The sequence below is a fragment of the Anas acuta genome, chromosome 1, assembly GCF_963932015.1.
Source record: "Anas acuta chromosome 1, bAnaAcu1.1, whole genome shotgun sequence".
Classification (NCBI taxonomy): domain Eukaryota; kingdom Metazoa; phylum Chordata; class Aves; order Anseriformes; family Anatidae; genus Anas; species Anas acuta.
This window is the reverse complement of record NC_088979.1, coordinates 113,577,709-113,634,195: the sequence shown is the minus strand read 5'-3', so window position 1 is coordinate 113,634,195 and position 56,487 is coordinate 113,577,709. Positions and strand designations below refer to the sequence as shown.

At 39.3% G+C, this 56,487-nt stretch overlaps 2 protein-coding genes across 3 annotated transcripts; both read right to left on the bottom strand.

Moving 5' to 3' along the window:
- Window positions 1-750: 750 nt before the first annotated feature.
- CIP2A (cellular inhibitor of PP2A) lies at window positions 751-26,774 on the bottom strand. 2 transcript variants are annotated; one of them, XM_068693780.1, is made up of 21 exons: window positions 26,540-26,774; window positions 24,878-25,025; window positions 23,450-23,562; window positions 21,757-21,851; window positions 21,121-21,217; window positions 20,017-20,139; window positions 19,732-19,877; window positions 18,949-19,024; window positions 17,604-17,831; window positions 16,945-17,104; window positions 15,772-15,913; window positions 14,956-15,055; window positions 14,013-14,131; window positions 9,986-10,178; window positions 8,086-8,160; window positions 7,891-8,001; window positions 7,416-7,612; window positions 5,806-5,919; window positions 3,876-3,958; window positions 3,236-3,375; window positions 751-2,192 (listed from the first exon to the last, which is right to left on the bottom strand). In XM_068693780.1, the coding sequence occupies exons 1-21, from the start codon at window positions 26,639-26,641 to the stop codon at window positions 2,022-2,024; spliced, it is 2,733 nt and encodes a 910-aa protein (XP_068549881.1). In that variant the 5' UTR covers window positions 26,642-26,774; the 3' UTR covers window positions 751-2,021. The 2 variants fall into 2 exon arrangements, with proteins under 2 accessions (XP_068549881.1, XP_068549888.1); XM_068693787.1 differs by lacking the exon at window positions 26,540-26,774 and having other exon boundaries at window positions 24,826-24,951.
- Window positions 26,775-31,900: 5,126 nt separating this feature from the next.
- Window positions 31,901-52,361, bottom strand: SH2D1B (SH2 domain containing 1B). Its single transcript, XM_068693773.1, has 7 exons — window positions 52,138-52,361; window positions 51,965-52,015; window positions 51,697-51,835; window positions 41,272-41,496; window positions 35,865-35,928; window positions 33,032-33,200; window positions 31,901-32,451 (listed from the first exon to the last, which is right to left on the bottom strand). Exons 3-7 carry the CDS (start codon window positions 51,810-51,812, stop codon window positions 32,414-32,416), a joined length of 612 nt encoding a protein of 203 aa, XP_068549874.1. The 5' UTR covers window positions 51,813-51,835; window positions 51,965-52,015; window positions 52,138-52,361; the 3' UTR covers window positions 31,901-32,413.
- Between the last annotated feature and the right edge of the window lie 4,126 nt (window positions 52,362-56,487).

Genomic DNA, 56,487 nt, shown 5'->3' with positions numbered 1-56,487 from the left:
CTTCATTGCTGTTTAGAAAAAACACTGCCAAGAAGGAACACAGAACTGTTGTCAGAGGGGCTTGATGTGTCCATGCATTTGTTTGATGTGTATCCCAAAGGAGTTCAGCAACACTTGGCTTAGAACAACATCATACTGACATAGCACATTTTTCCAAGGGGTAAAAACAAGCCCAATCAATATTTATATACCATGCCTAGTACTGTGGATTTTATAATGTAAACTGCGAAGATTCATTTAGCATTTTCCAGGGCCATGAACCTTATTAAAATATAACCTTACTCCGGTGAGTAGCATGACATTTTTGCCTTTGCATTCATTCTGCCATCTGAAAACAAAGTCAAACCAGCATTTATCAGTTTAATTAGTAACATGCTTGACATTTCCTACTTGAATTTCTTCTCTGGCAGAAAGCGAGCAGAAAATGTTTACTTGCCCTCGCACCATGACCAAGAGACTTAAACAGAACTGAATCCATGTCTGCAAACTTATTCTGACACTCAAATTTATTAATTTATTAATTTATTAACTATAAATTTCTACTTCAGTGTAATGAGGCTTTATTTCCCAAATAAGTTTGCAAAACTAACAGAAACCCTCAACTCAGCAATTTTGCTGACACTTTCTGACCTTCTTAAGCAATAACTACATTTTATGCAAAAAGGCAGCCAAACTGCATGTATTCTGTACCTAGCTGGCAGTTATCCCTGTAATATCCCACACTTAACAAAATACAAAAGACACAGAAGATAGAGCAATTTGGTTTTTATTCCCCTAGTCTTCACAGAGACCAGAAAAACATCTGTAAATCTTACTTAGGCTTAATTCATAAAATATATATGTTATAGGAACAGGTTAAAAAAGATACAATTCATCTGATGTATAATTGCAACTGAATGTACAAGGCTATACATGAGTAGACATTTATTATACAACTGAAAACCTAAGGAAAGTCAGGTGTTTTAAGATCTAGCCATTACAAATTAGACAGAAATAAAATCAGTAATGCTACAGATAACCCAAAACTCTGGTAGTTGTACCAAAAAATATGTATATTAAGGAAGTAATTCTGCCAACTGCTAAAAGACATGTTATTCATGTCATATGTAAACTAATGAGAGGAAAGTGTTCTGCCACTCAAAAACTTCAGTTCTAGTCTTTTATATTAAAGGATACTTAACAATTACCTAAATATTTATACTATGAACAGTATATGAAATCCCATTGGTGTACAGCAAAAAATGGCAATGCTGACACGAGTTGCATATACAAGATAGGACTGTTAAAAAAGTGCAGATCTTTTTAAAGAATGAATAAAATGATGTGGGCTTAGGAAAGTATTATCTAGTATTTACAAAGTATTTGTAGGTCCATATATTTCATTATGAGTATGCTTTCCTTAATTGATGCTCCTTTTTGAAAAAACTCTTCTACTCACTCAGATTATCTCCTCAAAATTAGAAACACCTCCACATATTTACTACATGAAGTATTCACAATAATATGCTGATAAATACAGCTTGCAGTGTAGTATGTTCTAATTGATAAAATCCATTTTATTTCTGTGTTTGTGCCTTATACAGCAGGAAGCATCACTGCACAAAAAACAGATGGTATTCAGAAGAGTTAAAGTGAACAAGATTAAATGATAAAAGTGCTTAACATATGAAGCATACTTACCTGACTGCCAATAACAGAATAAACAGACAAAAAAATTTGAGTGACTCTCATTTTTCTATACATATTTTGGAAGCTTAGTCACCAACAAGAAGTTGCGTTCAGCTCCCAATACAGATAGACAGACGGATAGTAGTTCTGCCAAGACCACTAGAAGACCTTTTTGGTATACAGCAGTTCAGTGTTTTCAAACAACAGCCTTCACAATTATTTTTTTGTTCTCGATTGTTAAGCTACTTTAGTTTTAGATGATTTTAAGACAGATAGCATGCTAGCTTCATTTTTTTTTTATTTTACATATTTATTCATATGTATTTTATACTAAAACCTTAAAAGACAGAGCCCTATAAACTGAGGTTCACTGTTTCTGCACTTAGCTTGCCACCACTTAGACTGTGAATCATTGCAATCATAGTGGAATGTTTGTTCAGTTCTTCCTTCTGTAATTTTACAAGTGCTTCTTTTTCTTCCAAGCGTACTTCCAATTGAGATTTTTGAACTTCCAAAGAAGATGCCTGCAAAAAAAAAAGTTACTATTTCCTCCATTGTTAACTGAAAAAAACGCATACAGTATACAGCAAAAGCTAAGTGACCTAGTGGTGAATTTAAGTAAGCAACTAAGAAACACAGTTTTAAAATTATAAGCTCATTTTAGAAATTCTTTTCTCAGCTATACATTTGGCACACATGAAAAGTTACAGCTACTGTTGCAATTTAAACATTAAATACCAAGTGGAAGAACCCACCCCCACATTACCATTGTTCTTTTTAACCAAGAGAAGTGGAGAAGTGCTCCCGGTTAAACCATCCATGTTTCATTTCAATCCACACACTGGTAAATATTAATTAAGAACAAGAGAAATATTTGCTATATACAGAATATCATCGTCCTAGAGATTAGACTTTGCTTCCAGCACTTAACTGGGAGCCTTACCTATAGGCAAGGATATATCAGCTCTGCTGAGGTTTCTGGGATTTTAATTTATGTATTTAAAAAATATTACCCTGTTAACTTTGTGGTATAGCCAAACTGGTCTCTCTCTCATGTTTTGAGAGAAGACATTGTTTTTAGAGATGAAAAATATATACTTTATTAGAATTTCAAAGACCAAGAAAAACAGATGTATTTTGTTGTATGCATACATACACAGTATCTTAATACAGGGTACAAGAAACAGGAGGTGGGGGAGCAAAACAAGGAACTCCCCCCTGCATTTTACAGTAGCCCAAACTAGAAACTGAAAGGAGCATTCTATGTTCATTTATTTAATATTGCACCACAGTTTTTCTTCCAAGTATTACATACTCACCCACCTTGCCTTATACAGCCCTATTAAACCCTGACTGTGACTGTTCTCTTGAATTCGATTTCTTTTCTCAGCAATTCAAAACTCAAAAGGTACATAATTAAATCTGAGAGTTTGTTCTTCTCCACCACAGGGACTGGTCTACTTTATTTGGTCACTTTACCAGTCGAATATTGATTATCCAGCTTTATCAGTTATCTAGGTATCTAATACTCCAGTCTCCAGAGTGCAGACTGCAAATGATTCCTTACCTTGATACTCAGCTCTTTCCTTGCTTGTTCTGTTTTACCTAATTCCTTTCTAAGAACATCTACAGTTTCTTCCATGTTGTTTTTTTCTTTCTGTTGAGCTCTCAGTTTTTCTTCCAGAACTTTTATTTTCTGTTGCAAGCCTTAAAAAAAATCAACACGTTAAAAGAGGGGTTGTCAGAGAAAACATACAGTATTACCTAGGAAACAAGAATATACGTTTATTTTTAATATTCAACATTGCTGCTAATAAGTGAAATACTGAGTAACGCCACCTATTGCTAAGTTCTAGCAGCTGCTTTCCAGCGTTTGCTGAAGAATTGAACTGAACTCTTGCATTTTGCAGTTCCTACAGAAAATAGGTCTAGTGGACATGCTGTGAAGAGATCCTGTAAGAATATATGATGCTGTGCACAGATTCAGTGAAATTCATATAGTCTGGGAAATCACATTTTTGTATCCTTTCAAAGATATATAGGTATATACACACATTTGTTTAATTCAACAGTTAAACTGCATGTCCCCAGCTACATTTAAGATCTACAAGTTACTAAGAAAAATATAGCTGCTTAGCTACAGCACAGAACATCTATTTACACTGGTTAGTTCTTTAGGTTCAGTGATCTTTAGGTAAGTGACTTACTTGCAATTTTGCCATCTTTATCCTGTAGCTGTTGCTGTAATTCTTTCCTGTGATCTTCAGCTTCAACCAACTGTGCAGCAGTCCTAAAATTACAGACAAATTTTACTTATCAAAGTGATATATATTACCATTTCTTTGTTCTAAGAAGCTAGAATGATTTTTGTCTAACTTCTAACTGCTGTCAGGAGCTTCAAATCAAATCAACCAAATTACGAAGGGTGTTAGCACAAGTTTTCTCTCCTTTTTTTCCCCTCATGAAACCATTATTTCCCTCCTTTGATCAAAGACAGAGTGGAAGCTACTGAAAGCGTTCATTCCAAAAGCCTAGACACCAGAAATTGGTGATCTTGATTACAGCCACAAGGCGTCCAAGGTACCTTGAACAGATGGAACTGAAGATAATAGAACTGAAATTGTCTTTCAGACAGAGTCAGAATTCTCTGACATTAGTGATTGAGATGGGGCTTTTAGCCCTTAGTATGCTCCTGAATTGACAATGTCATTGCTAACACCCATTTCATGCAAGTGTTATCATCTATGCAAACACATCTATGCACAAAGTTTTTCTAATACCATTCTGAACGTCTCCAGACTGTCATGTAACACTCAGCAAAAACTGACTTTCATATGACTTCACAGTAATCCATATATAGGTTATCTGCAGTCCTCACTAGTTAAGACTGAGGGAACTACATGTTATCCTATTATATAGGCGCTCTCATCCATCCATTACAGCTGTAACCCAAGCACTTCCAACTCCACAAAGTCAATTTCCTTTCACCATTACTAACACACATCATCTCTCATTTGCCTCACCTACGTGACACCTATTGTCACTCTTGCTTACTTTATCCACTTACTATCTGACAATTTCTAAACTGCAGCCTCTGGCAATAAAGGGGGAAGAAGGATATTTCCATAGTCTGCTTTATTTGTGGTAGTTCAAGAATATCTATGCAGTAACCAGTAACTGATCACCACATTAGCCTTTAAAAAAGAGCAGCTTTCTCAGAATACACTCCCAATCACACTGAGCTGCATACTGCACCAGTAAGAGTTAGCGTCCACGTTTATTCAGAAGCAAATAAATCCATCTGTATGAAAAATTTTCCATTTGAATCAGAACTCAAGGCAGTAATCAGAGCAGTCCGAGTCACTGAGAAGGCAAGAGCCTGGAAGGATGAAGTGAACTTCGCAAGTCAAACCAAGAATGGCATTTTATTTCTAAAGTGAATTTAAGGCTTGCCTGTCAGCATATTTTAGAGATACCTTCTGCAAAATTAAGTATTAAATAAAACTTCTCCAATAGAAGCCCTATTCTTTAGTTACATGGGTGAAAGTTACATCAGACCTCTAATCTTAAACCATTAAAAATAGAAGAACTTATAATTTGTCCTCAAGAGAGAAGAAGTGAGTTTTATGGTCAAGGAATAAAGTTCCGCACCAGAGACAGAATACCAAATCAACGCTCTTTCTAATATAACTTCTAATTTTGTAGGTTCCCCCCACCACCCTTAAGGAAGCACTTAAAACCTCAAGTACTTCTGCTGATATAAAATTACAGAGAAATTCTGCGGGCTAAAAGGGAATACATGGAAACCTTGGGTGATAGTAGCATTCAACAATTCAGCAACCACCAAAAAGAACCCCTATCCCTCCAAAGAAAATCCACCCCCAAATTGGGTTGTTATCACGAGTGCTTTTAAATTACTACTATTGCTGTAGGGTTTCCCTCCTGCCCCCAACGAATATAGTAGAAAAAACTGAAGTCCCTGCTACAGATTTTCATACACATACAACACAACTCTGAAGGATCTTTTACTTCTAGTTCTACTTCTCAGATATTACTTAAAGCATAGACAATTACAAAATTGAATGCTAAAGCACTACTTAGCTTTACTGTCTACTTAAAGGACTGAATCAAACTTACCTGTCATTCTGCTGCTTGAGTGATTCATTTAGTATTTTCATTGCTTCAATTTCTTTATTTAGGGAATTGCATGTAATCTGTAGATCTTTATGTTGTCTTTCAGTTGTTTCATACCTACAAATAAATTAGAGGATTATGGTTGAAGAGGATAAATGCTTTTGAAGAGCTTTTACTTTAATCGTTTGTCAAAAAAACTTGACATCTGTACAATCATCCCACACAAGCTGGAAGACACGTATTTTAAAGGACCATACGTGAAAAAACAAGCTTCCCTAATTATTAACAAACCTCTCTCCAGCAGAAAACTCTTAGTGACTGACAAAACACCAGATATCTGTGTTTAGGTATCTGACATACATAAACTGTTATAAAGAAGGTTTTTGCAGTCATCTTTGAAGGGACCCTTTGAGACAGTTTATGACCTCCTGCTATACAGCGATACTGAAAAATGAAAATAATGGAGACAGTGCAAAGTGTAATTAATAACAGTTTGAAGCACATCTCACACTTGAAGCAAATTGCTCTGCTACTTTCCTACCAAAAAGAAAATTCTCACCCCCCTATGGTAGTTATCTCATTATTTTTAAGGAACAGCATTTAAAGTCTACAGATGGTTTAGAAAGTATGTTTTTACTTTATAAAAACAGTGCAACAATCAGTAAGTTATTTTATTCCTACTTTGGGGAATTTATAGCTGTTACATAACAGACTGAAGATGCTTTATTCTACACAGATTAGTCAAATGCACACTCAAAGGATATAGCTACATACAACTCAAGCAAAAAAGTAGGTACTTCTACACTGGCCACAGAAGATGTTTACTCAAGCAAAGTCATAATTGAGAAATCGTGTCCATTTTTCCTCCTTCAATTACTTCCCTTATTGGCAGCGATATACCTTCAAAATTTCTGATATAACTTCTGAGTCTGTTATTAAACAACCAACTTGCTCTCAATTTTATCAGCTTCTTTGCCTTGCTGACACCTAGTGACAAAACTGATGCATGTGAGTTTGTAACACCATGAGTATTTTAAGCCTTTATTCTTCCAAAGCACATTTGTTTTCTTCCATAACTAATTTCTATCCCTATGTACTTTTTGTCTCACATGTCCTATGTGGTTTTTGGTTTTATTTCAGCCTTAAGAGCCTAAAGGAATACTGCTTGTAAATGACTTGGAACACACAAGGTACTGCCTTTCTCTCTACATTGCTTTAACCTCATTTCAGTTATTTGCTACACAAGTGATCAAAGATGCAAGCTCAAAATAGACAGTATGTAAGATCAAAGAAGCTGAGAGTATGGTGTAACACCGTCACAAATTAAGCATTGTCAGTTTGTTTTAGAGGACAATGCCCAATATTTCCCACCATTTCCTGAGCTGGGGCCTTCAACAGCTACGTTTTCTCTTCTCACTCTGTTTAGCATATTAACTTCTTGAATGACATACTGTAACCTGATCTGCGGGCATACAAAGAGAAAAGTACTTTTTACTTAAAACCATGAAGTATCATGTAATGTTGCCCTTCTAACATGCTTAGCTAACCCAGAACAGGGTTTTGTCACATCAATTGACTATGAAGTATTTGCTTAGAAATCCTAAGCATCTTACCTCTGAAGAAGATCAACAGAAGATTTTTTCAGTATTTCATGTTCCTCAGCAACTGTTTGCAGTTTCCTGTTGTGTTGAAAAAGCTGCTCAATATCAGTCTGTGCCTTTTCAGATTCTATCTGTTGAGCTTTCAGCAAAGCATTAAGTTCTTCATTTTTTCGTTCTGCATCCTTCAACATTGCAGCAAGAGTTCTTGCCTTTGAGGAGAAAACCCCACCAAAAAAAATGCAATTACAAGCAATTCTGTTTTATAAGTCATGTTTTAGTAGGAATATTAAAAGACATTACAGAAACTGGTCCAAAGAAACATCCTGTTTTCTTCTGGATTATTATCATGAAAATTAATACTGTCCTCATTTGTAAGCATAGGTTAACTAAGCAAGATAAAGTTTCCGCATGTGCAAATACAGTTAAAGCTGCCCAGACAATTATTACTCCACCCCACCCCAAAGTCCCAGAGACTCCTGTTACTCACCTCGGACTCAGCCTGGGCCCTCTGGCATCGGTACTGGGCCATCAGCCGATCAGCCTGAGCCAGAGCCTGAGCTTTTGCTTCCAAAAGGTCTTGCAGCCTAGATTCTTTAGACTGTGCAAAGGAAGAACATTCATGTATTAACATTCCCTGAATCTACAGACAGCATTTTACCCCTACACATTAGGTTGTACTCACAGCTAACGATGCCAGCTTCTGTTCATAGACATCCATTAGTTCAGATATCCTCATATCAGTGATTGGCTCCTTCATCTGTGGAAATGTTTTGCAATTACTGCTACTGTAAATTTGTATTTACTTCAACAGATAACGTGTCTAAAAGAGCTTGGTAGTTTTGTGAGCTTTCTCTCCTTTTTCTGTTTACTAAGCACATATGGCCCTACAGATCTTAATTGTTCATTAAACTATGTTTGAGTCAAGTAAGAATGTTACTTGATGATTTTAGGATACATTTCTTAGGCAGTTCTGCTACTATACTGCCAATTTTGAACAGGTGTTCATATATGCTGATGCATGACTAAGTGCAAGTTCCTTCTGCTGTTCGTGCAAAAAACAATTACTAAAAAGATATCAACTCTGCACCATTTTGAACCATTACCTACATTTTTTTTGGCATATTAACAACCCCCACATAGCTAGCACCAGTTCCCAGCTTGCTTTCCTGTCCTTAAAACAGGAAACCAGTAGTTCCTTTTCCTGCTTGCAAAGCTGTAGTAGTATCTAGAAGGACACAAACTCTAAGAAAAGCTTCTGTAAGCTCCATTTGCTTTCTCTGTACAGCAGTACTATTAAAAGTGTTCAAAATGTTTCCGCACACAGTTGAGCTTCACACAACATATGGAACACACAGAGATGAACTACCAGGTGTTTTAGGCGATTGTGTATACAGATTTTTAACTAATGCACTTTTAAAGGAAAATTCTACTTACTAGAAGGTCTAACAAAAGATTCACTGAATATTAGTAATGTTTTCCCTCCCTCAAAAATCCAAAGAGCTGCACCAACTGTCACATTACTGGAAGCTGCTACACTAGTGCTGTTAGCCACTGCTGCTGCTCTGACTTACATTACTAGATACTCAGCAGCACACTCACAGGCTGTCACATGCAGTCCTGAAGAGGATGATCAACAGGAATATCCAGTGGCAGAGTAAGAATGAAACCAATGAAGTGTCACTTGACTTTTTTCATATAATATTATTCCAGCAGCTGATTGGTGGCTTGCTGAATTTTATTCTTTTCAGTTGTGACAGAGAGGAGGGTTGCAAAGCTAAGGCTGGAGGCAATGCCACTAATACAGCTGGTGAGCCATTATCAGGCACATTCTGTTCATTTTTTTGCTGTTTGCATACTGTTCTTTTGAGTCAAAGGAAAACATAGGCAACAATCCTTCACTCAGTCTAAAGTAGCTACAGAACAACTACTACCTTGCATTGAACAGAAAAGAGAAAAAGGAAATATGTTCAGTATATACCCAAAGATGTGCACCATACATGGTGCCTGTTTGAGTGTCTCCTTTACAATGCACGCTGCTGCACAGAAGTAAAAAGCTTCCTTCTGAAGTAATAATGCTGCCTTTCCAAGGAGGCCACAAAAATTCAACTTGAAATACTCAAGATACAGCTACAGGCAAGAAAATGTAAATGCTTGTGTGCCTGTTTAGACATACAAGACACGCACCATGTTCTTATAAAGCAACATAATCATCTTTATTTCATCACAGGTTACTTCTTATAAAGGGGTAAAGAAACTCCGGGTAAGGCAGCTCCTTGTACGTCTCAGCAAGTCTAGTAATTCACAACTATATCTGAGTTCTGTCCACCTCTGACAGAGGGAAGAGCATGGGAAACCGTACCAGAAGAATGGATTTAAACAAGCAGCCCAGCTTCTCATACTGCTCAAAGCATCATCATTGAATTTCACTCAGGAACTCAGTAAAAGGAGCAGATTTTTACAAGGTAGGAAAGTAAATTGAGCTCAGCTGATACAAGCACTGTAACCTGACACTTGGAGGTTAAGGTTTTCCTTAGTAATTGAAAAAGTCAATTATTTAGGAAAAGTACGCAAATTTTACTAACCTCTAGTCCCGAATGAAGTTTCTGAATTAATTCCTGAATATTTGAAGTCGTGGATTCATCATCACCTTTAGAACAAGACAAAGAACTTCTCGGTGTAACGCTGGTCATGGGTGACTGCATTTGGATTCTTTTTGATGCGTGCTCTGTTTCTTGCTGTCTGTAAGCATTATTTGCAGCAATACTTTCACCGAGTCTGTATAAACATAAATGATATTAATGAAACAAGCTGCTACAAGTACTGCTGCAAGGACTGAAGAAGAAAACAATTTCACAGCCTAATTAACTTTTTTCATTGAAAAGACAGACTACTGGAACAGTTACATTTGCATTATCACCCAACATTAAGATGTGGTTCCAGATATGTGCCCACACAGTCTAGAGATACTGAAAGTAGAAGGAAAAACTTAAAAGCCTATTAAGGTTAACTGTTAGAAACAAGTGCAGTACCTCACCAGAAAATGCATGTTGTTCAGCTCTCTTGAGCAAAACAGATCATCTGTGTCTTATTAGCCCAAGAAACAAGTTGAATAATGACATGCAAAACAGCATTACTGTGCCACTGTTTGTCAGTAGGAAGATCGAGAAGGTATTTAGTAAGAATGATTTTGTTTTTATCAGGAATGAAAATAAGATTGAATCATCAAAAGGCAAGAGTGTTAACAGTAAATTTTAGTTTTTCTCCTCTGTGATGGTATTTCACAATATTATATTGAATACAGCACATTTCACTTTTTAAGCTTTAACCATAATTTATGTATGCAGAGAGAAGTATAATAGATTCATATTCAGTTGTACAAGGAAGAGAAGACAAAAGCTTAGACTTACGTAATTACAGTACATACATCCCAGTGTCTGCATGTTACTTGTGGCTGGTATTTGCAAGGCAATTACTCAGGAGATGTTCCAAATCAGAGCTTATTTTTAAGCCACCAGTCAATTTTTTTTTCCTTTCAATAAATTCCTTAATTACTAAGTTAACCCAAAGACTTCACTGAAGTGCTGTCTCAATTGCTTAAGTGAACAGAGCCAATTTCTAACTTGCATTCAGAGGCATGTTATTAGCCTATTCCTTTGTGCAGTGCCAGGCATATTGAATTGTACAGATCATTTGTTCCTCCACCCAGACAATTTGTTACTGTCCATTAAAAAAGTTTATATACACTAAATCATACAGTCATATAATAGTTGAGGTTGAAAGGGATTGCAAAGATCTAGTTCAACCCTCTTGTTCTAAGCTGGTTGCCCAGAACCTCATGTAGTAGTTGTGAATATCTTAAAGGTTGGAGACTGCACAACCATTTCCAGTGTTTGATTGCCCTTACTGCCTTAAGAGAGTTTATTTTGTATATTTAAACTTTTTGTTTGAATTTGTGCCCCTTACCTCATGTTCTGCTAACAGCTATCACCAAAATGACTCTGGCTCAGTCTTCTTTGTTCCCTACCATCATTTCTACACATCAATGCGATCCCTCTGTATCTTCTCAAAACTAAATGATCCCAGCTCTCTCAGCTTTGCTATTATGTCACATGCTCCAGCCCCTCTAACATTTTAATGACCCTTCACTAGACTCCCCTTTGATAGGTTTCTCTCTCACATTGGGAAGCCAAGACCTGAACACACCACTCCAGATGTGGTTTGACCAGGAGGGAAGGATCATTTCCCTTAAAACTCCTAGCAATTCTCTTCCTAACGCACTCTAGGATGCTATTGGTCATCTTGGCCATCCTTGAAGACAGAAGTCACATTTGCTTTCTTCTAGTCCTCAGGGACCTCTCCCAGTCACCAAGACCTTTCAAGGATGATACAGGGTGGCCTCACATTGATATCAGCCAATTCCCTAAGTACTCTTGGTTGTATCCTGTCAGGTCTCTCAGACTTGTATATGTCCATTTTGTTTACATGTTCCAAAACATGATCTAGACTTGCTCCAGACTTGCCCAGTGATCTCAGAGACCTGGAATTCCCAAATGCTGCAAAGCATACCACTGAAGACCAAGCTGAATAAGTCATTGAGTTCAACAGCCTGTAGCACCTCCTGTCCTCCTTCTACACTGTTCTTGGTGTCTGCAAGGCTGATTCTCACTCCTCGCTCTCCCAGCTGCTGTTATGCAGCAGCTTTTTTAACCTTCTTCCTTTTTCTTCTCTTAAATCTGCTCTCACAGAAGCACAAACAACATTGCTTATTGGCTCGGCTCTGGGCAGTGACAGGTCCCTTTGGAGACATCTGAAACTGGCCCTTATCTAGCATGGGGCAGCTGCCGGCCTCTTCTCACAGGCCACCCCTGCAGCCTGCTGCTACCAAAACCTTGCCATGTAAATCCAATACAGTGCCCTACTGCGTTACATCTGCAGCAGACACCGGGGTGCTTGGACACCATGAGGACCACAGATCAGAGCCCTGTAACTGTAAGCAGACAGCAGACCCCCTGTTTCTTCTTCTGCTTCCTAGGACTGCATACAGGCACTTCACAGGAGCACCTTGTATTGCTGATTTCCCAGAAAAAGTACGAGGGCTTTTCCCCCCTTGGTATCTTGCTGCAGACAATCCCTTACATGCACATTAAGGTGACCCTGCTTTAGCACTGCTGTTTTTATGGCTGTAAGGTGCCTCCTGTTCACATATACCCACACCCTTTGCCTTCCAACCCAGTATACCACTTCTTCACTTGATCGGCTGTGGTCATCCCTTCCACTATTGTTTTTAATTTAAAGCTTTCCTCATCATGTTCGCTAGTCCTTGATCCTTAATCAAGGAAACCACGCCTGTTTGACAGGGGTTACACAAACAATTATTGACCAACAAGATCTGTCTGCTCCTCCTCAACCCCTTCCACTCTCACCCACAGGAAGAAGCAGAACACCCCAGTGTTCCCCATACCCTTGTCCATCACCACAGGAGCCATGTAACCATGCTTGATAATACTCAAATCTCCCCGCCATAACATTTTTGCCCTTGTGGAAGGCTAGCAGGTGGTAATAGCCTGAGGGCTAGAGAATCCTCTGTATTTTTTCCCCCAAAACTTCCCAAATCTGATCTCCCGGAAAGTAGCAAGCCTCCCTAACTGGTAAGTCAGGTTGCCGCATTTTTAAGCTGTGAGGCCTTGAAGGAGGATCTGGTCTCTCTCTTTTTCATCATTTCCGATGCTAAGTCCGCTAACTTTCTCCTTACGGCTCCTTCACTTGGCACCACAGCTCCTCAGCAACTGCACACCTTCTGCAGGTTAGAAGACCACCTCCTGCTGCCCCATCTTAGGGAGAGGTCCAGGACACTCCCTGCAGCCTGAGCCCATCAGAGCTGCGTACCTGTTCTGAAATTTTATTAGAGTTGCTGCCTCAGCTTTCAAAATTTATTTTGTATCTGTTTTGATGGCATTACAGACCTTCTTCTACTTAGAAAATTACAACCCCTCACCCAGATTGCCCTTCTGAAGGCTATATCTAATTAGATATAGGGATTTTATTGATAAATAGTACTATCATAATCATAAAAACAGCATTTATTTTTTCAGGATGAACAGTTTTAAGCTGTTATCACCATATTTTTATTTAAAAAATGGAGCAACTTCCTGTACATGCCACCTCCGCCATTTTTTTTTCCTCAGAAAAAAAGCAAAACACACAATGACGCAAGTTACCGTGATTAGGCTATTTGATCATCCTTCTTCCTCAAATAAAAAGCAATTCAGACACCGTTCCAAGTTAAACTTCCGTCAGAGCACTCTGACAGAACATCGGCTGCAGTCCAAGTATAAAACTCTAAGCACAGACTTCAGAAAAGTGAACCCTGAGGGATGGAAGTCACTATTAGGCTCTCTAGAATCTAACATTAATTAACTGTCAGCATTTCAACTATTTCCTCTGTCCTCTAAAACCACTTCTGTCTCTTAAGTGCAGATTGAGAGGAAATGACAATTTTTCTAAAGTTACTAGCTCAGATGAACTGAAAGTAATATGTCAAGAAACACAAGCATCACTAAGGCCATAAAAATTTCAAATCCTACCAGACTACCACAAAAATAAACTTACACAATGGCAGGAAAATCGGGTAAGGGTGCAGCCTCAAACAGTATTCTAAGTCCCATTTGGACTTGTTCTCTGTAGTCTGATGTTAAAGCAAACGTAAGAGGTGCAATCAGGCGTTGATCCTAAAAAAGAAACTACTTGAGTCAGAATATATGAGTAAAAAAAAAAAAAACACAAACATAATACCAATGCCCTCGAGCACAGAAAATTTGTATCCAAAGCTGCCTTTTTAAGTTCTGCCCTTCTAAATTTCTGAACCCCAAAGTTAATGAAACAGAATGAATTTGAAAAACAGTTCACACTTGCATGTATTTAAAATTTTGTTTTTCCAATTAGAATTGACATAACAGGTAAAGTAATTACTTAATTCCTTCAAGTTTTTAAGTGCTTGATTTCCATCATAAAGGATCATAAGTGTTAAGTTTTATTAGGATTTCCTGATAGCTGTGGGACTACGATTGCTACCTATTAAGTTACACAATTCCCATTCTTCAAAGAAAACCCTCCAAAACAGTATGAAGTGGTTGACTGCCTGGTTTATTTTCCATCTGCAAGTAAGCAGCTAATGTACTATCCAGCCAGACTGTTTTGTCTATGTACAGTTACATCACAGATGTATTCATTTAATAGTAAATAACCTTGCAAACTACGTGATTACATAGTTGTGATAACTTTTTGGTTTGCTACTTCCAAACTGTAATCCTAATAGTCTTAAAAGGATAATCCTTACCATGTATGATTGAAATAAGAAGTATGAAAGCAAACTGCTCTTATGTAAGAAGAACTAACAGTGAAACAACATTTAAGAACTGTACCCAGGGGACTATTCCCTATCAGTTTTACCACCTCAGAGACAAGCATGCAAAAGCATTTAGAACTGAAACTGCTGCAGTGCTATTAGACTTTTCTTCACACATACACTTTATAAGATATTTTAAATTCATACCTGCAGAATTTTGTAGAAGCTCACTTCCATACTAGCTACTTCTTTCTTCAGTGTGCTCATAAGATCAAGTGTTTTCAAAATAGTATCAGCAGCAAGTTTGCTTTTCAACATACAAATGCAAAAGCAAAGTGGAAAAAAGACAGGGAGATCTGTCAAACCAGTACTGATAAATTCAATCAATTTACAGAGTGAATAAATACATTCATAAAGATGTTAAACATCTAGCAAGGCATCAATGCCAACACTACAAAAAATCACTCAAGAAATCACTCAAGAAATCAGTTCCATGGACATGCTGTTGATTTTTTCCAGCGTACCAAGGACAGCAGTGAAACTCAAAAAGCACTTTCAACTTGAAAGTGAAATGGGTTTAATCACTGGCCAATTTTATCGGGCATATAACTCAGTTATATTGATATTCAAGTCAGTGACACTGAGTTGAAGGAATGTACATACTTTTTTAGTACCATCATTGGCTCCCCTGTTTCCCTAGTATTGATGGGTGATATCACTTCTGGTAAGCTTCACCTCAGATGAGCCTAAATTAATGGATGCTTAAAATCATTGTCCCACATCAATGGAACTCTGGCTTACACACAAAACAGCACCAGAACGTTTAAGCCAGGTTTTATATATTGAGATGACCAATGTTACATTCTATTGCCACAGAAATATTAAATCTTATTTAAAAACAGTACTGACTTACTTTCATTTAAATGGCAATTTCAACTACAGTCTATTTTCTGTTGTAACAATATTAAAACTCACACAGGTCTAGCTAAAGTAGATTGCAGGAAAAAAAAATTGTGTGCTTACCACATTTTAGAGTCCACTACCTTTGCCCCAAAACCAGCATCAATTCCGCCGTAGGTAAATTGGTGTTCAATCAGAGACACACATTGGCTGGCAGTCAGTACCTTTGAGGCATGCATTTTCAGTATGTCATCTCTACAGAGCAGTAGATTGAGTTAAGTTTTATTCTTAACATACCTATGCTTAGGTGTTTGCACCATCAGGAAATATTTTTAATAAGACAGTACATCCAAGCATGACATACTCCAAAAATAATTTTTAAGACCAACTATATAAACCACTTAAGTCACACTTAACAGACAATCCAAAAAAACTTCTGCTGTTCAACTAAAAATCAAACATACTTGGAAACAGACAGCTACAGGAAACCACAATAAAATAAGGCAACTTAAAGGAAGAAGATGAACAAAGGGGATTGCACAACCAGTGCCTAACACAAGAACTAGTTAGCTAGGGGAGAACTAGCCAAAAAAACTTCAGACTTCAGCTGAGATGCTGGACTACATCCTGCTGTCACATTCTCCTTACTTCAGGACACCAAGTTCAAAAAGGCAACAAGACAAAAACCAGAAGCAGAAGAATGCAAGCTTCAAGTACTTTAGAGCTGTAGACTTGAAGATGACATGATAGATTTGCCTTCTCACCAAATCTGTCCCAAATCCTGTCAGAGACAAGATGTTACACTAGGTGACTAAAAAAGCTGTTCTGAAATTCTAGGAAACCCCTTAAAAAAAAGTTTAAATGATATCATTCTGCATTATTTTTACTCTTATTTCACAAGTCTAAGTTTTTACCACATTTGGCTGGGCACTGCATTAGATTTAGCTAGGCCACAATACTCCAATGATTAAGAAGATGGCCACCCACCTTCTTCCTTACAGTTTCACCAGAAACACTAATCATTTTTGATCTGTAAGGTGCTTCTGTACTGCTGAACAGCCACAACATTTTATTCTGAATCCCTCTACTACAAAATAATCTCGTAACAATTAGAAAGCTACTTAAGATCTTTCAAACTGACAATATTAAGTAAAATTAGTGCAGTTATCGCCATTAAATGCTATCAGTGTGACCCAAAATGGACATTTCTTCTAATACCTTGGAACAGATCATAGTGAAAAAGTCCATAGTGGAAAAGTCATAAATTAACTGCCAATAGGCACATAAAAAGGATATCTATGAGGACATTAATAGCCTTGACCATTCTTTCACACTTTTTCTTCACTAACAGCTCATCCACAATCTGTTCTGGCATCTGAAGATGATCAAGAAGAACAGGCAGCAAAAGATCCACAAAGTGTTCAGCTGAGGCACTGTTCCCACTATTAATAGCATCCTGTAATAAATTTTATGTCAATGTTTAGAACTACAGAGAAAGGAAGACAAGTCTACTCTACTTCTTCCTCCACCAGCTTATAATCAAGCGTTCCTAGGCTCTTGCTATTTTAGGTTTAAGACTGTTGATCAGTATCACACTGGAGAAGGAAGTTTAACAAATAACAGTGAAAGAGTAGAAACTCTCACTTGTAGAAGTCCTTGAAAACAACTCTTGTATAGCTTTGTATCTATCTGCCATCTGGCCATATGGCAGGTAGATATGGATAGATAGATATGGAACTGCCATATCTTCCATTTTACTTTCAGAACAGATATATTTTTGAAATACACGTCTTTAAAAGAAAAGCTGAGTGTTAAAGTATGAAGTTTTAGAACAAAAAAAATCAGGTATATTTTTACATGCTACTTTTCAAGTAAAATGTTATTAGATGTTTAAAAATCAAAACAAAAATATAGCTGCTATGAAGCACTTCAAACTCAGTTATCAGCTCTGGTACCTCAAAAATCTCTTTGAATAGCTGCAACGCTAGAACTGAACAGTCTTCAGAACTTTCCAATGGTTGGTTTGACAAGTGTACCAATGCAACAGATGGTTCAAAAGTCTTTGAGCGAGTCACAAATCTGGTATTTCCAGAGACTGGCAAGCCAGATGGTTCCAGTATTGCCTGCCGCAGGGTATGACGCAGTTCAACCACAGAACAGAAGGCGAGCAGCAGCTCTAAGATCTGTATGAAGTGAATGAAAGAGTTCAAACACTTTTAAACCAATTACTCATACAGCAATTGCAATTCCCATAGCACAAATCTGAAGAGATATTTAGGTTCTAATCAACTATTCTCGGCATTTTAAAGTGTTATGAATGATATTTTTCCTTCCATAAAGTCAAGTGAGCAGCAGCAATACAGTCCACTAGACCAAAGAAAACCATTGAGTGGTGAAGGCTTGCAACAGTTGATATTCAGTGTACTGCTTTCCTTTCTTAAACAAGAAAAGAAAAAAAGACAACTGCTGTCTAGTGATCTACCAGCAGTAGAAATGCTTTGGTATGCACTAAATTAAAAAAAAACTATGGAAGGGAAAAATATTCTGAGATATTAATGAATGCCCATGTACAAACTCAGACGAAAATGAAAACGCCCCAAAAGGCACTATGTCCACACATTTCTAAGTAATAACCAATAAACAATGAAAGTCACATACATGGAAACATGAGCATTTATTTACTATGATGTGAAATGCACTCTTAGCAAAAGTTTTAAGATTTATTTCACAGATATACTTTGCCCAAGCATTTTCATGACATATCGTATTTTAGTCTTTAGCACCAGATAGCCAATGTGTCATTTATTTAAGGTGGTAGTGAGACACAGCTGAATGGAATAGTGAACCCAAGTAATTTGTTCAATTACTGTGCAAGAACATACTCCCTAATTTGAAACTAGTGTCATGGTTCCCTGACCATCAGTTCTAGATCTGAGTAGTATTAATTCAAGTCTTGGTATGTGAAGTGGGGCACACACTGCATTTCTGGTGCTGTGACCCACATTTCTTATTAGCCAAAGTATGAAAGGTATTTATATTTGCTTTTTGCTTTTTCATCTGTTGCCTGAAAACAGGCACACAAAACCTGACAAACAAAACCCAACAAAAACAACACACCAAGCAAATACAACCTGAGAGGCTTTTGAATGACTTAAACTGATAAACACTAAGTCACTAAAGAGTCTTGAAATCAATTTATTTAATCAATCCTCATACACAAGGAACCTATTTATGGCTACAGAAATGGAATCAGGTTATGAGTTGTACCCTCTTAGCCTTAAGATAAGAGAGCATAAATACCTTCGATGATGAGTTGGGATCCTTTCCGTGAAGGAGTTCTAATACTTGACCAAGGCACGAGGTGAAGTGTTCATACCTATAGCATACATGAGGGGGAAGAGGGTGCAGAAAAAAAGCATTTGAAATTTGAACTTTGAGATTTATACCAAGAAATGAAACGTGATCTATTTCCTTTTTACCCACAAACATTTCAAGTACAGTGATAGCTTTGATGGTGTAATTTTGCTAAAACAGAAGCTCGACTTCAAAAATATTCCAAGAATTAAAAAAAAAATATTTAAAATACACCAAGACTTTCTAGCTATTCTTATTGCTGAAGATTCAGATGGGATTTCAGAACTAAATTCTACTAGCTGAATTTGCAGAAGCAATAGACAAGCACTCTGCACATTTAATCTGTAGTGCACTACAGTAAAATTATTCTAACTTCGTCAATACTATTCTACCTCAAATTAATGTAGACCTGCAAAAAGGCACAATAGCTGTTCATGAAATTGTCCAACCACTGACACTGTTGAGACAAAGAATTACTGAAAAGAAGCATTAAGTAGTTCTTAAGCAACAAGGAAAGGACGTGTTTTGATTTACACTTCTGTGTGAAGCAGGTAACACAAGAATCCTTTAGTTTCAGGCAGCATAGTTATAATCAACTAGTAACACACAAGAAGCATCTACAGATTTTTTCCCAGTGTGTGGTTCAGAAAACAAATGGTATATAGCAAAAGAATTGAACAAAAGCTTATAAAAAATATCTTAAGTACTTTTTATAAAGTCAAACCATACCTAGTAAGATAATCTGCAACTTTGGGGTTTTTCAGAAGATCCATGAGTAGATCAACAGAGTATTTTCTTGTTAGAGTGCCATCTCCATTTACAACAATATTGAATATTAACTGAAAAGTCTGATGGATATTCCGAGCATGAAAGAGCTAAAAGAAAAAGGAAAACTATGTTCGAGAACATACTTAACTTGCTCAGGTCTCTTGCACATTAAAGTTAGATGGAATTAGAACTTGATTTTCCCAGTGTGGCCAATAGATTTATCAGCAACTTCAAAGTATCACTTACTTTTTCTCCTACTTCTTCATTTAAAGTAAGGCTTGATAATATTGAAAGAGCAAACACAACCACAGTCAAACTACTGTGGGCCAGGAAACTTATCAAGGTACGATAAAAACTCTTCACATTATTCTACAACAAAAAAGAAACAGGTATTATAAGTTTCGTTTTGTTCTGTAAGAGCACCATACTTACAGCTTGCTCATATTTTAAAATAAGAAACAAATCATTAATGATACAAAAATGTTAGAATGACAGACTTCCTCCAGGAAATCTATTTTAGCATTCTTCTACTGCACAACTACTGGAGTTGACATCAATGACTAAATTTTCTGTTGAATTTGCATAGGGTAGAACAATAAAAGGAGAGCAAGGATTTCCATCGCTATTTTAAAGACAGATAGACAGATAAGAAAGTCATTTTGCTAAGACTTCAAAGAAGAAAAAAAAACACACTGAAAATTGAACCTATCTCCTCTTTGATCAATTTGAAAATAGTTCATCCTTCCACCCCCCCTTCCTTTCAAGGTAAGCAGTACAACATTTACTATCACATAAATGAAATTTTATGTCTCTATCAAGAAATAAGTTACATTTGTACAGATTGATAAAGAGACATGGACTGGAACGGTTTGGATACTGATGTGCATTGGAAGATTCAAAGGCCCTGACCTGACATCACTGTATTTTATTTTTTTTTTTTTAAGGATTTATCTTTTGAAAATTAAGTCTTTTTTGGCAAACTGCAGTAAGTTTTGCCTGAAATCCAACTACAGTCTTTATATTTTAACATTTAGTTTTTCTACCAAAGATATATAAATTCAATTAGAATACGTTCAAATTTTAAATTCTCTTTGCAGAGAACAGTTGCAATAACTGAATGTGTAATGCAAGCCTGTGCAACAGCAAAGAAAACCCAGCTTCCAGTTGTACTGATTGTTTCTGAAATTGGAGAAAACAACCACCAACACTGGACACAACACTGAACAAAAAGGTCACGATTATTTCTTATGCATGGAAAAACATGCATAATAAATAGAAAGGTAATTCCTCATAGTCAAATAACTCTTGTCCTCAAGCCAGAGAGCCATGCCACAAAACCAAAACACTTACCAAAGATTTTATCTGAGTTTGAATAGATAAGTTGTGACGACAGAGATTCGCCAGAAGTCCTAAACATGGTATCGTTAACTCATCTTCAGTGGATTGACTGGAAAGAGAAGTCCAGAAGTTTAATCAAAGATGTTTTCATTAAAGCATCCTGAATGTAGTTACTTTTTTGAGTAAGATACCATTCGTGCAAGCAAAGCAAAACTAAGATCTGCAGGCAGCTTTTAACTGAGCTAAACAGCAATAACAGGAATTGGAGATGAACATTATCAAAGGTCCTTTATTTCAGGTGTTTTTAATAGTCATTAGACCTGCACAAAATTCATATTTTTCTAAAGCAAGTCTGCTTATAGGAGCAGGCACGAATATTTCCCATGGCTTCTGTGTTTGTTAGCTTCCCCTTCCTGGGGATGGGCTAAGAGGCCAATTAGCATTCAGCCACCCACAACACCACATTTGCCAAACTTTAAAAACATGTTTTTTAAGTAAAAATCTCTGGTAACTTCACAGCAAAAACATCACAGCTTACTCTGAAGACCAGAAAGTTAGTACAATACTTCACATCATCTTCAGAAAGTTTACATGTAGAAACCTAGCTAGGGACTTCTCATGAGGAAAGACAAGTGAGTACACACTTACACGTGGTGCATTAGAAATGAAATCAATTCATCGAGGTTGGCACCAGCGCAAAAGACTGGAACATTGTAGGTTAGCCTCTGAAGCAGCTGAATACTCTGAGGAAATAAAAAGCTATTCACATATGTCTTCCTTATAGCATCTCACTGAAGAACATTACAAGTACAAAAGGCTTTTCCTACAGCTGAAACTTAAAGAAGAAATAACCAAACGCTACAAATGAATTCATTTTCCAACTGTAATGTTAACATAATAGTTATACAAGCTGCTGCAAGTACTTGGAATAAAATATCCTACCACACTGACTACTGTGTACTTATTAAAAGCCCAGACAGGTTAGTAAAGTTTTATTTTAACAGAGGAGTTCACTTTTTAGCCCACCAATTCTCCCCTTTTTCCTCATCAGCCATTCTGTCACTGAGAAAGGGGTTCTGTAACAAAAGTTTCACCAAAATCTAAAAGCACTCTGTAACCTCTTGCAGAAAGCATGTTTACAGTAAAACATACCTGCTGTAAAAACCACCAACAGACCTAGTGATACTACTTTGTCATACAACATTCTTCTGGCATATAACTGAGTTAACGTGACATGAATACACTTGGATGTGACAAGAATAACAGCATGGCTACGGAAAGCAGATGAAATGAAATCTCACCCTGTAGAACACCTAACATAAGAGCTTAAAAATATAACTGTATCTATTTGATGATTACAAAACCTTTTCCATTGACTGATAAGTCACCTGGATCCCCAAGTCATCTTGTACTCCCTAGTATTTTGAGAAATATGCAAAACGTTAGAAAAGTGTTTGTACTTGCCACTTGATTAATTTCCAACAGATCAAGGGCAACATAACTGCTAGTAAATTCGTTTTTCTGTTTTCCTTCTTCTGAAAAGAAAATTGTAATTGTGACCACAAATAGCCAGCAAGTGTACACTGAAAGCTCAAAACCACATATGAGAAATCCTGCACATATTTTTATTTATTTATTTTTTTTTAAAAGCCCAACATTACTGTTCAGTGCACAGAACGGACAGGTGTAAGCTGGTGTAGTCAGGCAGAGATGTCAAGTGTTCACTAAAAATAACTAAAGCAATAATGTCACGATGTCTGCACTTAGCTCCTAAAAATGCGATTCCATTAGTACAGCCCCTTACATTCACTAGTAAATAGCAATGATCAGAGGAAAGGAGGCATACATGCCCTGGAAACCTTCAGTGAGAATCAGCAACCACAGCTTTCCCTTCACTCATTCCCATTTACCTGTCAAAGTACTGATTAGACAAAACAAGATCTAGGTTTTTGTTAGGAACATTAGAATAAATTAACAAGTTTACCTCAGCTGAAAAATAAGCTTCCATTCCCTCATACAGTGATTTCATGCAGTAGAAATTTCCAGTTTCAAAAAGGGTGTTTTTTTATTTTTATTTTTTGTAAATTAGAGAAGGTGAGAAGCACAAGCAATCTTAAAGAGAACATGCAGAAATTTATGTAGTGCTAAAATCTCGCCATATTAGACTCACACAGCAAATAAAGTAGGAAAAGCTTATACCAACTTATATGAGGGAAAGCTTATATCAACTTTCCCTCAACACATACTGTAGATGTATGTAACAATTCTTAAAAAGCTCCATCTGAAATAATGTATACTTCACAAAAGTAACTAATCATTATTAAGCATTAGATCCTGTTACCTGTAGTAATACTGGATCGTTAAGATTAGTAGAGCTTCGATGAACCACTCCTGCCAGGACACTGGTCAGATTGTAGGTATCCTGAAGAGCTTCTCTAGTGTCATTGTCTAAAGCTAGAATTCAGGTATTATTAACAAAAACACCCTATGTAACAGCAAAAGCAATCATTGTATTAGCAACTTATCTAAGCATAAGCCCTAGTCTTTGACTATTTTTTCCAAGCAGATTTCACAAAAAAAAAAAAACAACCAAAAAAAAACAACACCAAATCACAGCTCCTACACACTTTACTCTCTACCTAAGCTCTGAGCTTACAGTGAATTGAAATGCTATTTTACTTTAGGATGTTTCAACACTGAAGAAACTGCCTACCTCCAAAGTGTAAGCTCCATCTGAGATTTTATATCCTGCAGTTAAAAAGTTTACAGCTTAGAATCAATGACCTTAGTTTCTTGCTTCATGCAAGGGTGGCAAGTAGACTAAAACTGATACCTTGATAAGGTTATCTAGCAACAGTAGTACAAAAATCCAATTCTGCTTAGGCAGTCCTGGAAAAAACATCGTGAGCAAGGATGACGGGTAAAGCAACAGATCAGCTGGAGGAGGACTGACTCTTAAAATTTTCCAGACTGCACAGGTTGGGAAAAATAATTATGACCCCCAGCAACAATTTTTACAATATTTTACATTTTACAATAACCATTAAAAAAAATAAAAAATAAAGACGAGTAAGGGGTCATCCTAAAGGTCTCAGAACACCAAGAACCACCCACACTTAAGGGAAAAACTCTAAGCAGAGAGCAAAGGGATAATTTTTCCCTCTATATGTAACCTACATATGTAGGTTATGGTGAACACACAGCTCCCTAGACAGTTAAGTCCCACTTTTTGTGGGAAAAGGGAAAAAAATCCATCCCAACAAACAGGAGGCTCCAGAACCTGTTTTCTAATCCGGAAACAGGAAGTACCTGGGCTCAGGATATTGTAGAATCCACACTGCTGCCTAGCAAGCACTCCGATAGGAGAACAAAACTGAGACAAGGACAATCATTGTTATAACATTTTTTTCCCTCCTTTCACATCCCCATGGCAGGTTTCTTAACTTAGGAAATATTTTCAAGCTCTCAAATCAATGCCCCTAAAAGAAAATAATTTCTCACATAGCCCAGTGGGGAAAAAAAAAAAATCTGACAAGCACGATTATTGTCATTTCACACTAGTGACTTGAACTCTGTTTCTAACAGTGATTTAAAATCTTATTTGGCCTTGTATATACAATTGGGTGGCTCAGCCAAGCACTCCATCGTGATGAAAAATACTTAGAACATAAGGTGTGAAAAATTAAGTTCAACACATGTGCCACAATCAGCACCCACCTTGTCTCTCCTTTCTCAGACACAAAATTAGAAATTCAAATGTAAACTTTACCTAGCTGTGATAGCAAAGTAACCAAAGCCAAGGTTAGAGAAGGGTCTATATTAGCATCCTCAAGGAGTTCTACTAGGCAATTAAGACATTCACTTGGTAGAATCTGGTTTGAAACAAATAATCGTGTAAGCTTCAGTCCTGAGATAACCTGGAGATAAAAATAGAAAAACAACCTCAATTACTTAACTGCTGCAAAACATTTAATAAAGAAGACAAAGCACAGTGTTACATTAACTACATTTTGCCATGTTTGACAAACTGAGAATGTATCCGCCACTCTAATAAGAACATCCATATTTGAATTTGCTGCACACACACAAAAAAAAAACCTGCGGAAAAAAAAAAAAGCTTTTTTTTTTTTTTATTCCTCTGTACATACCTCCTTTACGCTTTGAAAATACCAAGTTCATATTGCCATCAGTTTTGGGACTTGTTTTGTTTGATTGCCTTTTGACAGCATTCATTGTAATAACACATTCTGGTTAAAATGCAGAAGAATGCTTATTACTTCTGTGCATATTGAAAAGAATTAATGCCAGGTTGTTCCTCATACAGATTTTGGCATAAATAAAAGACAGGATTTATTTACTTTTAAAGAACAATCATACATACTGCTCATTACAAACGTTTATTGATTAGCCTTCAGCTCAACCCAATAACCTACTTTCTGAAGAAGTGGACAAAAATACAAAGGTATTACTCTGCTTGAAGGTAAAAGGTAACAGTGCTATTTTGTGAATACTCTATGCTTAAGATGAAAAAGAAAACTTGCTTTCAGGAAAGCCGATATAATAGTATGTTGTAAATGATATATTTGCACATCAGTATGGGTAGACATGAGTTATATGTGGATAATGCAGCAATGCAGCATTGATTTTGCACATCCCCTGTGCGCCTCTCTACAGTGGATATGGAGAAGGAAGTTAAGCTGAGTACCAGTTTTTATGTTTATGTTTTAGTATTAGCAATAAAACCAATGTATTTGGAAAAGATACTTCGCAGTGTAAGCAATTAAGCCAGGGTGTCTTTCTCATCTCACCAAACAAGCCCTTGACAAGGCTGTACACAGGTCAGGGAAATAAGCAAGACTACCCCTTAAGGGCAAACACCTCTGTTCACAAGTTGCATGAAAAAGGCAGAGGTCAGACACAAGAGCAGTCTATCATTTAGACTGTATTCTTAAGTCACAAAATGATTTTTGTTGGGAAGAATTTAGGGGATCTGGAAAAACATCCCTTATATGCTTAGCATACGTACATATAAGCATACAGCATGCAACTGTAGGAATATACACACAGAAAAAGCATACGATTGTATAAAAAAAAAGAAAAAGGCAAAGTAAGAGCAGAGGAACAGAACTAAATACTGAAACGTTTCTTTTCCCTGGGAACTGGGAACCGGGCCCCGGGCGGGTTTCCCCTTCCCCTTCCCCTTCGGACACCTGGTGCCGCTGCGGGGCCGGGCCTGCCGAGCCCACGGTGGCCGCAGAGCCCAAGGCGATCGCGGCGGAGCGGGGCCAGCCGCAGCCGGGCACTGTGGCGGTGCGAGAGGAGCCGCCCGGCTCCCCGATCCCAAAGGAACCCCAGTGCCTCCCCCTCAGCCCGAGCTGCGCCGCTCCTCCGCCTCTCCCCCCGCGGCCTGCAGCCCCGGCGCCATCCTCACCTCCAGGCTGCGCTGGACGAGCGCCGCGTTGCACGGCGCCTTAGCAGCCTTATACTGCGTGGCTGCCAGCAGCAGCGACTTCATGCAGCCCGAGACATCCATGGCACCCCCCGGCTTCCCCCTCAGGGCAGGGAACGACACAGCCCGTTCGTATTTCCCGCCGCCGCCGCCATTTTGACGGCAGCGCCCACTGAGCGGGAGCGCCCGCCTCCCCCGCGGGGCAGGGCGGGAGGCGCCGCCGCCGCCGCTATTTTGGTGCTGGGGGTGGTAGCGCTGAGGGAAAAGGGGGAGGCTGCTGCAGAGGGGCGAAACTTCTGATCGTGCCTTTTGGAAGCATTCACACGGATTTCTTTCCTGTGTACTAGGAGTGCTGATCGTTGGGGGATGTGCATATTAACCACTTCGCCTCATGCTGTTAACAGAATAATTTATTCTTACAAAATACAGCTGTGTATTGTACACTGTTTTCAGTTTCCTCGGGGCCTTTGCTCCAAACTTTAAGCAGTTGATCTGTCACAGGGTCAGTGCTTCAGCTGCCTGGCACAGAGCCTTATGCATTGGAGGGAAGTTGTGGCTGTATGGGTGTGGATGTACCACTGGATATAGGTGCAGTGTCCAGAGCCTCAGCCACTGTAGCACTCTAATACAGAGCCGGAAGCACTGTGTGGTAGCAGTCTAGCATGTGAAACAGCACTTGCCAGCTAAAAAGTACTACAGACCACTGTTATTCATGGTCAGCTCTTCAGCCATCAGGAGTCACACCGTCAGGGTCATGGTGGGGAAGAAGACCAGCCTGGCTGAACAGAGAATTGTGGCTTGAGCTTAGGAAAAAAAGAGGGTTTATAATCTTTGGAAAAGTGGACAGGCCACTAGGGAGGACTATAAGGATGTTGCGAGGCTGTGCAGGGACAAGATTAGAAAGGCCAAAGCTCATCTGGAGCTCAATCTGGCTACTGCTGTTAAAGATAACAAAAAACGTTTTTATAAATACATCAACACAAAAAGGAGGACTAAGGAGAATCTCCATCCTTTACTGGATGCAGGGGGAAACTTAGTTACAAGAGATGAGGAAAAGGCGGAGGTGCTCAATGCCTTCTTTGCCTCAGTCTTTACCGGCAATACTGGTTGCTCTCTGGATACCCAGTACCCTGAGCTGGTGGAAGGGGATGGGGAGCAGGATGTGGCCCTCACCATCCACGAAGAACTGGTTGGTGACCTGCTACGGCACTTGGATGTGCACAAGTCGATGGGGCCGGATGGGATCCACCCGAAGATACTGAGAGAACTGGCAGAGGTGCTGGCCAAGCCCCTATCCATCATTTATCAGCAGTCCTGGCTATCGGGGGAGGTCCCAGTTGACTGGCGGCTAGCAAATGTGATGCCCATCTACAAGAAGGGCTGGAGGGCAGACCCGGGAAACTACAGACCTGTCAGTTTGACCTCAGTACCAGGGAAGCTCATGGAGCAGATCCTCTTGAGAGTCATCACGCAGCACTTGCAGGGCAAGCAGGCGATCAGGCCCAGTCAGCATGGGTTTATGAAAGGCTTGACGAACCTGATCGCCTATGACACAGTGATGCGCTGGGTGGATGAGGGAAAGGCTGTGGATGTGGTCTACCTTGACTTCAGCAAGGCTTTTGACACCGTCTCCCACAGCATTCTCCTCAAGAAACTGGCTGCTCTTGGCTTGGACTGGCGCACGCTTCGTTGGGTTAGAAACTGGCTGGATGGCCGGGCCCAAAGAGTCGTGGTGAATGGAGTCAAGTTCAGTTGGAGGCCAGTCACTAGTGGCGTCCCCCAGGGCTCGGTGCTGGGGCCGGTACTCTTTTAACATCTTCATCAATGATCTGGACGAGGGCATTGAGTGCACCCTCAGTAAGTTTGCAGATGACACCAAGTTAGGTGCGTGTGTCGATCTGCTCGAGGGTAGGAAGGCTCTGCGGGAGGATCTGGATAGGCTGCACCGATGGGCTGAGGTCAACTGCATGAAGTTCAACAAGGCCAAGTGCCGGGTCCTGCACCTGGGGCGCAACAACCCCAAGCAGAGCTACAGGCTGGGAGATGAGTGGTTGGAGAGCTGCCAGGCAGAGAAGGACCTGGGAGTGATGGTGGACAGTCGGCTGAATATGAGCCAGCAGTGTGCTCAGGTGGCCAAGAAGGCCAACGGCATCCTGGCTTGTATCAGAAACAGTGTGACCAGCAGGGCTAGGGAGGTGATCGTCCCCCTGTACTCGGCTCTGGTGAGGCCGCACCTCGAGTACCGTGTTCAGTTTTGGGCCCCTCGCTGCAAGGACATGGAGGTGCTTGAGCGGGTCCAGAGAAGGGCGACGAAGCTGGTGAGGGGCCTGGAGAACAAGTCCTACGAGGAGCGGCTGAGTGAGCTGGGCTTGTTCAGCCTGGAGAAGAGGAGGCTCAGGAGCGACCTTATCGCTCTCTACAGATACCTTAAAGGAGGCTGTAGTGAGGTGAGGGTTGGCCTGTTCTCCCACGTGCCTGGTGACAGGACGAGGGGGAATGGGCTTAAGTTGCACCAGGGGAGTTTTAGGCTGGATGTTAGGAAGAGCTTCTTTACTGAAAGGGTTGTCAGACATAGGAACAGGCTGCCCAGGGAAGTGGTGGAGTCACCATCCCTGGAAGTCTTTAAAAGTCATTTAGAGGTAGAGCTTAGGGATATGGTTTAGTGGGGACTGTTAGTGTTAGGTTAGAGGTTGGACTCGATGATCTTGAGGTCTCTTCCAACCTAGAAAATTCTGTGATTCTGTGATGAGGCACAGTCCTAGATGTGGTGTCACTTGGCCTTTTCCTAAGGCTGATCATAAATCCAACTAATACAACCCATGGAGGACTCCTGAGAGTCTCATTACAGAAAAACTGGAGTGTTTATACAGTTGAAGATTAAGGTGCGCTAATTTGGATATCAGCATGGCAGCTGCTCAGTCTTGTTATACATGAAGTAACAATTCAATGTGAATTTAGTAATATTTATAAAAGAATATTTATAAAAGGTATAAGAGGTAAGTAAACAGCGCTGGGTGTGCAGGGAGCCTACATTCCACCACCACGCGCACACGAACATCATTCTAAATATACAGAACATGGCTTTTACATACTAAACCCAAGTATGCCTATACAATCAGAAAAGGTAACAAACAATCCTTTAAGTTCTATGACTTACTAAACAGGAGTACACCTATACATATGTACAATCAGAAAAGGTAACAATCCTCCAAGTTCCATGACTTAACAGTCTCCATTTTCCACTCCTTTTCTTGATTACATACAAGTCTCCATTTTCCATTCCCTTTGAACAATATGTCTCGCTTTAAGTTGTCAAGCAACTCGGTCTTCAGGCCTTAGTATCCTGTCCTTCCCAGATTGAAGAAAAACATAGCTATCTCCTTTTCAAGGCCAAAAGACCTGGGTCAAAAGGCACGTTCCGGTCAACAAGGGGCGTAACAGCAAAAGCCTTTGATGGCTGTAGCAGCAGATGGGCCCATGGCGATGACATAGCAGTCGGATCAGTAAAGGAGCCCACAGCTCCCTCACTATCTGGCAAGCCACATGTTTGTGATTGTGGCACCACAGGGCTCTTTAAGACCTCAGAGACTGCTCGCCAGGTGCCGAGCAATCCCACTGCAACCTTGTCGTTTTTAGTTGCAGAGTCCCACACCTTGACCTCAGTTTGGTCCCATATTTCAGGTTCATAAACTGTCCAATTGTTAATAAGGAGAATAAGCTGTAAGGTTACCAGGACAGTCTGTTTCTAAGGACGTATGATTCCCCATAATGTGCAGCTGCTTACCAGCGAGGGGCAGTTGTGTGCACGGCTCCGCTTCTCTCAGCTCGAGCTTCTCTCCAGCTCCGGTGCGCGTTTCCAGCGACTTTCAGTACGAGCTTCTCTGAGTGGTTTGCTGAGTCTGGCTGAACCTGTCTTCATGAGGCAATCAATGTGCCTGTTCATGTCCTGGTCTCCGTTCTGCTAGCCTGGTCCTTTTCATTCCTTATTTCTGCTTCTTTATCGATGACATAACTTCATTGTGTTGCCTTTTTTTTTTTTTTTTTTTTAAATCTTGAGGGCAGGCTCCCCTCTTATACCCTTCTCTCCACAGCAGTTCTTTTCAAAACAACTTTTCATTGGTCAAACAACGTTGAATGTAACAACAACAGCAAACACCCAGAAACATCCATGCCTTAATGGCTAGAGAACAAGAAACCAGAGACTGCATGGAGTCTCCTGAATCACCCTTCTTTGTTCCCTTTACATTCCCGATGGCCTCATCGTAAAGAGTCTGATGTTATCATCAACCACGGGCCTTGCCGACCCCCATGGCCACATTCCCAAATCTCCCCCTTCTTTATTAATACCAACCATTTTTTCGACACGAATTACTACTCCATATATAACAGTCTGATACATGTGATAACCAAGTACTGGGCAAGTTGTTGAATTCTCCAGTGTAGAGAAGACCCACCAGTGTACGTGCTTCGAGAGAGGGAAGGATTTCCCCATCCCGCTAGTACTTTTTTTTTTTTTTAAATGAACAACCGCTTTATTTTCAGTTCCTTTTTGGGGACACATATTAGCACTTTTCATACGAGAATTAGTTTATCTTCTTAGTTTTTGTTTCCTTTATGCAACAAATAACCCCTTTATCCTGGCATCAAAAAACCATTAGTAAGGTCACAATGAAGTCCAAAGCACTGAAAGGTCTAAAAGTCTTTCAACAAACAGTGGTGGAAAAGATGTATAATAAGAAACAAGTCTACTAAAACAAATGCATAAATCATTTGTGAAAGATCTTAAACATACAGAAAATATAAACGTCTTCCGCAAGATTACTGACCGAGGGGGAGGTGGTGCTAGCAAGAGGAAGAATCAGAACATACACTCCAGCTGTGACTTTATCTGGTTGTTACAGGCCGCCTTCAGAACAAACACATACATTAAATATTTAAAATGAGGGGTTAAAAAATAAAGCAAGTCCTTACATTAAAAAATAATAAAACCCATACTCATAAAAGTAATGGCAGCTGTAAATGAAATGTAAGCATTCTCATGTATGCAGTACCTATTGGGAAAAAAAACAACAAAGAATATGTGCATAACTGCACAGATGTTGAACTTGCACTCCTCTAATTATAAACCAGAACCACTCATTAATATGAAAAATATTTCAAATCATTTCCATGTTACTGATTAATTGTGTATGGCATGAATTTACAACAGTCTTCTTGGATTAATTTAAATTTTTCCAAACTGCAGAATAATACTAGTATTCTTTAACACAGCTAAACTACTACCCACATATCCAACAATGAGGTAACATAAATCACAAACAAAAAAACAGTTTTTAAGCATCATATGATACAAGTAGAATTTTTAGCATGTATCATTTTTATCAACATATATAATTTTTGCCATAAACTAGGGCTTCAAGCACATTCATGTATTGTCTTCACATTGCTGGCTTTCTAACAGATGATTAATTTCAGCAGTTGATACCTTGGAGAGTTTGCTAAAAAAAAAAAACAAACCACAAACAAAAAAACACAAAATGTACAAACACACATGACCCCCTTTCCCCTCATATATATATATATATATATATATATATATATATATATATATATATATATATAGGTGTGCATGCATCAAAAAAATAATTCTCTTAATAATGCACAAAAATACACAGTATTTTATACGGGATCTACTGAGGCAGAATACAGCTGCTCTGACAGTCTCCAAAGGGCACTAATTCCATAGGTGTAGATCCACTGCTGTGAATGTCCAAACATTAGCTCTCCCCAGCTGTCCTGTTTTGCTGTGGTGCTGCCAAGAAAGGTGGCTTTCCAAATCATCAGATCACAGATCATTCAGGGTAAGACATCAACATAGTCACTTTCATCAATTTCTGTAAAGAAGTCAATAAAAATGTTAAAAAAAAACAAACAAACAAAATTTGTGGTTGCAAATTACTCTTTTGAAATTCCCCTCTAAGCAGGAAGGCATGTTGCCATGTTGATAGACAGATATTATTAATTCAGTTTGATTTCTGAGTATTCTGTCTGCTATTGCAGGGCCAACTTTTTGAGCTTAGTGTCTTATGGACTGGGTCATCCAGTCCCTAAATCCATGAATTGCCTTTTCTGAATCAGCAAGCTCTGTTATTAAACAGTTGTATCCAGAAGACCTCCTCTTCCTGAGAAAATCAAGTGCAGTGAATAACTGATAGCCAATAAATCAGTAAATCAGGTCAATAGCACAGGTATTGATCTGAGTGGAACTCTCTGGTACCAAGGCTGTGATCCTTGGCACAAGGCTATGTATTTCTTATTTTCAACGTGCTAACTAAATATAAGTTGTGTTTTAACACCTTTCACAAGAAGCCACAAATTAGATGGCTTTTTTTTTTCCCCTCCAATGTCTCCAACATCAGACCTGTCAATGCAGTTATCTTAATAAAAAGACAGAGACTGAACTAAATTTCTCACCATCATAAATATCATCCTTTCCTAACTTGAGCCTCTGGCTTCTTTGTAGGGGCTTTGTTTTCTTGACTGGGTAGCGAAGATTTGTCACTAGTCCTTGATTTGGTTTCTCATAGTTGTATATTAAATCCTTTAATGTTCTGAATACCTTTTCTGGAATACCTTCACAAGTCTGCAAGGAAAGGAAAATAAAGTTAGTTAGCAAGCCTATTTCACATCAGGTACCTTAAGCAAGAGGAACTGTGCCTAGCTTATCGTTCACCAAGGGACTGTTTTGTAAAGCTGTTTGGTGACAGAATATTGTTATATCACAGAGGTACCTGTGTGGTGGTGTGGTGATGGTGCTGAGCACAACCTCCCTCACCATCCCTGCTTGAGTGCACTTCAGCTTAGGGGAAGCTGTTCAGTGCTGTCTGTCTGGGTTCAGATCACAGGCTTACCATCCTAGTACAAAGAAATTTTACCTCCTTCAGTTCAATAGTGACTGCTTCTAACCAAACCCTTCACAAGTCTGCATGCCTGGCTACATCTCTCTCAGTTCCTCCCTGCTGGAATCCCTGACCGGAGGTAAAGGACCAGCCAGCTACTGAGAACAAAATTCACATAGTTTCACGTTCATATTTAGCTGTTTAAACAAAACATTCAAAGGGATATCAGTCAACAACAGTCCATGTGCTACTGATTTTCACTTTTTTCATGAAACAGATGTTTTCTTACATTACAAAAGAACAGATCCAGTTGCTGTCTTCCCAGTCAAATGTTTCACTCCCTGAATCTACCCTCCAAGACTTGCAAAGGCAGCTAACATGTCTGGGGACCCATACGAATGTTTCAGGCACCAGCTTTTGCTTTTAGGCATGAGTTTATTATTTGTCTCAGATTTGTCCAAGTTTACAACCAGCATCAGAGACTCCTGAGGCCTAACATGGATGACACTCTAAATGTAGGAGAACAGGATTCTCACAACTGCCTTTAAACACATGGACTGGATTGCTTCCACAGCACAACCCCTAAGTAATCTGTACAGAGACTTCTGCAACACTGGCAGTTCAAGGATAGTAATGTCAGGGAGTAAGCACGTTAATTATCAAAGTGAGGATCCCACTCCCTCTACTAGTCATTGAAAGAGAATGGGGCTTTGGATTCACTTCATCACTATCTGGCAGATACCTTTTTTTTTTTTTTCCTCTCCATCCCCTATCTTTTCTTCAGTTCACTGTGGACTGGATGCCTCCGCCTCTGTGTACTGGTTTTGGCTGGGATGGAGTTATCTTTCTTCATAGCAGCCTGTATAGTGTGTTGTGATTTTGTATGTTGATAACACATTAGAGTTTTGTCTGTTGCTAAGAGCAGTGCTTGCAGAGCATTGATGCTATCTCTTTTTACTACTCTGCTCCCACATCAAATAGGCTGGGGGTGTACAAGAAGCTGGGAGGGGACACGGCCAGAAGAGCTCACCTGAATTGACCAGAGGGGTATCCTGACATTATGCCGACATTACGCTCAGCATTAAAAGCTTCAGGAAAGCGGGGGTGCTTGTGGTTACAGGATTTGTCTTCCCAAATAATCATTATGTCTGCTGAGACCCTGCTTTTCAGGAAGCAGCTAACTATCTGGCTACTGATGGGAAGTAGTGACTAAATTCCTTCGTTGCTTTGCTTGCACACATGACTTCACTTCGCCTAATAAATTGTCTTTTGTCTTCATCAAAGTTTTCTCACTTCTGCTTTTCTCTTCCCTACCACCAACTTGTGCTGCTGTGGCTATGCTTAGCTGTTGGTCAGGGTCAACCTACTACACTCCAGAAAGGCCATGGCTGGACCTGGCCTTCCCCATCACCATCAACATATTATTTCAATATATTATTTTAGTAATCCAAAACAGTCTGACTTAAAAAGTAGAAGAACAGAAGTCTTATTTCATATTTGTGACAAAACCCTGTAAGGAAAATTGGGTTTGAAAAAACATAGTGTTTATTATCTGCTGATAGGCAAAACCTAGAAGAGTAGCTGTAATCTATCTCTCTCTATATTATATATATGTTATATATATAAATTTGTCAACAAACCATTCAATTCCACATGGGAAATTGTATTTTTCATACTCAGCCCAAATCACTGGTAAGCAAGAGTGACCAGCATACGACAGCTTGGTGTGTCCTTCATGAAGTGAGTTCTGTTGCTTCATTCCAATTAAATGCTACCTAAATGCTGTCAGTCCTGTTGTCTATCCTATTACAAGCAAAAGGTTGAGCCATCTTTTTAAGTGTCCTCTCTACTTGCCTATAAATTGAATCTTCCTTAGTGTAGGGTTCTGATTCACAGAATCCCAGAATCATCTCCAGAATCACACAGAATTATAGGTCGGGTGGTGGTTTCACACTGATGGGCAGGTATTTTAAGATCAAAAAGATCATTCCGTTATTCAGAACCCTACAAGATTCTGGGTGCCATGGCAGAGCTTTCAAACAGAAAAAGCTAATTAGGAACAGGAGTAAGTAATGAAAATGAGATTTTTCCTCAGTACTATGAAAAAGAACTAGTCAAATCAGGCAGTAGCTGGTCAACAAAAAACAGATTCACTTAGGTTATTAGGGATTTCTGTGAAGATAATAACTACTTGTAAGCTCATACGTAATAAGTGTAACATTAAAAAGTCAAGAATTGAATAGCATAGAAAAGAAACTTGGAAATATATTCACAGAATCATAGAATATCTGAGTTGGAAGGGACCCACAGGATTGAGTCCAACTCCTGGGTCCCATGCATTTTAATTATTTTTTTTCAGGAAAATTGTCTTTAGTGCAATCTGTACTGATGAAATGAGGGTTACTTACCTGTATTTTATAATACCCCTGCTTTTCCCTGAAGATGCGGTAAGTGTAGATGAGTTCTTCAAAGCTGTGAAAAACATTGTACACATTATGCTTTTCATCAACTGTCAGACTACGGCAAATTGCTTAGACTGCCACAGCTGAACTTGACACTAAGGTTTTGGTTTTGTTGGCTTCTTTTTAAAGTAAACTGCAATGCCATGAAAGACTAAACCCAAAGAGAATGTTTGATGCTAAATACCATCGATTGCATATATATGCACTCACTTTTCCATTTCATTCATATATGACAGCCTTCAAAATACTTCAGATTCTCCAAGTCCTGTTTATTCATCTATTAGAGAAAATTAATCATGCATGTTGTTTTCGTATGCCTCAGAAACCCAAATATTACTTTCTCCCACCTTGTCATTTCAGATTCAACCATCTGTACGTGACAATGCAGAGCTGTTTGATTTTTGGAACAAATGTATCGCTCTCTTTTTTTGCCCTGTGGAGTTACGCCAGGTATGGTAAACATACCTAAGAGTGCTGTGTCCAATCTGCACTCGTTGCACTTTCCCTAGGATAGACTTTGACCAAGCATGGCCAGTTAGCTCATAGACCTCTACATCAGCTAGCTGCCCGAGCTCTCCTCCAGCTTCTGTGCTGTGTTTTGTACCACTACAGCTCCGTTAGAATGGATCTGGTAAGTCAAAGCAACGAAAACACTTAAGGTTTACACACCCAGACAGAGCTGGATGTCACTGCTACTTGTTCTTGGGCAGTAAAACACAAAATAGAGCCTAGAACTCCATGCTGAGGTGCCATGCATTTAAAATAAATCTTTGCTTCTGTAGGATGCCTGATTCGGTACTCACCATTAGCAGAATTGCTTCACTGCACTAGAAACCATTTTGTGCAAATGTCAACATGGGAATAAAATGGAGGCAAAGAGCAGACACATGCATCACTGGTAATTGCAGTATCTCTATTAGCAGTGAGGAGAAGGGGGAGCTGTGGCCTTGCTGACTCTCAGACTCCAACGATGTTGGTCTTAGAGTCAGACCGGAAATTTCACCTCAGAAAGACGGTGGTAACACGTACCCCTGCTTCAAAAATGGAGCTACAGCAAAGACACAAATAGCTACAGAGAAAAGTGAGGTGCCTTTCTTTCCCTGAAGTCATATACCAGGGGAAAACAGGCTACGTTCAAACTAGTTAGCAACACCATAGGAGAAACCATCACCTTTCAAAAGGCTGATCAGCACCATAAAACACAGCTGAGAGAACTACCAGGTAATGACACAAAACGGCAATGGAAAACACACACATTGGCCTAAAACAACACTAGAAGGCTGTCTTGGGAAATGTATCCTATTAAACTGATGGAAGTTGGGAAGTATGGGAGAGGACAAAGAGAAGGAAAACCACATTAATCAAAGTAAGGGTAAAAGAATGATTCTGTAGAGAACTTGCAGTTCACCTTTCACACAAGATCTACTGGTATTCCTCTGAAGAAAGCGGATATAGAAGTCTCCATGGCATACACAGAAGTGTGAAGTTGTAGAATACGTTTCATGTGAACTGCTTTCCCTGTGAGAGCCCTCAAGTAACTGTAGCAGCATAAATTCATACTCTCAATTTCCCCACAGTGACCCCTTGAGCTGTTCATACTTCCATGTATACCAGATGTGATCGTGTACCAGGCTACTTCAACTTCAAATGTGTTTGATTTGACCAGATGTGTACAATACTGGATATTTAACAGGGAGCACATAAAAAAGAGCACACACGATATTTGCGTCTCAACACTGAGCTGAGTCTCTGACCCACAATATTGAAAGCAGACAGAATGGAGGAAGGAACGGAAACCCCATTTTTAACACACATCGAGACTGGAAATATTTGCCAGTAGCAGGTGATATTAGAGTCACAAGAGGTTGTACAGTGAGACTGACCGAGACTAAGTTAGAAAAGCCAGACAATGGGGAGTCCAGAGTTCAAAAAGTGAGAGAAGGTTTTAAATTTTGAAATATGTTTGGCCCAACTAAGGGTTTCAAAGAACTCATGAACTAAACCTGACGCGTGCCTTTACATGAGAATAGTTTGATACCATAGGCTTCCCATGCTCTCGTCTATCCTCTTCTCCCCATGTGATACCTCCCTAAACTTCACTTTGCAGTTGTATCACAAGTCAAATGTTGAATTCTTGGAGAAATGTTAGTAGGAAATGGCCTCCAGTCACCAACATGCAGAAAATGCCTGCACAAGTTCTACTTCTAGAAAATTATTTGTCCTTTGGATTTCCCATGGTTTTGCTTACTATTTTTTTAATAAAAACACTTTTAAAAAAACAATAAACATAGTTTGAACACTCAGGGTACTCATGGCTTTGGGCATCTTTTATCAACTGAAACAAAAGCTTTATCAAATACAGCAATGGAAGCTGTTCAGAAGATGAACTGCAGATCATGATCAAAAAAGGCAGTAAAGCTGCAGAGAGATGTAAACCACAACACAGCAGCAACAACAAAAAACAATATCTGAAGACAAGTTCTCTTAATTGGCACGTATGTTCAGTGGAAGGATTTCAGCTATAGCTAAATCTATTAATCTGTCCTGAAACAGAGAATCTTAAGGCAAGAACCTAGTTCAGGGGACTTGCATGTAAATGGCTGGTTACTCTGAAGAAGTTACTATGGATGGTTACACAGTAACTGAAGAAGTTACTATGGACTGGGACCAGTAGAAAACTTCCAGTTAGAATAGATTTACTTTGATTCAAAGCATTGCATCCCAGGGCTACATCTTATTTATTTATTTATTTATTTATTTTCCCCTTCTTGAGACACCTGTGGAAATTCATGGGTATCTGTCTGGCTTATGAGTTTTTTTTTTTATAATGTTAGCATTCATTCTTTAAACATAATTTGCAAGTAAAAGTAAGGCATAAAGGTGAAGAATAATAACCTAAACTGATTTTTCTGAAACTCATTCTTTACCTGTCAAACATTGGAAGGTTAGTGCCTGTATTTTACTTTGGCTGTGGTAGTTATGGCAAAATAAACATGAAATTGCCATTACAATGAAAACTTCTTATTCCAAATCAACTACTAAATGCATTTCAACAGCTGCATATTATATTTCAAATTAACAAATGGCTGCTGTGGGCCCGAGGAAGATCCAGAGGCAGAAGAACAGGATGAGAAGAGTTTGTTTTGGTAGGCTGACATGTTGAACCATGAGAACAGCAGCAGGTGCAATAGGTCTGGACTAAGGGACCCGTGAAAGCTTGGGATGAGGACAGCCATACACCATGGAGGAAGAGCTGTGTGTTGTGCCTGATTGGAGATGAGATGTTTTTCAGCTGCTGCCACCATTCTGACTCTCAGGTCCTCCGTGGGCATGTCATCTCCCCTCAGTCAGTGGGGAAGACCAAAAGTTTTGGTTGTTCTGTGTAGCATGTGAACTGCTATCTATGCCCATTGAGCAGCTAAGTTGAGAACAACCAAATTATTTATTTATTTTTGACACAGGTGAGCATCAGTTTGTTCATCAAACCTGCTAGGTGCTAAGCAGTGCTTTACGATGTAATTCTAACCCAAAGGTTGTCTTGAAACAGCACTGAAAGTTTTAGTGTTGATGCCTCGAATTTCAGAACAAATGCATTCCCCTCGAACAGTTTCTCCCTAGTCAGTCACTGACAGTCTCTCAGTTTCTAAGTCAATCCTCTACCACCCTCCTGATTTGATACCTGTAGACAATCCTTTCATCTCTACGAGCCCAGTATCTGTTATACCATTGCTGCCACTCCTGCAGTTTAACTATTGTTTTTGTTAATACACAAACTTAATTCAAATACACTGCCTTCTTTCAGCATTAAAAATCCAGAGGCTAGCTGAAAGCCACATGCTTTTGTATATGCTTGCCCAGAACACTGTAGATAGACAAATTCACATCTGCAGACCATCACAAAGTGGATCTGCTTTGCTGTTAGCAAAATAAAAAAAGAACCCCCTCCTCCTCCATCCCCCCCCCCCCCCCAAAAAAAAAAAAGGAGGAAAATAACGAGAAAAAAGAGAGGGAACACAACTGTGCTAGTGCAGCACTGCACTTAACCTTCATGTCAGCTTGCATCTGCCCATGATGTACTCAGTAGGTGTGCACTCTTATTTCAGTAGTTCAAACTCATTACATACACAAGTATATCACCGCTTTCTTATCTACCTCTACTGTGTAAGAAGCCATCTTCCAAAAAAGCCATCCTCCCAAGTCAGGGACTAATATCGTCATTCCTTAACTGTGCTAGGACCTCCATTTGTCTCTTCTGACAGGGTATACATATCCTTTCCCTCGTATGCTCCCTCTGCTCCCATTGTCTCCTTCCACATCACACTGCAGGCAGGTTCCTGCAGTTCCCTCCCCAAGTACTCTGCTCCTCACTTGCCATTTCACTTCTTACTCCACTTCTCTGTCATTTCCCAATCCTTCGTTCTTTTACCCAACAACGCAATACTCCGTTTCCCCCACCTTTTTCTCCCTTCTTCTTTGATTTGTTTCAAAAGCAACAAGGTTTTATTTATTGACAAAAAATATGTCCTGACATTTCTGAATTAATTAATTGTGTTGATTTTTTTTCCCCCCACATCACACTCAAATACATCCCCAAAGAGAGCGTAAATTCTTTTAGGTTCAAACAGAAAAGACTCAGAGTTATTAACTTCTAAATTGTGAGTGCATTAGGAACAAATCAATTATATATGAGAAAATGTAAAATGGGCTTCATGAACGGGAAATAAAAGTACCATTCCCTACAGGAAAAGAAAATAATAAGATTTTAATTGTGGTGAGTTAGGGACTAGTGGTAGTAATTTTCTATGTTTGTCTTGTTCATGGGTTTGCCATATGAATTTGAACAAGACATTACAGCTTTCAGTCTCAGCTTGTATTGTTACATCAGATACTGTGTAAGAAACACAAGGCTAAGGTTTCACCAAATAGTCAGAAAGCATGTGAGGAAGGACATGCTTTATATCATACTATGAGACAATTTTCCGAGTCTCGATAGTGCTAAAATGCTTTTTACTCATCATTACAGAGGCAGTAACTTTGAATGACTTTCTTCTCACCATATTTTGGCAGGCTGAGATATTTCCTCTGGGCTTCCTCTATTGTCTGTAGAGAGAGACCAGCATCAGCAGAGGACAATTAATCACTCCTGTGTTGTATGAATTGTCTTTTGCTAATGCCACCCTCTCACCACTCACTACAAAGGAAGCTCAAGTCAACCAGCAATACTTGAGTACATCTACACCAATCCTTTGAATTTGTTAACATTAGGGAAAGAACCAGTAACATTAGAGAATATGAACTCTTGGTTTTGAATCTACTTGAAAACTCTTAAGAAATTTAGTATCAAAGTACTTACAAAACACACAGACACAAGGCTCCTTCCACGCTTTCACTTTCTCGTATTAAATAGCTGCCATTCTTTCCATTCTTGCACAGCAGTTCTTCACAGGCTTTCCTTGTTATCTTTCCATGAAAAAATGGGAACTCCATGGACAAACAGGAATGGGCTTCCTTGTCCTTCAGGCCAATTCCAGGACCAGTCAGAAGACTGGCATTAAAAGAAGACTTACTCCAAATGCAGCTGTTGAGAAACAATTGAAACTGGAAGTTTGAAGTACATAGATGAGTTCATCTGTGTTGCTGCCACCAGTCTGTCTGTAATGCAGTTGAGTATTAGTTACCAACCTAATGCTTGTGACAGCAGGCAGGAAATGGGAAACAGTTTGTCTACACTGGTCACACAGCCCACATCAGAAGATTAGATTGTTCTGTCATGACAAAGAGTTGACATTTGAGTCGTGTATCATGCTCTAAGCAATACAATAGCTAACTACAGTACAATAGCTAAGACACCTTAGCATAGTTATAAAGTCAACATTTACCTTTAAAGTTGCTCAAAGCCTTTCCAGACTCACCTTATAACACAATTGTTGGTTGTTGTTATTTTTATGGTTTAATCAAATTTTCAAGTTTAATTGAAAGATGATCAGCAATATTTGAGATATTAGATTTTTCGAAACAGGCCCTGCCCCCTTCTTAATTTTAAAGTGTAATAACTTTGAAAGGTATAATACCTTTATCAAGAAGTTCCACTGTGCCTATGACATGAATTAGAAAACATGTCAGGAAGGAGATGGGGTCAGACAGTGTCTTTAGGCACCCCAGGAAGCTGCTGTCAGATCCACCAGGACAGGATACAGCCACGTGTAGAACTGCTGCTCCCTGACTGAGGAAATGCTGCCCAGCTCCATGGCAGATGCTCTCCCAGGCATTTCATAGTTTCCCTGCTGGAAGGCAAGGACTTGGGGTTGGGGGGACAACCCAGACCTGCAGAAGCAGGAGGTAGGAACTATGCTGGACCGTGTTTCTGAAAGAAAGGAAGTTGAGGGAGCACCTAATGATGTGAGGGAAGACAGATTCAGAAGGTGAGACTGAAAAGAAAACAAGCACTAATTGTGCAGATAGAGTGAGGCTGGGTTTCCAGGGGAGAGGGATGGAACAGAAAAAGCAGGGGAGACAGAGTCCTCCAAGCTGGGGAGGAGGATCTGGGTCTGCTGCAACACAGCCTGCTGTCGAGGTCAAAACAGAGTCCAGATCCATGAGTGCTGGCAGTGGCAGAGGCCTTCTCAATTTTAAAGCACACCATTTGCATGTTCACCTCCCAGCTCTGTCACCTGAGGACAACTCTGAAGTCATCTCATAAATGTGAAATTTCCATGGGGCAGCAAGGTGTGGATAACTCACTCAGAAGGCCAGCTCTGAACAGGAACAAGAGCAGCTGCTTATCGCTGCCCGGATTGAGGCACTTTCTTTTTCCTCTGCAGTGATAGGAAAACTAATATTCAACAACAGCAAATTTCTCTTTCAGGAGCATAATGACTGTTCTTCACATTTTTATTTATTTATTTATTTATTTTCCCCGTAAAGACTTCATTAGCTAGAAACAGAAGACAGTAAATTCAGTAGATCTTGCGGGTCTGCCTCTAGACAGTTATTTAAATGGAAATGGCAGCTACACATAATACTATGTCTAATATTATACCAGTATAACGTCTAAGGATAATCAGAAAATTAATGTGTTTTTTTTTTTTCATTTCTGAAATGAAGAGTCAGAACTGGAAGAAGGCCTTAAGTATGTAAAAGGGGCTGGAGTAACACCAAACTTTAACAGATTTGATAATAAATAACTGAATATAACTAAAGACAGTAACAATTAGCTGTGTTCTTTATCATATGTATCCTCATTCCTTGTTTCAAGGTCTGGGCAGTTACTGAACTCAGGTAGTATCAGAGCAATGGTACTTACACAGATGAAAATGGCAGACTTTGAGCTTGTTATTCAACTCAAGTGGCATCAGATGTTGGTGAACTGTTCCTGTTGTGTCTAAGGAAGCCAACTCCTCTACCTGCTTTTTAAAGAATTACTTCTGATCTGGACACAGAAAAATTAAGGTGAAACCAACAGCTTCTTTTCAAGAGAAAGTGCAATGGGCTCAGAGGCTTCCCCATTCCAAGAAAGGCTCCAATCTCCCCTTATCAAAACAAGTGTTGGCTCCACTTCTTTTTAGAAACACTTCTGTTTTGCTTTTCAGGAGAAAAATATGTCAGTTTCCCATCAGTTACAGATCTGGGTGAGAACATGGGACCATGTATTTCAGTTAAGTGCAGCTGTCTAGCCAGCTTTTTTAAGCTTTAAAAAAAAAATTAAGATTTTCAGCCATCACAGTAAGTTTCTGTAAGGAAGCGAACAAATTTGTTGTACCACTGGCCAGGTGTGTAACACCCTTCACGTGTTTGTGAGCACAGTCCCATTTCCAATTTATTTCTTTCAGTTGGGGATGGGGCCAATGACGTACTTGATGCAGCAAGATTGGAACTGCCCTCTAGTCAGATCATTGTTTGGAAAACCTCTTTCCTGTTAGGGTTTCCCATTTTATTTATTTATTTATTTTTATTTTTTTATTTTTTAAATTCAAACAATGAAGTAATAATCCGAGACAGAAGTTCTCACTGAAATGTGAAATGAAAACTTCAAACACACAATCTTCCTGTGGTTCAGTGTGCATATTGCAAGTTTGGTAGAGCTCAGAATTTAAAGAATACATCAAGACAATATGTTTCTGCAGCTCCTTGACAGCATTCAATAGAAGAGGGTTACCCACAGATTGATGTGATCCTTCTACCTTACCCAGCTGTAGTATTCATGTGGAGTTGAAAACAGGAATTTGATTTAAAAGCAAAAACCAGAAAAATACAATAGAAGAAAGTCTGGGAGGATAAGAGAAGAGAGAGGCTGTAAATACCATCTGGTCTATCACTAAACCACAAACATGATTCACGAAACATGACCGGACACAAACCCATTGCTGTCTCTTGCATGCATATGTACGTGTACACACACTTTGCTCTGGCACTGGTGGGCTAGTCCATGGTGAAAATGCAAAGCACTGGCAAAGACAAAACAGGACGTTCAGGTCACAGTTGGGTATAACTGTTGACAGACACTGTATAAATACTTGGAAGGTGGTGGGAGGTGCCCTTATTAGCCACCTCAGAGCTGTGCCACAAGCCTCTACCTCACTGAATTTCCACCATGTAGCTTTGGGTCACATAATGACATACTTCCATGGGCCAAATTTGCCAATAGATTTAGACCAAATGTTTCCTAACAAGTATTTCTGGCTTAACAAATTTAGCGAGTATTTTTGGCTTACACAAGCCTGCATATCCAGACTGCTTAGATTGAGGAGTGGTCAAAAATATGAGCTGATGGTCTTGACTGCAATGAAACCTGAAAGTATTTCATGTTATGGGCCAGGGAAGTTCACAGAGAGCACAATATTTGGGCTTCTTCATAATTGTTCACTGACAGAAATTCTTAGCTGGTGTGATGTCTGAGAAAGTCTCACCTGAAATCTGAAAGGGGTGTTGCCTGCGTGACAGTGAGGAGCAGAGTTTTTCTTGGTGAATTCAGGATAGTAATACTTCAGGATTCATAATAATTTTTGTGCATCCAGACTTGAGCCTGGGCTTCTGATCAGTGCAGGGGAGCTGCTGTAAGCTATAGTAGATAAAGTTGTTCCTGTTTCTCAGCTGCAGCTAGTTCTTGAACTACCTGTGATCACAGTGGTGGTGGAGCTTGAAGCCGTGCTAGCTCATGCTAAGGGCAGTTTGTGGCAACAGTGGCTTTTTGTTTCAGTTGAAAAGTTTGAGAACTGCTCAGTGCTAGGTAATTCGTGACAAGAAGCCTGGGAAAGTAATGGAAATGATGCCACAGCACAATCTGGTGAGGAATTCATTGCACAAACTTACCTGGCTCAGAGGGCAGGGAAAGGTGCAAGAACGGCACCATGCACCAGCTGCGTCCCTCCAAGCCTGCTATGGGGCTTGCACGATGGAGGCAGTCATGCTGAAATGAATCTCTGGGCATTATGATTCACATTTTAGTAACAATAAACCAGGCTGCGGCTGGTATGAATCTGCTCTTAAGATCATTTTGCTCTACTCCAAAATAGGACTGTGTTGCATTATTTTTTTTTCCGTTGTCCACTGAAGGATGGAAAGTTCCTAGCATAACATTCTACAGTGATTAGCTGGCCTTTTAAATGTTAGAGAAAAACATAAATCTTTTTCCAAAGAGAGAGACTGCTTACTCTCAACCTTACATGGAAAATCACTCCATAAATATCTCATATGTCAGAATAATTGTTGTTCTATATTCTCAAATAGATGCAACCACTTCCTTCAGTCTTTCCCCAGAGGTTTTCTAACCCTGCAATAGTTGCGTTTTTCTCTGACACCACTTTGTCCACTACTTCTATAAAATTTGATGCCTCTGGCTGAACAAAAGTCTTTTGACTAGAGGAGCAAGATAGGTAGCTACTATTCCTCGCACAGAACGGCTGGTACTGAAACAAGACCTGCAACGATTTTTGCAGCAGTGCCAAGCCCTAGTTGCCTTTAACTTCAGTTTTCTTTCTGCTGTATTGCTGCCTTCATCCATTTTCAGCTTTTCCTTCTGTTCACGTAAAACCTAAAACTTACTTTTCATAGTAACACCTCATATTAGCATGCACATTTGGCATTTGGGTTCCGCTCCAAATATACAGGCTGCAGCTTTAACACAGCAAAGCTCTTAATAATGGCTCTGGAAAGAGAAGGAAAGCTAAGGGAAAACTAGGTTGCTTGACATGAAGAGTTGTTTTCAGTAAATAATTGTAGGGCACAGGTCGGAGTTAAATTGAAAGCTGTGGTCAAAAGATGCTAAAGGCAAAGTCAGTGTGCTTGAAAACTGCTAAAGTTGTGAATGAGACAGGAAGCTGAAGGATCATTTGTAATTTGACCAGGTAGCAAAAAGCACAACACATGAAAACAGAAAGAAAGATGACTTCTAGCTAAATCTCCTGAAAATTTGACACGTTCTTGGGCTGTGGTAGCAGACAGTTGTGTTACACGGGCTTAACTTTACAATCGAACCAATAAAGGGTTTTACGAGTGCTTAATATTCTATAGTAACAAATTACATTTAATTTTGCAAACTTCACAACTGTTGCAAAATTGGAGACTGATGTAAAAATCACGCTATGTATTGCACCAGAGCAAAAAGCTTTTTGTGATGTTGATATCAAGATTTCCTTCAGATTGAAAGAAGTAGTTATGGTGTAAATTCAGGAAGAAAATTTCTCTCATGTGTCTATTACTTATGGTTTGCTGTTACATTTAATTGTGAAATGTTAGAATATTTCCATAAGGCTCCAGAGTTTTTTTTTTTCCATTAGCATTCTAATCAAATGTAAACCTAGGAGGAAAAGCCTGATTTATAATCTCTTAGCAGATTGACTATTTTTCAAAATACATTTTTTTAAAATACAAGTAAATTCCAAACTTCTCTGTGCTAAATTAGAATTAAACAGTCATAGAGCTCAACAATTAAAAACACTGTACATCTATAAAACACATGCATATGTGTAAGCAGGGGGTTTGCTTGTAATTCAGTAGCATGATAGAACACAAAAAAAATTATTCCTTTTCAGTGGCAACCCTGTCATCAGGGTTGTCAGAAACCCATATTCAATTATTCCCTGAAGCTACACTATTTCTGATTTTTCTATTTCAGCTAACATATTTCTTGCAGAAAATGTCAGAAAAAAATGAGAGATGAGGTTTTTCATTACATAAGCGTCTTCAATATTTTTAAATTGAGGAAGTTGGTGGCATGAAGTGATCTCTTCAAGAGACCATGATGCCTTCTGAAAGACTTCAGCCAGCCAGAGGGTTTTTGTGGGCTATAGACTCCTACTTGCACCAGAGCATTTCAGTTGCTGAACAGATGCAGAGAAACAATTCGGCCTGACCTGAAACACACTCCAAGTATTAGATTCCAACAAAATTCCTCTTATAATTTAGTGAAATTATTTGAAATGAAATCACCATTTCCACAAAGAAAAGGATTCTCTTTAAGCTTGTTTAATCCATTCTAAATGGTACAGATTTTCATAAAATGTACACTACTATGGTTATGGAGCCTTCAAGACCTAAGAGGCAGCATCTCCAGATTCATTTTCACAAAAGCTTGTGCCTCCAGCTTGCCAGTCCTTATTCATGTTAATTGTTAAACACCTAGAAAATCAGCTCCTTAGGCGTAATTGGTTCCAAACCTTGCATAAAACAATTCATGAAATGCAATAAGAACTTAGTTCTTATCACAGTGTCCCCACATTACTGCTTTCCTCTTAAGAAATGTGTAAATAAAGCTGTGAGAGATAACAAAACCCACTTATGTTTAATCACATCTCTATACTTCCGCTGCAGACTACATCCAATATGACTTCACTGTATAAAACTCTTTTGTAGCTTTTGTCTTTAACAACGAGAATCTGACTAGAGTGGTCATCTGCCCTTCACATCTAGAGTAATATCAACAGTGACTTTTTCCTCAACCAACCAAACAAAAAAATCCTCCTCCCTTCTCTCTTACATTCTCCTAGCAAACATGTTTCCACCCTCCTGTCCAGTTCACTGCATACCTGATGACCATAGCTTGCCACGTTAGAAGAGTGGCTCATCCTCGCATAAAGCTGGAAACAACACTTTTCCTCATAGTAATTTGGCAAAACATTGTTCAAAGAAAAACAAACTAGGTGACAATGTGCAAATTCCAGAGGGTTTTTCCTAAATTTTCGGAACTATTTTCATGCCAAAGTTCTTTGGTTATTTCTCAGCTACCAAACATGCTTCACATCTTCCTATTCCATTACTGGGCGGCACTACAAAGAGGTGATCTAAGAAGCAAGCTCTCACTGCATACAGTGAAGTGCATGCACAGGACAAAATGATGGTCTGTATCCCAAAAGCTTACAAGACAAGTTCACATCTCAAGGCAGTTAGCTATGAATCTCCAAACAGATGTTTTGCTTGAGTGTGTCAGCTGGTTTACCTCACTCGAGTGAGAACAACAGTCACAGACAGAAAATGGTGTCAAAAGAGTAGGCTTGGAGGACTGTTTAAATCTAAATTTGGGGAGGATAACAGAAGAACAATATTGCACTCATCAAAAGCAAAGAAAGCATGAAAACTGCTCATCTAGGTTGAACCAAAAGCCATCTATATACCTCACCTTCAACACTGGTCACCAACAGTTATCTATAAAGTGTAAGAAATACTTTTTTTTTTTTTTTTGTACCAAAGTGATTTATTATTATTATTGTACAGCAAGGTAAAAATTATGGACAGGTGATGGCTATGATAAAAACGTAATCTGTAAAGATGAGTAGTAAAGGAAATGTCCTGGGGTTGGTAGACAGAATAAGCAAAATTTAGATAACGACTGAATACTGAAGCTTATAGATGCCCCACTGAAGGTTACATGCAGCTTTCTGACCATTTTATTGCTTTACATGAGAAAAATTATGAGGGTTGGTTGTAAGGAAGGAAAGGAAGGATGGACTGGTAGCTGGAGATTCCATCCAAAGAATGTGTCAGATGCTTGACTTTCGAAAAAAGGATTTAAACAATAAGTATCCGTCAGCAACTTGTTAACAACTTGTAGACACAGTTTTAACTGCAGCAAAAGGAAGCTGGAGAAAGATTTCAGTCAGAATCTGCTAGGATTCCTCAGGAAAGGAAAAAAAAAGTTGAAAAAGAGAGAGAAAAGGAACCCCTGAAGGAGAATGCTACAGAAGAGTCTTGAGGAGCAAAAAGAAATCTGGGTGACGTGGAGTCACTGCAACTGAAGGAAAAGAATCCTTCAGAATTGTGCTTTAGGGCACTGAAAGGGTTCAGCAGATTTTTGCTCCTGAGCTCTTATAAGCAAGAATAGTTTTAACAGAGCAAACAGCAGGGTAGATGTGATAGAAAAAAAATGGAGAACAAACTGAGAAGGTAATAGGAATCATAAGTGAGATCATGGGAATAGTCCTTAAAATGGTGGAGTCTAACATGGGAAGAACATAACAGTACTCAAAGGTAATTTACAATCCTATAACAGGTCAGCAGATGAGGTAAACCACAGGTGGAGGCACACTGCCAGAAAAAAAGAAGGGAAGGCAACAAGGAAAAAAGGGTGGGTGAGTGAAACAGAACCCAAATCTTCCTCAAAAACAGAGTAAAAGGTCTTGGAGAATGATATGAAGGGAAATAACACAGAAAGACCATTTAAGCTTCTCTTTAAAAAAAAGACCTATGTGCAAGCATTGATCATACAACAAGTAATTCATTAGAGCAGTGTGAACTGCATTTGAATCACTGAAGCAGGCAGAAACATTTTTCTCATTCCCCCTTGCTCATCGAGTTCTCACTTCTGGATCATTTTGACTCCCTTTGGCAGATAAAGCCTCCTGCTGCTGCTGTTGCTGCTATCAAATTCATATTCAAACCCAAATGCTCCATCTCACAGCATGCAAGCTGTGTGAAATGATTCTCTGACTTTTTGCATCTTTTGGTGGTTTTGCCCTGATGGGCAGCCAAGGTCCACCGCAACCACTCTCTTACTCCCCCGCCTCAAAAGGGGAGGGAGAGAATAAAGTATGCTGGAAAGAAAAAGGCTCACGGCTTGAGGTAAGGATGATTCCATCAAAGCAGAAAGAATGAGGCAAACAAACAAACAAGCAAGCAAAGGCCATGCAGAAGCAAAAAGGGTAGGAAAAGAACAATCATGCTGTACTTCCCATCAATGAGCAACGCTTTCACAAGAACTGATTTTCTCACCCATGAAGAAAAAACTTGTCATAAGATAACACTTAAAGTATATGCAAAACAACAACAACAAATGAACCTGTCCCTAGGAGCTGCTTTCAGTCATGGACCAGCAGGAGCTCTGGCTACTGCTGGATCACAGCCCTGCCTGGTCCCAGCCCATCACCAGCACCAGGGTGAAAGCCCTGAACACGGCTCCAAAAAATTACAGGAAGAGAGCTGGATTTACAGAAAAAAAAAACAAGCTTTTACCAATGGGCTTCCTTGCAAATTTGAAGACAAAGGAGATATCAATTTTTAGTATGGCTTTCAGCAAGCTATCAAACAGACCTGGTTTGCTGTGTGCCCTCTGGGGGAGCCCAATTAGACCCCTCTGCTCCACAGCCCTAGCTCTTTACTACATGCTGGGCATTTTGTGTTAGCTCAGAGTTATTTCCTGACTGCCAAAAAATAAGGAAGGCCTGTCATGCTGATTTGTCACATTGAAGCGATTCAACAAATTGCCCTGTCAAACTTAAAGGAGCTCTGTTGACTTCCTCAAGGTCTCTCATAAAATAACAGCTCACTTGGCTTGTTACAGACAAATATGCTATGGTTACATTTAATACTGGGCAACCAGCAGGTAGACTTCTGCTGTTTGAGTGGCTTTAGAAAGGTACTCAAACATTAAAAACTTAAAAAAAAAAAATCAAAAAAAATTCCTGTCACAGCCAAAATGTTTTCATTTTTTCAGGAATGAAAACATATTTCTGGATAATGTTTCAGAATTGCTCCAGTTCTTTGTTTTAAACTATGACTAAATTATGTACAGAAACTAAGAAGGAACCAGCAAGGTAACTGACAGAAAACAACAAAACAAAAAGATCTCCTGCCTGCATTACTCTATTGCAATAAAACAATACACATCCATCTATCTGGAGAAAGACAGAGGGTGAGCTTTCTGCCATTCTGAGCCTAATCCTACGAAGGGATATGAAGGAATGACATCTGCAATTGAGACCAAGCTCAAGAGACTACCTAATGGCTCTCTTGCCTAAATATTTTTGATGGATTAGGATGTGCTGCCATTTTTTCCCTTTTTTCATGTTCCACTTAGCTAAGTGAAAAGAAAGCGAAGGCTACAGATCCTGAGGAGACCTCTCTCTTTTTCCTCATGATAGAAAACAGTGAGGCTGGTGGGAGCGTGGCACCTTTTTTGTTTTGATGCTACCCCTGGACAGAGGACTACAGCAGGATGCTTACGTCAGCCCCCAAATTTTCATATATACCTTATTTTAATGGACCCATTCCTTTCTTATTTAAGGCAGAAAAAAATATAATTTTTAGTTGTCAAGGAACAGAAACAGAAAACAATAAGGAAGGATTTTGATACCCACCTCAGCATGGATCTACCCTGATTTTTTTTTAAGAGACATCGCTATGAAGGTGCAGGAAGAGTACATTGGAGCTGTGCCCAATGGTTGCACAGCAACTGCATGAGCAGAAAGTAGTGGTGTGTCCTTTAATAAGGACTTGCTTTGGCCTCCAAATTCTACATGACCCCAACACAGACACTCTATCAGTTGTCTCAGGAAATGTCAGGACTTACTTCACGTGAAGATCACCTGGAAAACCCTTGATAAAAATATGCACAGTTGCTCTTCCTGCAGAACAGTACTCCTGGTTGTAGTAGTCATTAAGCTCAATGTACCATTCCTCCTTCATCTCCAGTAGACAAAACCCTTTCACTAGACAAAAACACAGTGAGATCAGAATGTACTAGCTAAAAGCCCTCATACTCTCATTGCAGGAGCAATAAAAAGCATGGTCTCCCTGTGTCAGGGGAGAAGCATTTTCTTCAACATGTAGAGACATACCTTTGGAAGACTCAAGGGTCCAGCATAGACCTGCCTGCCAGTGACTCTTCTGCAACCCACACAGTATTTATTATTATTACTGAGATACACAGTTTCCGTTTACACTCTATTAAAGAGAAAGTAGAGCTTAAACTTGCGTGGTATACAAACAAGACATTCATCTTCAAGCATCTAGTATTAAGGAAGTGGAGTGGGGCCCAGGGAGGCACCATCTCAGTTTTTAAACACTTTTACTTGGACTAAGAAGGGCTGAGGAAGCAGGACTGCAAGTCCAGTGGAATTGCTGGTCTTCCTTAAATAATTTTTACAACACCCCAAGCCTCCAAATTTTCCTCTTCCTTCTCCTTTAAATCACCAAGGATGTGAAGTGCAAGCACAAATGGCAGCACCTGTGTGTCCTGACTCACCTGTTTAATCCCCAAAAAGGATTAAGTGAATGATTGTAACTTCTTCCACAGAGAGAATATACACATAATTCCCCCCCCCCTTTTTTTTGTGTGTGTGTGGGTGGGTGTGTGGGTGTGTGTCTGACTGAATTTAACAAACTGCAGCCATGGAAAATACATGGGGACCTGTTGCCCAGCTCCTGATGGTGATTCTGCACCCTGAGGCCACTTCAATCCCAAGCTTTCCAACACAGCTGCAGGTGGCTGTTTACAAGGGCAGTTCTCAATTTACGCTTCAAGTCTCAGGAAAATACAGACTGGCTTCTTGGATGTTAATTAAATCTCCCGTGTTTAATTAAAAAATTAATATGTATTAATTCTTAACATTTCTCATCCCAGATTGTTTACCTCGATCCTTCTGGTAAGTGCCTTTTACCAAACATTTGTTCCCTGCAGGTTATAGAGTGGGGCAGAAGTAACATTCCTGAGACACTTGCTCAGCTTGAAAGTGGCATGTTGACCAACACCAAGCAGACACAATTCCCAACATAACTAGTACCAGGAAGGCTAGAAAAACAAAACAGTTCCTATCTGTGCCTTAACCTGCCCCTCCTTTCCATAAACAAAGCGGGGGAAAACATATGCTACCACAATTAACTTAGAAGTTCACAGGGATGATCCTACAAGTGCTCGGTGCCTTCTGCAACTGGGCTGAAGTTTTTAACAGCTGCAGTTCAGGCTGCAATTACTTCAGGGGCTGAGCTTGATTGTGAGGTTAGTTTTGCTTAAGCCTGCTTCCCCTCCAGTCCCTAGTCTTCTTTGCATTATATGTACCATCAGGTCTCAAAAAGAAATAAGGGAAGCAATACATCCATATTCCAAACTAACTGAAACAGCAGCAAAGAAAGTCACTGCTTTAGTGACAAGCAGTATTCTCAGGGAGTGATGTACTGAACCTAAGAACGACAAAGGCCCTCTGTTCCTCTCAAAACTGATCTAATAGCTGGACAAAATTTCTGTGTGGCCTCTAGATGGCACTGTGACTCTAAATAAAGGTTAATCTAAAATGAACAGCTCTCTTAAAAAAGTGTTTGCATTGCCAGTTGGGCAAGAATTCACAGCTGTCAAGTGACTAGCTTCCACTTCTTTATCTATCAGAAGTGTAGTAATAGCTTTATTTATAGTGCTCAATTACTACTTGGGTCACAACACAAGCTTGTGCTTCACAAGATGCCCTCCTGAATTTGTTCACAGCTAATACTGCAAATGTAGCCGGCTGGGTACTGTTGCATGTTCTTTCTTAAGTACAGAAAACAAGCTAATTAGGGACTCACTTGATTGCCTTTCAGTCCCTGTAGTCCCAAGGTGTGTTATCAATAGCCAGGCTGCTAGAAACACTTAATTGAAGGGTTAATTGGCTCTTCACAGCTGCTGGGGATTTGTGTGATCAGCATTAGTGAATTCACTGCTGGCCATCATCTTGCTAAAGGCATGAAAGGACGTATTATCCAATGTCTGAAATCAGTAGAAATAGTATTTTTTTTCCATGCTTTTGAGTGGAAAGGAACATTTTGAAAGTGTTAAAATAAAAATCAACTTTCCAGTCTATGTTGCTGTTCAGAATTGCTACTTGCAGAAACACTAGTGTAGGTAATGGCTGAAGCACAAACCAAAAGCAAGTTCAAGATCCCAGGAGTCTTTTGTATCATGTATCAGAGAGACTTGTATTTAGTCACCTGCTGATGAACAATAAGAAAAAACAGTAACACTTTTTCCTTGGTGGAAAGCAGAGTGACACATTTTATGATGAAAGTTCAGGCTTAACATCTGGGATAATTAGTCTGTGTGTTTGGGCTGCAATGGGATCACAGCTCTAAAAAGAGTAGAATGAGTGAAGAGCACATTTTTCCACAGACAAGCTTTATCTGTTCTACTCTCAGATAGAATTTGGAATTAAAGCCGATCTGAAGTAATCTGATTGATATTTTGCAAAATGAATCCCACCCTTTACTATTCACATCCAGAAAAAATTAAAGCGAAATCACTTCTTGTTTATGGAACGGCAGTTGTGGTTTTTTAGTCCCAGCTCCCCTTCGCCACTATTCCCCCCTTTGCCACTATTCCCCACTTTATGCAAAGACAAGAATAAACTGGTGTTGTATGTGTATGATAAAAATGACACTTCAATAACTCTGCTTCTCATTTGACAACATACATTGTGTTTCCTTGGAAAAACGCAGATTCATTGGTTTTAATGAGCTATACTATACCAATAAGCTATGGCAAATAACTTATCAGTAAGGCCTACCTGCTTCTTGTTCTTATATGCCATTTACTTACAAAGATAATTTCAGCATTATGTCTACAGTATAACACTCCAGATTCCAGAACAGAAACACACATTTTGGCTTGTTGCTAAATTACAGAAACTGTGCATTACATTACAAAAGCTTGCTCTTTACTAAGATAGTAAGCCTATTTTATCTAGGGAACTGAAATAACATCCAAAGACAATTCACAAACCAGGCTTACAACTCAGTGGAAAATGCTAGAGGTCATTACAAACCCTAAAAGCTGTATAGATAAGGACTTTTTTTTCCTCAAATCTTTAATGCATTCAAGACATCTTAAATGTCTTGAAGCTCAGATTTTAATCACATTTAAAGGGGTCCAAGATTTTGATCCAAATCCATTTATTTAAGGGTCCAGATTTTCTTTTACTTTTATGAGTCTGATAGAAGAAATAATCAACTGAAAACATTGTCTTTCAGTTCAAAGATATCAAAGGATTATTTTATTTTAAGATTTGTGATTTGAGATTTTTCAGAGCTTTGATCTGAGAAGCAAGGATGTTTAACTGTCACCCTACTTCCCGTTATATATGTACCATTTCACAGGCATCTAGATTTTAAGTAAGATTTTCTTCTCTTTGGTTAAACAAACTCTGCTTGAGCTTGTTATTAAGTAATTATTGAAAAACATTAACTTGTTAAATAAGTGGGAACTGATATAAGTATTCTTCATTTAAGAAGATGATAAAAAAAACATTGCAACATAAACAGAGTCCTTAGATATGATTAGACTGTAAATTTCCCAATGAAATAGGGGAAGAAATAATTAGAAAATCTGGGGAACAGTTCAATGGGAACTTGCATCACAGAAGGGTTATTTTGAGCTTGTGGTGGATACGCTCAGCTTTTTCTCAGGATCCTCAGGATTAATTCTGGGTCAGCTTTAACCACGGTCTTTTCCTACAAGTTTTGGTGAGCACACAGACAAGCAGAGGTCCTTCAGGTTGCACCAGCAGTACCAGCTGATGTGCTGCCACCTTAAATGAAATGTGACAAAAGGTGTTGCTTGCCTGCAAGCAGCCCACAGGAGCAGTGAGCAGCTGCTGTGTGATGTACGCTTCTCAGCAGACATCACAGGGTCTGGTTCTTGGTGGGGAAACCATCAAATACCTTCTTTGGGATGCTGCTCTGGTATCTTCCTGGTTTTTGACATTACACTTATTTGCACTTTGCCTGCCCTGGAAAAGTTATGTGTGTAGCAAGTTGGCTTTCTACACCAAAAATAGGAGTGTGGGAGCTTGCACAGAGGGCACCAGCTACGATCAGATACACAGCAGAACAGCAATCCTGCCCAGCTGGCCATGGAGAGCTGTTAATGTTTGTCCCAGCCATCTGATTAAGCACTGCCATGCTTCTGAACAAGTGACATGAATATTTTCCTCTCTTTCTGATCATTCAGATTCAGGTTGTTGAGACTTTTTACAGCTTAACATTTACTATACATTATTTCATTTTACTATTATTATTTTCTAAAAGGAAAACACACATTTTATTTTGTTTCACCAGGACACTTTGTAGTCCCAAGCTTTGCTGAACTTCTGTAATCAAAGGGATTCATTACAAGCCTTGGGCATTTTAACACAGAATTTTCCATGTGGCTTTCCCTAGCTTTCATTTGAATTTAATTTTTTCATTCTTTTTCTTTCATTATGATGTGATGGGGTTAGTTAAGTGCAAGTAGTTACTGAAAGGCAAGTTTTTGAGACCAGCCTGCTTATCATGCCTTTAGAACCTCAGCTATTGTTTTTGGTTTTCTGTCCATGTTTCTCCTTGTTTAAGCAGAAGT

Bases quoted from the DNA above. Each gene is read 5' to 3' on its own strand.
- CIP2A (XM_068693780.1), bottom strand. From the start codon at position 26,641: ATGGATGTCTCGGGCTGCATGAAGTCGCTGCTGCTGGCAGCCACGCAG. The intron at 15,056-15,771 runs GTAAGCACACAA...TATGTTGAAAAG, and splicing joins GTAGTGGACTCTAAAATGTG to CAAACTTGCTGCTGATACTA. The intron at 3,376-3,875 runs GTAAGTCACTTA...ATTTTTTTTAAG, and splicing joins TAAAGATGGCAAAATTGCAA to GCTTGCAACAGAAAATAAAA.
- SH2D1B (XM_068693773.1), bottom strand. From the start codon at position 51,812: ATGAAGGAGGAATGGTACATTGAGCTTAATGACTACTACAACCAGGAG. The intron at 41,497-51,696 runs GTAAGTCCTGAC...GTTTCTCAACAG, and splicing joins CCAGGTGATCTTCACGTGAA to CTGCATTTGGAGTAAGTCTT. The intron at 35,929-41,271 runs GTAAGTACTTTG...TGTTTTTCACAG, and splicing joins GCCTTGTGTCTGTGTGTTTT to CTTTGAAGAACTCATCTACA.